General features: G+C 36.7%; 1 protein-coding gene across 3 annotated transcripts; it reads right to left on the bottom strand.

Annotated features, from left to right (window-relative positions):
- Positions 1–12,823: 12,823 nt before the first annotated feature.
- On the bottom strand, positions 12,824–48,826 carry slc6a2 (solute carrier family 6 member 2). 3 transcript variants are annotated; one of them, XM_030129730.1, is made up of 15 exons: positions 48,695–48,826; positions 47,831–48,299; positions 46,446–46,577; positions 45,396–45,633; positions 33,785–33,923; positions 32,026–32,160; positions 31,574–31,677; positions 25,881–26,005; positions 24,849–24,961; positions 24,469–24,597; positions 22,708–22,807; positions 20,688–20,788; positions 17,396–17,563; positions 15,371–15,442; positions 12,824–14,551 (listed from the first exon to the last, which is right to left on the bottom strand). In XM_030129730.1, exons 2-15 carry the CDS (start codon positions 48,126–48,128, stop codon positions 14,528–14,530), a joined length of 1,878 nt encoding a protein of 625 aa, XP_029985590.1. In that variant the 5' UTR covers positions 48,129–48,299; positions 48,695–48,826; the 3' UTR covers positions 12,824–14,527. The 3 variants fall into 3 exon arrangements, with proteins under 3 accessions (XP_029985590.1, XP_029985604.1, XP_029985597.1); XM_030129744.1 differs by lacking the exon at positions 48,695–48,826 and adding an exon at positions 48,656–48,673; XM_030129737.1 differs by lacking the exon at positions 48,695–48,826 and adding an exon at positions 48,653–48,671.
- Between the last annotated feature and the right edge of the window lie 6,837 nt (positions 48,827–55,663).

The raw sequence follows: 55,663 nt of genomic DNA, 5'->3' as shown, positions 1-55,663 counted from the left end.
AGTGGAGGAGTTCAAGTATCTTGGGGTCTTGTTCACGAGTGAGGGAAGAATGGAGCGTGAGATTGACAGATGGATTGGTGCAGCGTCTGCAGTGATGCGGTCGCTGTACCGGTCTGTCGTGGTGAAGAAGGAGCTGAGCCGAGAGGCGAAGCTCTCGATTTACCGGTCAATCTACGTTCCTACCATCACCTATGGTCATGAGCTTTGGGTCATGACCGAAAGGACAAGATCCCGGATACAAGCAGTCGAAATAAGCTTCCTCCGTCGGGTGGCTGGGCACACCCTTAGGGATAGGGTGAGGAGCTCAGTCACCAGGGAGGAGCTCAGAGTAGAGCCGCTGCTCCTCCGCGTCGAGAGGGGCCAGCTGAGGTGGTTCGGGCATCTGTTTCAGGTGCCTCCTGGACGCCTCCCTGGGGACGTGTTCCGGGCATGTCCCACCGGGAGGAGACCTCGGGGAAGACCCAGGACACGCTGGAGAGACTATGTCTCTCGGCTGGCCTGGGAACACCTCGGGGTCCCCCCAGAAGAGCTGGAGGAAGTGTCTGGGGAGAGGGAAGTCTGGGCATCCCTGCTTAGACTGTTACCCCCGCGACCCGGCCCCAGATAAAGCGGTGGATAATGAATGAATGAATGAATGAATAATCACGCAGCCCTAATCTGTAGACATGCTTATTTCTAGATTTAACCATCTTATTTCAAGAAATCTTGTCAAGTGAATTGATCTTGCTGCATGGGCAGATATTTCCCTTGTTGTGAGTACCTTTTTCCTCAGGTTTAGTGTTTTTATGTTTTTAGACACCCCTTTTTTGCAGTGTGTGCACCTAATAATGTTGTTTTTAAAAGTTTGTGTGCATTACATTTTTCTTACTTGAAATCACAGGGCTTTACTATCAGCCCTAATTTACTTATTTTTTCATTTATCATGCAAAGGCCCTGCTGTAATGAGCTCTTTGTTTCAGGGTTAATTTCACTAACCTCTCTAACACAGCAACTGACCCCAGTATTTTAAATGGGCCAGAACTGCCAGTGATTATCTCTGGTGTAAAATGCTTCTGAAGCCCTTCCAAATGTAAACAATATCACACTATCACTAAATAATAAGCATAACATAGTTTGCACAAGCGTGACATATTTGTTGAGACCCCCTACATTACAGAACACTTTTGATTACAGCTTTAGATTATAATTTACAGTGTAATTTGTCATTTCAGCACCAGTATAGTATTAATATGGGCCTATATTAATGAGGGAGTAAGATATTAAGTTTAGGGAATAAGGGGGTAGCAACAAAGCATAATATTTATATTGTATGTTTTTATTTTCATATAATTATACAGGTCAAAGTCTCACTGCACCTTTAATATTGTGCTTTAGAGGAACATTATTAGGAACAATATAGACAATATAGACATTTTTTCAAAGTAATTCTTTCAGGGGATACACAGCAGTCTAGGTTTGTTTCCCGTTGCATGTTTTTTCTCTTTTCCCTGCCTTTTCTGTCTCTCTCTGTTGTTTTCTGTAAATTTCAGGTAAGCAAAGGCCAATCAAACATCCATTTTTAACTAGCTCTGTAACACAGTAAAACAGCTTTCAACAATGGTGCTTTTATATTTAATCTGCATTTATTGCCTTGTCAGTATGAGACACAGAAATAATAAGATTGCCCAATTTGGTATTTTGATTAGATTAGATTAGTTTTAAATAGTAATTAATATCAAAAGTATTTTTGTCACAAATTTTCTTTTCTCTACATTTGTTTTAAATGGACATTTATCAGTGAAATGCTTCTAACAGAAGCCTCACCCCTTCTGGGTTGTGCCCCATGGGACCAAATTTCTGAGGAAAAAAAATAGTATTAGAGTCAATATAGAGAGGCAAGTAATTTTTAGATTATTTTTTAATTTTAAGACATATTTTAACAAGAAGGTCATTGTCTAGTAAAACTGTTGTTTCAGACTGTGAAAATACATAAAGACAAAGACTACAAACTAAACAGATGCAGAAGTTATGTCAACGTAACTATCTTTCTCCACAATGATGTGAAATTTTAGTTGCGCAAAGTCACAGGAAAGAGACCTTTAATTACATTTCTCAAGCCCCAATATATCACTCAACCAACTATAAAAACTCAGTTTAACTTACTTTTATGTTTCAACACCTGAAAACTAGCACACACTATGACAGCAGCACAGACCGTCCAGTATTAAACTGAAATATTCCCTCCACCCAGTTAACTCAGCTACTCTCCCCAACAGGCATAAAATGAGTCATATAACTACATAACACATAACAGCAACTTGCTTTTAAGACATATTTACAAGGTAGCTTGCAAGGTAGCACACAGTCACATGAATCAGTGACACAGTAAACCATGTGAGTCACATGAACCGGCACAAACTGTCCCCATAACACGATCAGTGTGGCTCGTTACAATATATTTAAAGTCATTGAAGATGATTCAACAGCTTCAGTGAGACTTTGACTTGTAGTGATTTTCATCTCTTAATAGTTTTACACCTCAATCTCATAATTGTGATAAAATATACCAAAACAGTGGTCATTTTGGTGTAGGTTACTTGTATCACATGCAATGAGAGATGCAGTCTACTGAGTGATTTAACATAAAACTAAATAAAAACTAAATGTTACTATCTTTGCCACATATCATGACTCTCTTGGCTCATAAAGTTGTCTCTTGAATTGACAAATATCATATGATCATAAGATTTACCTAAAGTCCATCAGTTGTCGGGCAGGGCCTCTGACATGCAGTGAGTCTGATTTACACAGATGCTAAAGAGTTTGCTTCTTAATAGAAATATTGCCACAGTATGTAGAGGAAAACGTTAACTAGTTCATATTCTCAATAGGACAGAAATGTTGCAAAAATACTGAATTTCTCGTCAGATAATAACAACAAAAAACCATCACATACACAGACTGTCAAATGTATACACCTGTTTTCTCCACACTGTGGGAGTTTCCACCAGGTCCACCGGTCTACCCCACCATTAAAAACAAGTACATTTAGGTTAATTCTGTTGTCAGTACTCTTGACCATGGTACTGATGAACATCTGGAGCTGGTCCTTGAGCTCCTTCAATGGCACCCCACTGCTCCTAATGTGTGCAATGTACTAATTGCTTATGCTAATACTAAGTACTGTGTGTGTGTGTGTGTGTGTGTGTGTGTGTGTGTGTGTGTGTGTGTATTAGAATAGATAAAAAGCAAAAGCAGAATTTTCCTATGGGGACAATAAAACAAGTTAACCTTAACTTGCCTTTATTTTGTAAGAGGTGAGAAAATTGTGATTCTAATTGTGGATCAAGATTTGACCTCAAAAGATCATCACCTGATCTCCTTGCCAGATCACCCAGAACTGTTCAACAGACATTCACTCTTGATCCAGCAGCATCTATTTTTTTTACATGTTGGTTAGCTCACCTCTAAGTCCTTGCTCTTAAACGTAAGTGAGATGAGTGGTTTAACTGCTCTTTGTACGCACAAGTTTGAGATTTTAACCATCAAGAATGGACCTGGCCACTAACATAAGAACAGATTCCCCAGCCTCCTCCTGTGGAGTGACCTTTAAAGGGTTGTCTGAGGGTCAAAACTTGGTTTTATGGTTAGGGTACATTTAGGCTGGGTCTGTTGTGATGGTTAAGGTCAGGCTAAAGGGCTATGGAATACACTGTGCAAAATGGTGCTCCTATTGTGTCAGAAGACCCCATTTATCACAGCTTATCTGTGTTTGTGTTAATCATTAGAAGACACTAGTTTAAGAAAAAACAATACTATGCAGATCTTCACCTGGTTTACAGATTATGGATGTTCCTCTCTGCAGTTTTGGAGATGAACTTATATTTGTAAGGGGGCATCCCCTTATAGATATTCTATGACGGTGGAATGCACGAGCTGAGGTTACATGTGCTTGCCATGAGCTCCAAGAAGCTGTAGCCACATGTTACCATATCTTATGTGAGAATCTGAATTTATGGTCCGTTAGATCCATGTCTGCTTTTGTCTGGGACACAGGAAACATGCACCAATTTTTATGTCTACTGTGGATAAATAATGATGGGCTGACACCACAAATGCTGAGAAAAGGGTCACATAGTTCTCTGATTCTTTTGACAGCTCTTTGGACTTAGTCCAGGTCTTTCACAGTATTTGCAGTGGTAGAGGTGGCCCAAGGAACAAACAGGAAATACATCATCCATCCAGTATGCCCATGGGAGGAGAGGAGTTTCCTGTCTATGAGGAGTTATGGCCATCATGCCATGCCTGAAGCTCCTCTGTGTTTACTGTGTCGAGGATAGACACGTGATTATGAGGTGCTGAGCCCTGAGACAGCTCGAATAAATAACTTTGGGATTTGACCTTTGTCTGCAGGAGACATTAGAATGCAGGAGAATGGCAGCAACAGAACAATATACAATATTTGGCAATCAAAAGTGGAAAATAATTAATGGGCCATTCCTTCCATTATAAACAATCACATGCTTAAATTGGCAGAACATATATTTGTTAAATCTTATTCGTGGAAAGAATGTTGTCACAGTTGGACATCATAGTGGAAAAAGTCACCGCTCACAGAGTTTCTTTAATATCCAAGAAAAGCAAAGAATCTTCTTTGTACCAAAGAGAGGCTCTTGTGTTTGATGTTCTGTGCTGAATCCCGTCTGTGTTTAAACACATCAGAGTAACCTTTACCCAAATATTTATATCAGTCAACAGCAAGTCAGGAGCAAATGGACCTGAGCATATCTATGTTTTCTTATTTTTCTGCACCATTTGTTCTTACACAAGGTAATAATTGGCTTTCCAAAGTTCAATTTACAATTTTTAAGACCTTTTTAACACAGGTATGGATGAAATTCAAGACACATTTCATGCCCACGCAGGTATAAACTTACACAGGATATGAGAGGAAATCAGACTCTGACGTTGGTTGCACATGATGATGATGACAATACTGGCTGATGGCAGGTGTTTGCTAGTTGTTATAGGAGTTGACTGAAATTAGTTGTCTATTACAGATTATGGCATTTCAGCAACCACATACCATAAAACTGACTTTTTATCTACGTCTACCAAGCAAAGCCTATCTGGAAACTGGATATAATGTGGTGTTGACTGGATCATACCCTGGAGAACTTGGAGAGCAAAACTGGGATATGTTAGACATATCACCAATCTTACTCTGGAAAGTCCCAGTAGCCAGGAAACCGATAGTGGTGAGTACTTGCAGATGGGGTGGAGTGGGATTAGATCGTGCTGTCTCTGATCTCTGATCTGATCTAAGTTGAGGCTCCAGAAATGGTACACATGCTTTGCTTCAGTTATCGAATGGCCCTCAGCAAACAAATCTACTCAAGACTTTGTGGATTCCAGCTAGCACTTTGTACTGCTGTTCAAAAAACATGATTTATGATGTTTGCTGTTATAAGTAACAACATTTCAGCTAAACACAATCACGTCTAAAATATTTAAAGTGATGCAATTAATAATATTAGAACATTATCTTCTACTTCATGAAGTAAATCACTTTTTTACAGATTCATATTTCATTGACACTCTAGTTGCTAGAACCTGATGAGAACCATTAGGTCTTTAACTGATGAATTAGGTCTAATATTTGGATCAAACTGTACATCACATATTTGTGAACAAAAAGGTTTTCTAACATTACAGATGAAACAGTAGAAGTGTCCCACAGGGCACTGTCACTGCTACCTTTAACAATGGCATTATATACATCTTGAACAAATAATTTCACCTGTAGCTGCAGTAAGCAAAACTTTACAATAATCCCATGAAACATTTTCCAGACAGTCACGCAACTGGTCATTTTGTAAAATCTACTTTGTTGATGTTGTGTGTGTCTTCATGAAGTGTTCTTACAAACCACAAAAGGACTTTACTTCCCAGTCACATGGATTACCTTAGCAATTGGATTATGAGTATAGAACAAGTCAACAGTCTGAAGAGGCACATTAAAAAATGGCTCTCCTTTGGCCCAATCACATTAGTGCTGCACAGAGCTGCCAATTAAGAAGCAGTCTGTGGTGGTCCGGCTTGACTTTTATTGGCTAAACAAATTTGATGAAAGTTTGTGTTTTTGACCTTTTTGCTGCATTAAGGACGAGGCTTTGAGAAGCAGTGGAGAGATAAGATTGGATGTAAAAAGCAAATAAATCAGGTCTTTCTTCAAAACAATATGTAAACGACTACTTATGAGTAACTATCAACTACGACAGTATTCATTATCCCATGATATGGTCCAGTAATTGAAAAAGTTATAATTAGGGATATGATTTTCAATATATTTCTAAGAGGAAAATAAGTAGTATCATCTTGTCTTGTTATGCTTTGTATTCTTAGGTCTTCTATTAAAGTAAAAATGCAAACATGCCTCAAGAAATTCAAAAAGAATAATAAATACTTCAAATCCTACTGAGCAATAGAGAAAAACATTCCAAACTCAGAAACATATCTGCACATAATGACTTTACTTCTTATTATACAACATCAAATTAAAAAAAAAAAAAAAAAAAAAGATTTGCAGAAAATGCAAATGCAGATAGGAATGATACTAAAATGTACTTTCACCTGTACATGGTATATTTTATGTTTTGCATGTCAGCTTTACTTCCATAGGGAATGACATAAAATAATTTAAAAAAAAACAGTGTGTTTTGAAACAGGTGATTGTAAGCACAATTTCGTGCCCAAAATCCAGGAAATGGGAAAAAAAAAAAAAAAAACTGACATAATTTTTAAAATGAGATGTTTTTATTATATGGTGCTTCAAGGACTCTGAATGTACCAGCATCATGGTTTGTCATGGTCTGGGGTTGTGTCATTTACACTTCTGTGATGGAACTATTAATGCTGAAAACCCGTTGAGATCACAGAGCAACACATGCTGCCTGAAAGATGATGACTTTTCCAGGGATGCCCATACACCCTGCACACAAAGCCATAGCTGAGGAAAAACAGTGAGTCAAGGTTATAACAGTTGTGGATTTTTCATTACAGTGTAGTTTTTTTGTTTTTTTTTTCCTCCAATTCAGTTAGTTTTTATTAGTTTTTGTTTTTTCTAAATGCTTAGTTTTAGTTTAGTATGAGTATTAGTTTTCATATCTTTTATCTTCCTTGCCGTCATATTCAAAGAAATCCCATACAGGACTCTTCTGCTTTTTCTCAACTTTAGTCTCCATGTTGCCAGGTAGAGTGGAGACGAGGAGCCGACTCTAAACGACAAGTGATGAGAAGTGACGGACTGTGAAGCACCGGGTTAAAGTGATTAAAATGATTTCATATCAATCCAACATTGACAAAGACAAAAACAAAGGAAATTTTATCCATAGTTTTTTCCATAAGTTTTAGTTAGTTTTGTAAGCACAAAATACAGTTTCAGTTAGTTATTGTTTTTTCTTTTAATTATAGTTTTTATTTATTTCTGTTAACGAAGATGTTTTTCCAATTCTAGTTTTTGTCATTTCATTAGTTTTTTTTACTTATAATAACCTTGGTGTGAGTGCTGAACTGTCATTTTAAAACACAAAATACAATAACATAGACCCTTTAAAGGGGTCAAATTTTGCTAAACCCACTGTTATTAGTCTTTGGTACATTTATTTGTGTATTTAGACCCTAATAGTTCAAAAAGTTTGAGTTTGAACCCTCCAGGTGCTGCAAAGCTATCTGTATATTCACTCCGGCAAAAATCGAGTGGATTTCTACAACCTGTTTTAATTCCTGCTTAATTTGTTACATTTCATATCTAGTTACGTCACGACATTTGCACATATAAGGTCAAGACTTCTGAGTATGATTGTTTGTCAGCAGCAGCGGTTGTAGTAAAAACTGAAAATATGTCCAAACTTTGAGCCTGTTACCTAAAACATTCAGTTGTTGGTTGTATTAACGAACACATGCGGCTGAACGGGACAGAAAGCATGGTTAACAACCTGGAGAGGGTGGGGTGTGAAGTGGCTCATTTGCATTTAAAGGGCAGGCGCTCAAAATGACTTTTCTGGTGTCATTACTCAGAAATAGGGATAAAGATGGACCTGTGGAGTTGAATTAATGAAGAATTCACACCCAAGCATAGCATTTACAGTTTATGTAGACCACAGGGAAATGTTTTAAAATTAATAATTCCATTAAAAAAAAGCAAAATATCACTCCTTTAACCTGTTTAACCCTGACCATATTTTCAGGGGAAAAACATCTAAAAAGACATACCCAAAGTAAATGAAGAATTACTTCACAATAACAAGGTTCATATGGATGATCTTGGTGTCTATGGACATTTAGAGACCTCACAGAATCTATTCCCATTGTCTAAAATATTGTATCTATTACTATGCCTGAGTAAACTGTAACAAACTAAAAGAGAAATTAGAATTTTTTATCCTCACCTGTTTTTGTTCGACTGGACTGACGATGATATGCATAAATTAATTGTTTATGTCGGAGATTTTTAATAGCATATTTATTTCACCCCACAAAGATTAAAAATCATGTTTGAACATTAAAGTTTGCACTAAAATACACTTTTGATGTACTTTTATTAATATTAGGGTCTAAACTTTGAGCAAAAGTTGAAAAAAATATCCATTGTCCTGATTTTTATATTTTTATAGTAGATGAATATTAATATAATTTTTTCGGCCCGCGGGCGGGCCAACAGGGCTAAAAAGGTTTTAAGACATGTTTGCAGGAACACTGAGTAAAAACTACACCTTCAACATTTAATTTCTTGCTGTTCTCAGTCAACAAACGTCTAAGTATTTGGGTTTGTTTCTTTGTCTTGAATGGGTCGCAACAGCTAAAATGCAACTGACCATACAACACACAAAATATGCTGTGTTTATACCAAATACAATGCAATACAAGTGAAAGTAAATTTTAATTTTAATATCAGTACGTTCATTTTCTTTGTAAGCATCTTCCATACCATCTGAATGGGTGTGTGCTACAGATACAGACTCATCCCATAACTGTAACTTGAAACATTCAACCAGAGAGACCAGTCAAACTCTGCTTTTCGTCATGTTACACTTAAACATATGGGTCTCTCACTGCAACTCTGAATGCTTTCCAGAACACATTATATATTACTATCTGTGCAAGTGATGTACAGTATTGATGTGCACTTCAATGATCATCATTTAGTGAGATTATGTATGAAAAATCTGTTTTAGATGATCTGCATGACTGTTTTGTGTTGAATATCTTTTTAAATGTCTTATATAGTCTCTTCTGTGCTCGACCACAAACTGCCTCTTGGAGACCATTAAAGTTTTTCTAAGTTTAAGTCTAAGAACACTCTTCTAGGCTTACATTTTCTGATAACATGAGCCCACTGAAATTTTTGTGAGCTTCCAGCTGATTGATCACCGCTTGTTAATCCATTCTCCATTAACATCTTTTACAAGTCATCATTCCTCTGGGAGCCTTATTTTTCATCTCTATCTTTCTAATTGAGCTTATTCTTGTGGGTTTTCATGACTTGAACTTTTTTCATCCTGTCTTGGTCTGGCAAGTTTTTTTTTGGTGTGTGTGTATGAGTGTGTGTGTGCTTTTTCCCCATCCTCTTCTCCAATAAAATTTCAGCAAAGCCAGATATGGCAAGCAGCTTGAATAGATTAAAGGTTTCTTCTGATCTACAATAAAGAAACATCTCAATAAGGAGATATAATGATATCTGACGTTTTTAAAGTACTGGTCTAAAGGTTAATTCAAAACCAAATATGCAATATGAGAGAATAATAACTGACACTTTTCTTGCTAGCTAAGACAGCCTTGAAAGGTTTTTTTTTTTTTTTTTCAATGAGAAATTATAGCAGTTGTATTTGTGCACTGTGTTGAATAGGGTAGAAACCGAACCACTTTGGACACTGGCTGTTTATTCCTGGCAGAAGAGTATACAGTCAGTCTCATCAGTAATACCTGAACGTGTTCTCATACTGTTGAGCTAAAATTTAAAAAAAGAAAAAAAAATAGCTAGCAAGATAGCTAACTCACCATGTGTTAATCATACTATGAACAAATAAGTAAAAACAGTCACTTTCACACAAGAATATGCTCAACCGATAAGGAACTAAACGTTACACAAATATAATCATGTAAAACAACCATTTCAACATGAAATTAAAATAAATAATGTAAAATAAGGACGGGACTGTAGTGTACTCACCAGGTAAACAGCGCAGCTAAACTGTTGTTATCTCCCTGGGGTGCACGACCCTAGTCAGCAGGGGTGCTGCATTCAAAGACGATAAAATAAAATTGTAATTAATACAATAACAGTGTGAGAGATTGCACATTACACATATTAACTCCGTTACACAATGTTCTGAATGTAACCACCAAAGTTTATAAGTATTGAAAACATATATATTGAGTCTTGTCAAAACAATACAGCAAAACACACATACAAGGGAGCTTCAAAAAGTTAGTTGAAATAGAACATTCTGACATGGTTTAAACCGCATGGCTCTCAGTTTTACACATATGGACTTAAAGGCCACTGTCAAGACTTGCAGAAGTGTATTGACTTACGTGGAGCATATGTGGAAAAATAAAGATCATTACTTAACCCTTTAACTCCTGACTTGTCAGTGGTGAGTGTTCCGTATGTATGGTTTATTTTACATATTCATAATAATTCAACAGTTTGTTCAATAGGAAAAATTTTAAAACCTGCTGATAGATTAGACCATGTGCTTTCCATAGATGTCTGAGCATGCTCAGTACACCCACCGCCACCTGTGTAATGGGGGGGCAAATTACAGAGCAGTGAGTGAAACCGACAGTAAAAATAGATGGTTTGGGCTTCTTTTTTTTTCTTTTTTTTTTTTTTTTTTTTTTTACACCATTTTCCTTGTTGTTTTTTGTTTTTTTTACTTTTGTTTGCAGACTCGCAGTGTTGTGGTGATTTTCCTTTCTTTTTCACTGAGTTTAGACCATGTAATTGCTTTTTCAACCAAGCGTTCAATCAAGTGCCAAAAACAGCTGGAGTGATTTAGACAAATAGCCCTTAAACAAAAACTTTTGGGTCAAAAATCAAATCCTTGATGTTCAACATCTTAAATCTCTTACTGACGTACATTCTGAGTGCCTTATTTAGTAAAAACCTGTCAAACTTCAATTCCTCTCTTTGTCTTTTTCTGTTATTCCAATCTGTTTTGACCCTAAAACACACAGTAAAGTAAAACCACTGAAGTAAAGGAACACAAGCACATACTCACAGCAGCTTCTATGACACTGAAACAGATGCAAATTCACAGCAGCACATTTACCTGAAATAATGTCTCAGGGGTTGAAGGGTTAAACCTTTTTTTTTTTTTTTTTGCAATTGCCCTTTTTTCACAAACTTTTTGAAGACCCTCTGTACAATATGCAGTCGTGGAAAAAATTATTAGACCACCCCTTGTGTTCTTCACTGTCTTGTTCATTTTAATGCCTGGCACAACTAAAGCTTGTACGACAAATATAATAACAACAAAAATATTTCATAAGAGTTTAATTTCAGAGCTGATATCTAGCCATTTTCCATGGTTTTCTTGATAATAACCCAAATCACTTAAGTTCTTACATCAATAGCTATGGCATTGTACTGACAAAAACAGTGCTTTTAAACATCCCATATTTTCTTTTCTGTCTGCTTTAGTCACATGATACACACAGGAGTTAGTACTTGATTGCATAACCATTGTTATTGTTATAATGTTTTTTTCCGCAACTGTACATTAAGTGTAATACATATATTGATTGTTTATTGTTACTGAACTGTGAAACCTGGCATATGTGCAACAGAAAAATAGTAGCATAACCAGCAAAGGTGTAAACAATACACAGTGAAGGCCTGTATGGCAATAGCATGGCAGGTGAACAAAAAGAGAGAGACAGCAGAAAGGCAAAGTCAGCCCTAACAGAAGCAGTGACAACACACAGCTGGTGGGACAAAGAATGACCAAGCACTGTAAAGCATCAATACCACAAAAATAACAGGTAGACCAGTAGTTCCCAACCTTTTTTGGCTCATGACCCCATTTTAACATCACAAGTTTCTAGCGACCCCAGACATTCAAAACTGAGACATTTTTTTTTGCTAAAACTAATTTGTTTTTGATCATGTAATAGTTTGCTATACTATGTACAAATAAATGTTAATTTTGGTGACATTTAGTCTATAAAATGTAAATTATTATGGACGGAGGAAGAAAAGCCAGGTGTAGATTACTGCACAAAGTGAGAATTTTATTTTCCTCGGTCAGAATATGTACAGTCAGTCCAGCTTGGATTTGCAAGGCTGCAAATTAATACTGAAAAAACAATAACTCAAACTATGAATTATGAAAGAGCTGCAGCATCTGAAACCGACCACAATGAACATTTGACAGATAAACAGTACCACAGTGCTTCAGTTTCAGCTTCACAGTTTGTTATGTCTTTTGTGTTGGGATTGTCTCTCTCAACTCACCATATATTTTTTTATTAGTACGTTTTTATTTTTATCAATTACTAGAAATTTCAGGCAACCCCAATGTTGAAAAACACTTACGTAGACCAGCTTTGTAATTACTATCCTCTGAAGATCTACTCAAAAACATTGTTAATGCCTTTGTAAATGCATCATATTATCAGTCCAGGATGATGATACAACCTTTTTTTTTAGACACACAGCATTGAGCATGTTAAATATAATCTATGAGTATAAAACAAGGGGTCACGCATGAGAAAAAGTGATAAAATATGATTATTCGGCCTAAAAACCGCATTATAAATCACATCACAGGCTTTCAAGTGTGTGTAGAAGAAATTCTTTATTATCATACTGTGAATACTTCAGACTTCTTCATAGATATGTCATACACGTTCAACAGGACATTAGGTATTGTACACAATATTTTTGTAAACATAGTTCAGGAAAGCCAGGGTTTATTCGTTCACATTCATATGTGACAAGAAGTGGCCCAGGGTTCCACTGAAGAATATTTTTTCTAAATAGTTCCTCTTAGCTATACATCAAACACCATGTTATGACAGTAGACAGTTACGTTTAAAATACTTTACATTCACGTTTTGTTATAAACAATTTGATAAATACAAGATTAGATAAAACAAAAGAATATATTTATATATTTTTATATCTTCTTATATATTCCACATATATTAGATTTTTTCTTTGTGGCTTTATTCCTTTCAGGAGGGGTGTTCTGTTATGATATAAGGTTAAAATTCAACTTCAGTTTCTTTTCAATAAATTAAAAAAAAAAAAAGAGAAACAGAACAAGATAAGCAAAAAACATCCCTCAAGGAAAGTATTGGCACTTCGATGGTGATGAAGGAGGAGGAACATCAACATATATTTTATATTAAAGTGAGAGTTGTGTGTATTGAACGTACACTAGTTCATATACAGTTGAGTAAAAGAGGCATGTGATTCCTCCATTTACGATACTGCACGCAGGACAATCTACAGTTGGCAACAAAATCCCAAAATGCAGACACACCTACTCTTCTCTGTGTCGTTGGGTTAAAGCCACAGATATTTCCTAGAAAGACTGAACAGATGAAAACTTGTAAAAGTCAGACAACGATAATACAAAACAGTAACAGTGATGCCAATTTTTTTTTTGCTGAATTTTCCACCTTCAGCTCGGCCGAAACCAGAATCAACCTGCATTGAGATTCAGTTCTGTAACTCTAACCTTGTAAAGCAAAAGAGGTGAATAAAGCTTTCCCCAGTTCTTTTAAAGCTTCAGAGTTCTGTGTGTATTATTCCCTTTTCTGTAATATAGTGTAACACAAAATCATTAATATCAGGCCTATTTTCTCTCTTTCTCAGTGTGTTGTTGGCCTCCAGCTCTATGACATGAATATCAATGGACTGGGTCAAAACCGACAGATTGCTATCCACAAACTGTGGTTGAATTTTGCGGGTTCCTGAGTCAACACAGTTTTATTTTCTCTCATATGAACTGTAACAAACATGGAGTGTCTTGCTTTATAAGGCACTGACACAGATAAGCAATTCTGCTAAAAGAACTTCTTGTAATAATAATCTTATAATAAATAATCACAGGCCTAAAAAACATCTCTAAAAAATTTAAATATAAGGGTACCCTGTATAGGAATACACAGGAAAATTGTTCTGATTTTCTTTAGATAAAAGTCACATCACAAACTAAACTGAAATCATAACTACAGTTATGATCAATCAAAATTGCGTATAAAAACCACAATGATGTCCACAGACATGTAGTGGCATGTTTTCTCCATGTGGTGCCACAGCTTTATGACCTGAATTAAACTGAAAATGCCAACAGGTGTAAGTTTAACATTAAAGCTACTGTTGGCAAATAAAGGCTGGGGGTGGTAGAAAAGAAGATGGAGGCTGCTGAGAAATGATGGAGCCTGTTGCTCTCCTTGTCCATCCAACCACCGGTGGCACACAGGGACTCCAAACTCCAAAAAGATGTGAAGATGTGGGAGGGAGGTGCAGTCTTCAGATGGCCAACCAGTGCTTGAGCTGAAAAAACAAACACTTGGGTGTTACATTACTCTCTCTTTTTTTTTTTTCCTCAGTCACATGACAAACCAACCCCCAGTAAATCCAGCTGTAAATTATCCAGTATTCTACCATCGTTGTCCTTTCGTCACTGAAAACTAAAAACCGTAAGGGTAAGGGTGCAAATCCAGCATGACTGCAGCCAATTTACCAGTTTAATTTAAAGGGGTCATATTTTGTTTTTGTTTTTTTTTTAAGCGAAATTATTCATTTTAAAACATTTCCCTGTGGTCTACATAAACCGTAAATGCTATACTTGGGTCTGAATTCTTCATTAATTAAACTCCACAGGTCCATCTTCAACCCTATTTTTGAGTAATGACATGAAAAAGGTCATTTTGAGCGCTGGCCCTTTAAATGCCCCGCCCCCTCCAGGTTGCTGACTGTGCTGCTCTGTCCCATTCAACCAACAACTGAACATTTTAGGTAATCAGCTCAATATTTCAGTATAGACTACAACTGCTGCTGCTGAAAAACAATTATGGCATCCTCTGAGAAATGTTCGTCAGAAATCTTGACCTTGTATGTGCAAATGTCGTGACTTAACTAGTTATACATGTAACAAATTAAGCAGGAATTGAAACGGGTTGTAGAAATTCACTTGATTTTTGCCAGAATGAATATAAAGATAGCTTTGCAGCACCTGGAGGGTTCAAATTCAAACTTTTGGAACTATTAGGGTCCAAATACACAAATAAATGTATCAAAGACTAATAAAAGTGGGTTTAGCAAGATATCACTCCTTTAACACTATTAGAAAAAAGAAAACTGTGGACTTACTCTGAACTGGCGTATATTTCCCTCTGCCACCTTGTGATGTTCATGTTCAGGTGTGATGCAGTAGGCTATCCTCTGCAAAACAAATCAGCACAACACGTTATACACAGCATGTGAATATATGTACATTTGACTGTAATACTTAACCATCCAGTAATTTCAATTTTTTGTCATTTAACCCATAAATACCCAAATGTCCACCTTCGATCTAAAATGTTTAATATCTATTTATTTACTAATCCCATCAGTAAATGTAAATAATTGGTGTAAAACACAGTTTGTCATCTTTTCATGGTCATCAGATATGACCCATTTGGACGTTCAGAGGCTCCGTAGTTACCGTGGAAACACCGTCATCTTCTACAACATTGATTCACCAGCAAAACCCATGGAGTTGGATCAATGACAGTGGTTGGATACACTTACTTTATGCTCAGTTTATGATATGTTTTGCAGAAAAATTTATCTTTTTCTCCAGTTTTCTCTGTTTCTGATAAATTAACCCTCAACTTTAATCTGAGCTTTAATAAACATCTACATAATCAGTACAATAAATATAGGAAAATACCCGATTTTCACTTAAAAAGGCAAAATGCAGAGGATAATATTAGAGTAAATGGTGAAAAATTAGTTAAGACAGATTATAAATAGAGAAAAATTTAATTTCAGAACTGCCACAAATATAACACTGGGTCTTTATGGGTTAAATTATTGCATGGCATGATTTATCATAATATTTCGTGGTTGTACTGTTGCCGATAGCCTATGAAGTTGGGAGTAAAATACCTCTTTACTTACTCTCCTGAATTGATTGTGCTGATTTGATGTTATTTATTCTTGGTATTCTTAAAAAAGTGTAACTGGGACTCAGTTTGTAATCATTGCATCAGGTCAAAGGTGATTATTGCTGTGTGCAAAAAAAAGGGATGTGTCTGAAAACAAAACTATTCCTAGTGTACTTTATCATACATATACAGTTGCAGAAAAAATCATTAGACCACCCTTGTTTTCATCAATTAATTGCTCATTTTAATGCCTGATACAACTAAAGGTACATTTGTTTGGACAAATATAATGATAACAACAAAAAAAGCTCACAGTAGTTTAATTTCAGAGCTGATATCGAGACATTTTCCATGGTTTTCTTGATAATAACCAAAACTAGTTAAGTTCTTACATCAATAGCTGTTGCATTGTACTGACAAAAACAGTGCTTTTAGGCATTCCATGTTTTCTTTTCTGTCTGTTTTAGTCACATGATACACGCAGGAGGTAGTGCTTGATTACATAACAATTGTTTCTGATGACATTTGATGGTCTAATCATTTTTTCTGCAACTGTATTTAACATTTAATTAAGCAGGAATGACTCAGTAAGTCTGTCCTGACAGAAGATTTTATTATTATTTAACTATATAGCTGGAAAAAAAAAACTACTCTATGACATCTTTTCCACTGATTAGTCCTTATCAAGAACACCCAGATTTATATTATAGATGTCATGAACTCAACCCTTGATAACAGGAAAAAATAAATAAATCAGGAAGGACTCATGTCTGGAGAACCTGAGAAAAACCCTCAGCCGTACCCTACAGTAGGTACCATGAGGAAATTCCATTTGGATGTGTGTTTTTACAGTAGAATGAAGCTGACTCTGGTTGACTGCAGAGGGATGAAAATAGCTCTCCGGTGCTGTGATGATTAGGATCATAAATCTTCCGTGATTTAAAGCAATCACAGTGCTCTCACAGTGCCCGTGTCGTCAAGTTAAAGAAAGAATGTTCACTCGTAAATCAAAGTGTTTTCAAGGTTTGTTTCTAAGAAGAGTCTCGTGTAAGGCCTACAGCTACTATCACACCATCTTGCAATGTTTACATTCAGGAACTGTTATGCAATGACTGTTTGCACTGTGTGAAATCCTGTTGTATTTGTACCATAAATGTTAACATAAAACCTCTTCAAGACTACCTGTTTCTCATCTCACTACCCTGTAAAATTCACCCTATATGATACATGCTTTTATACTGACCTCTTTGAATGTTCCTGGTACACTTAAGAATTTATACAGAGCATAGCAGGGGACGAACAGCATGGAGGACATGGCGATGCCCCAGCCCACGAGGTTAGACCAGTGAGGGAAGACGTAATCATCATACTTCAGTGGTGACGATGTCAGAGTACTGGCAATAACAACAAACTGTGAAAGAGAGGGGGAATAAAAACAAAATACATAAAGAGAATTACTCACCCCATTTCCAGGAAAGATTTATTGCATTTTCTAAAATACCATAAAATATTATATATTTTTTTCACTGATTAAATATTTTTAAAATAGTTGTTTTTTTGTTTGTTTGTTTTTTTATCAAGAATTTGACACTTGCAAATCATTTAAAAAACACTGAACAACCTGCATTCTCCGCCTACAACAATACAAGGGTGTAAAGTATTGGGAAAAATTGGACTTTTTCATTCAATCTCTGGACAGTAAACAGTATGTAAATGTCTGAATGTACCTGTGAGCATTTCTATGTTTGTTGTGTACCTTATGCAAAAAGAATAGAAATAAAGTCCAAAAAAAAAAACACTGAACAAATTGAATTATATGGAAGTGGGTCAGTGAAAATGACAACACTGAAACTCTTTCGTTCGTACTTCTGTCACATAAATAAAGGTTTAAGCAGGTTTAGAAACCGCAGATTGGAGTTTTTCCAGTAATTTAGGAAAGCTCCTAATGTTTCTGGAAATGGTTTTGAATTTTTAACTCCATCTAATGTTCAAAGTTTTCCAACAAAAAAAAAAAGACAAACGATTAAAGACAGACACTGGAAAGGAGGAGGGAAACTGCAGTAAAAGTCAAACACAGACGGAGTGTGACCCAGCCAAAACAGTTTTTTTTTTTTTTCAGAACAGATGCTCCTTATTACAGCTCTTCTGTAACTTCTCAAAAAAAAATTACTATTTATTGAATTCAATTGACTTGGACATCTGTAGACAGTTTAATAAAACAAATCTTCCTCTCTGTAACCTGATTCACCCATGCTTGGCAAAGTTCATGACTGGGATTCATGTGTTCTGCCCTGAGGAAACATAATTTTCAGTCTTGTATCATGGAGAGGTAACTACATCCTCTGTTTGTTCCAACTGTCTAAAGGCCATAACACTGTACTCTGTCTATGTGCAGTGCCAGCTTTTATAAGGTCTAAGAAGTAAATGCAGCTGATACGTCATTGAGATGTTTCTTTTACTGTTTGTCTCTCATGTATTGTTATATGAAACTTAATGTCACCAGAATAAATTCACAATTTGCCAAGTTAACAGAAACTGGGAACATGATAGTGTTTTTTTTAGATGCTGCTGAAGGAAACTGAGAAGCTAATTAGTATAAATGTGACAAACATGTACATATCCGTCACCTCTAAGCGACGTGCAGCTTGGAAGATGACCAGTAGTTGGTTTTCTCAAACCTTTGTCCTGTATTTTAATTCTTTAGGCGATAGACTTTCCTTTCTCTTTAGACATTTGACTCTTGATGGCAGAAAATGCACAGGTGTAATGACCTTAATTCATTTGGGCTACATTCCATATACAGTCATGGAAAAAATTATTAGACCACCCTTGTTTTCTTCAATTTCTTGTTCATTTTAATGCCTTAAACAACTACAGGTACATTTGTTTGGACAAATACACTGCAAAAATCTAAATCTTACCAAGTGTATTTTTCTCATTTCTAGTCAAAATATCTCATCACACTTAAAATAAGACATAATCACCTAAAGAGTAACTTTTCAGTGAGATATAAGAACTTATTTTTAGACAGTAGATCTTGAAAATCTTACCAAGATAATTTTCACTTGTTCCATTGGCAGATTTTTTTGCTCGAATTGCGCAAAAAAAAAAAAAAAAAAATCTTTAATTAAGCAAAAAAAAATATCTGCCAGTGGATCAAGTGAAAATTATCTTGGCAAGATTTCTTGAAATAAGATTTTCAAGATCTAATGTCTGAAAATAAGTTCTTATATCTCACTGAAAAGTTACTCTTTGGGTGATTATGTCTTATTTTGAGTGTGATGAGATATTTTGACTAGAAATGAGAAAAATACACTTGGTAAGATTTAGATTTTTGCAGTGTATAATATATAACAACAAAAATAGCTCATAAGAGTTTAATTTCAAAGCTGATATCTAGCCATTTTCCATGTTTTCTTGATAATAACCAAAATTACTTCAGTTCTTACATCAATAGCTATGACAATGTACTGACAAAAACAGTGCTTTTAGGCATTCCATGTTTTCTTTTCTGTCTGTTTTAGTCACATGATACACACAGGAGTTAGTACTGGATTGCATAACCATTGTTTCTGATGACTTTTGATGGTCTAATAATTTTTTCCATGACTATGTGAATCCTTTCTAAGGTTTTGAAATGTGTGTGGTTACTCACTGACATGACTTTGTGAGAAACCTAAAATGAAACACATCCATCATTTCCAGTTTTTTGCAACAAGCTAAAATGTGTACATGTACGTCCATCAGTGCAAAAGCTCATGTTCAGTGGAATAAAACTCCCATGGTAGGGTGACTATTATTTTCCGAACCCCATTTTTCATCTCTTGTGATACTTTTACAATAGTGTAACGAAAGAAGACACATGTAATAATTACACCTCAATAATTTGACAATTTCTGGAAGGATGTGCTTTCTTTTGCAATACAAAGCTTGTCACTGAAGCAATGTTCAAACAATGTGAATTTATATTCGTTTTTGTCCCTTTTTCTCACAATGCGGAGGGAGCAATTCTCTTGCAGCTGCTGACTTCCACAGTTGCCTCAGGCAGAGCGCAGACAGCCGTGTGTATTGAAGGAAACACATGACTGTCTCCACCCACCCTCGGACAACAGTTGACACAGCTTTGCGCTTCCTCTAATGCACGTGGAGGAGCCAGATAATTATTCCACCTGCTAGCACAGAGCTCCAGGAGCGTGAGAGGTGTAATAAAGTTAACACTACCCCCACGGATGCCCATACCTTCTGGCTCAGACCCAGAGGCAGCACAATTTTAATAGAGTTCGAATCGTGTGGCCGACACTGCATCACTGACAGACCTCCCAGCGTACTGTATCTAATGAATCCCAGAATGAATTATATCCTCACACACAGCCTGCACGCCCCCATGAAGGGAAGATTTAGGAGGATAACAACCATTTAACTAGTTTTTCCATTCTTTAAAATATCTTTATGTTATTTTCTTTTATCTGTAGGATTCTTCAGGGATTAAAAATGTAGTTTCTCTCTCTAATGTACTTGTATTGTATTCTTCTCACCAGCAGAAAAGCCGGGCTGACAAATTTCCAGCATAACCTCCAGTAAAGTCCTGGTTTAAAGCCCATCATGCGCTCAATATCTTCACTGAAGCGGTCCACACCTGGAAGAAGACGCACAGCAAAAGTTATATGTTTTATATTTACTTGTCAGATTACAGTTCAGTCAGTTTATCATTGCTAAGTATGTCTTCTCCCCAGGCGGTAGGTGGGAGTGCAACACATGATGGTCTACACCCTTGTCCACTACATTTTTTCCCACTGTGGACTGGACTTGGCTGACCTCAGGGTGACATGACTCATATGTCTTCCGACCTCATACATAATCATATCATGTCGTCTATGCTGTTGTCAAACATATGTTATTCTCCTCTTAGAAGTAGTCCCTCCTGAGTTTGTTTAATATGAACCTGTTTTCTATCTGTCTCATCTAAAAGTGTACACAGGGTTAAGAAATTGTTTTTATTGAATCTTTATTTAAACAAGCATTCTTACTGAGATTAGAATCTTTTTTACATGAGAGATACACAGTCTGATCACTGACACAGGCTTTGCTCTGTCCACAAATATCTTTATGGCTGGTGCTTTGTTTTACTTCTGTTTGTCTCATTAATTACCCTGACCCCTGAAGGTTCAGTTTGTTTGTTTGTTTGTTTGTTTGTTTGTTTGTTAACATTGTCGCAGCAAAACTATCAGTTAGATTCATGCCAAATTTTGTTTATCGATTGCCACTGTCCAAGAATAGATCTGATTACATTTTGGGAACAGTAGGTCAAAGTTCACATTTTTTATGAATTTTTAAAATCTTTTTTTTTCCCATTTATTTATAATGGGTAACATTTCAAATGTTTGTAGCTGCAAAACTATTGGGTGAATTCATACCTAATTTAGTTTATATATTGCCAATGATGCAGAATCGATGTGGTTACATTTTGGGAAAAGTAGGTCAAAGTTCACATTTTTTATGAATTTTTAAAATCTTTTTTTTCCCCCATTTACTTATAATGAGTGAAATTTCAAATGTCTGTAGCAGCAAAACTATTGGTTGAATTCATACCAAATTGGGTTTATAGATTGCCAGTGACCCAGAATAGACGTGGTTACATTTTGGGAAAAGTAGGTTAAAGTTCACATTTTTTATGAATTTTTTCAATCTTTTTTCCCCCCATTTACTTATAATGGGCGCAGTTTTGAATATCTACAGGGTGGGGAAGCAAAATTTACAATGAAAATTTAGTTGTTTTTTCTCAGCAGGCACTACGTTAATTGTTTTGAAACCAAACATATATTGATGTCATAATCATACCTAACACTATTATCCATACCTTTTCAGAAACTTTTGCCCATATGAGTAATAAGGAAAGCAAACGTCAAAGAGTGTGTGATTTGCTGAATGCATTCGTCACACCAAAGGAGATTTCAAAAATAGTTGGAGTGTCCATAAAGACTGTTTATAATGTAAAGAAGAGAATGACTATGAGCAAAACTATTACGAGAAAGTCTGGAAGATACTATTAAAGAAGAGTGGGAGAAGTTGTCACCCCAATATTTGAGGAACACTTGCGCAAGTTTCAGGAAGCGTGTGAAGGCAGTTATTGAGAAAGAAGGAGGACACATAGAATAAAAACATTTTCTATTATGTAAATTTTCTTGTGGCAAATAAATTCTCATGACTTTCAATAAACTAATTGGTCATACACTGTCTTTCAATCCCTGCCTCAAAATATTGTAAATTTTGCTTCCCCACCCTGTATAAAAAATCTATTTTGTTTCAATTGACTTCAGACTTGGCACATAGATATTGATATGCTGACATCACCACATGCATAGGCAAGATGACATCAGCTGGATCGATGCCAAAATAAGCTACAATATGTGCGAGGGGCAGGGTTTGCTGTGCCTGTCCCCACTTGTTGCTTGTTTTATTTGCATTGTTTCATCCTCTGATGGGTGTCATTCATCCCTTTTTTTTTAGTGAGAGTACACAGAGATAAAACACACAGGTTACTAAACAATTGCTTACCATAAAACCATGACACTCCAATGGCCTCAATCAACACACCAAATAGTATAGAAGTCCCTGCTGCATACTTATCTAACAGGGTCAGCACGTAGATCCCACCCTAAACAGAGGGAGAAAGGCAGAGAAAATGAAGTGACTGTCAGTGTGTGGTATATAAATCCACACCCCAGAGAATAAGCGGCGCCTGTTGTGCAGTCAGTAAGAAATAGTCAGTGCCTGAACACAATAAGCAACATGTTATTGTTTGTACTTTGAGGGGTGTTGGAACACAGATGCAGACCTGATGTTTCTAAAAAAAAAAAAAAAGAGAACAGATGAGCCTCGAATGGACCAACAGAGAATTCAGCATGTTTTAAGTGTTCAGTAACTTTTTGATCTTTGTCCTCGGGGGGGAAAGGCTGAATCTGGAGTCAGGAAACCAGCATGGGAAAGGCACCATTCACTCTCTCAGTGGTTTCATTGATTTGATTAGAGGAAGGAACCATGTGATTGTCGAACTTAATGCCTTTCTGTCTGTCAAAGATTGTATTTCTGTAATTGATAAGCATCTCTCCTCTTTGGATATATAAACGATTTGTTTCCTGGATACACCTTTAATTAAAGTTTAATGTGATTTCAGGCAGTGATGCAGTTGCTCTTTTGAACATGTCTTTGAAACTTGCCTGTGACATTTTCCAGTCTTTTTTTTTCCATGTCTGCATGATTTCAGGACATCCCGTTTTGACATGGATGACCATTACTTGTCATTCAGAACCAGCCTGAAATCCCCTTGTAGACTATTGTAGCAAATTAGCCTCAAAATTCCACTGTTTTTGTAAAGAGTTGCGGCTCAACACTCTAATACAGTAACAGTGTTATTAATTTCATGAAATTCTACTGACTTTTGGATTTTTTTTTTGTTGTTGTTTGGATTATTGACTGGAGGAACTGGTCAATAGAGCATTAATAAAATAATGTACATACCCAAGACTGGAAAGTTTGTTTGATTACTACTATGCTAATTATGCTTCATGTCACTAATTTGCATCATAGCTATTATAGGTGCTATATTCAAATTAACAATCTCTAACAGTTTAGCATCTGCTTGACAGCAACATCACAAATACATTTTTTTATATATATATATATATATATATATATATATGTGTGTGTGTGTGTGTGTGTGTGTGTGTGTGTGTGCATGTGTGTGTAGGGAGGCAAGGGGTATTGTTTTGGTTCGTTTTGTATGTTTCTTTGTTTGTTAACACTCTAGCAGCAAAAACTATTGGTTGAATTCATACCAAATTTGGTTTATAGATTACCGGTAATGCAGAATAGATGTCATTACATTTTAGGAGAAGTCGGTCAAAGTTAAAATTTTTTATGAATTTTTTAAATCTTTTTTTTCTTCCATTTACTTATAATAAATTTATTTTAAATTTTTTATTATAATACTTATAATAAAATTTCACATGTCTATAAAAACATAAATTTTGTTTCAATTTACTTTGAATTTGACACATATACAGAGACAACTGATATGCTGACATCAGCACATACATAGACATGATGACATCAGCTGGATCGATGCCAAAGTAAGCTACAATATGTGTGAGGGGCGGGGTTTGTTGTGCCTGGCACCACTTGTAAATAAATTTAGCAGTAAGCGCTAAAGTCACCTGTACATTATATTCACAAGTATGCAATATTTAACTCACACTAAAGCAAAACACCAGTTACAACAAAACGTGGGACTATCACACAACAAAATTTGGCACTAACATTTGTAATGCAGAGCAGGGCAACCAGGAAAGTTCCAAAGGCTGTGGCGAAGGTGAAAATCTTCCTGTTTCTCTTGAGAATCTTAAAGTCATCTGTCAGTCCTGTGATGACCGCCTCCATCCCACCCATCTGTTGAATACAAGTCAATACAGACATGACACTCAAAGTCAGCAAAATGGGATTTCTATGAAGCTTCAGCATGACAATAATGACAAAGAGCAGAGTTTGTAACAAAAAAATGTAATTTTGCCATGAAAATAATGTACTATTGTTGTAATAAAGCAAAAGTAAAGTTGTACAGTGCAGTTTTAATACATGACTTTACACTATTTGGTTCATTTAGAGATATTGGATGTCCTGTAGTATTGGTTTGGACTCACCGAGCTGTCAATGCCCAGAGTCAGCAACATGATAAAGAATACAACAGCCCAAAATGTTGAGCCAGGCAGGGTAGAAATTGCCTCAGGATAGATGATAAACACCAACCCTGCTCCTGTTTATAGATAAACACATAGAGACATGAACATACAAATTAATTTAGTTTGGACTTACAGGTTTTATATGGGTGCTCCTATGAAACTGGGTTCATTTTGGTACCTGGCACTTTGCCAGCTTTTGAGACCCAATAATAAAACAGAAATTTGGACATATTTCCCCCCAGGATGTACCTAATGATGACCTCAGACAAATGCAAAAAAATTATACTCTTGCTCTGAGCCATCCCAAAATTAATGAATTTTTAATAAAATATTGGGGCCAAAAATAGGACCAAAATTGGGACAGGAAAAGCTACCTAGGTGTCAGTGCATTTGATCTGATAAAAATGGCTTGAAATGGTCTTATGTACCGCTATAAATAAAGACACTGTGTTAACTTTGATGATCCTAGTGGTTTTTCTAATCCAGACATGTGGGTTTTTCATGAATCTGCAGTCTCATTTCAGGTTTCGTGTGTAACCCATTGTGTCCACTGGTGTTACATGCGGAACCTGCCCAGTTAAACAAATAAATTGCGAGTGATTTTGCAACAGCGGTAATTTTTGTGAAACACTGCCTTGTGTTATTAGTTCAATTCCCATAATGTACCTGTGAGAGAATAAAAAGATATTTGAAAAAATAGTAGAGTGTAATTTTCATGTCCTTTTTACTGTGTTACATGCAGATTTTTGTATAAAAATAATATAAAATTAATATAAAAATGTGTTTTATCTGAAAAATAGTTTCTCTTTTATCTCAGTAAATATTTATTTTTAAAATAGACCCAAAGTGCTTCCAAACTTGCTTCATAACATTAGTCTACATCTGGTTTGAATTTTTAGCCCCTCTGTCCTGTTTTTAAGGACCAGTTTCATAGAAGCACACATATGGAATCAAAAAGTAAAACTGTATTTATGAATATCTATATTTCCTTACCCTCTGTTGCTACATCTTCTATTTTCACACCATGTTTGTAGGCCATGTATCCGAGCACAGAGAAAATGGCAAATCCAGAGAAGAAACTGGTAACGCAGTTCACAGTGCTGGTCAACAGAGCATCCCTGGAGAAAGATAGCACACAACATGAAAAAGACAAGGTTGCAAAATAGGTTACATTCCTTTAAGAGAAGAACTTTCAATCATCTAATATCTAAGCTGCAGGGCTTGATATTTTTTGGCATTAATGGGCAGAAATTCCAAGAGAGTTGCAGAAGAGAACTGACTATTTACATTATATCTAGTGTTTTCAACCACTCCTTCAGTTGCTCAATTTCAACAGGCGCTGAAAGCCTGTAACCTTTCTAGCCTGACTTAAAATTCACTAAACTTACGGGCTTAACAGACTTAAACTCCATTTTTTTCGACCACAAAAAATTTGTTATGAACTTTTGCTGCTAGAAAACTTTCCTCAAATGTAAACACTGGTTTCTATTTTCATTCCATGGTGTTTGTTTCTCAAACCCCACTAATTTGTTACTAAGTAAGAACTGTTTATTAGTACTTAGAGCCTTCGCAAATCCCACTTGACATTAGGCCACACACGCACTGCCCTAAATGAGATATAAAAGAGGAGGAGGTCCGGTTTTAGTGTGAAGGCAGAGAAAAGGATCAAGGCCAGGAAGGGAATGAGCTATGAAGCTAAAAATGTAATTTTACACAAACAGAAGGTGAGGAGAAGGTCAGGATGTGTGACAGAAGTAGCTCAGGGACATCTGAAGGAAACAGTTTTTGTTGGATTTTGTTACTTACTTTACTACCAACAAAAATCAGTATGACTTGAAGCATGTGGTGTAGGTGAAATATTTCATCAGCTTGTCATACCATCCTTTCAGACAAGAAATTGAAGCCCTGAAATAACATAAGTATCTCTTTACTGGCATTCTATAGTCACCAATGTAACACAATCTGGATTGTAACTAGTGGAAAAAGTCCACTATAATAAAAACAAATATCAAGTAAAATAATTTGATGAAACAAGTGGCGCCAGGCACAACAAACCCCGCCCCTCACAAATATTGGAACTTATTTTGGCATCGATCCAGCTGATGTCATCATGTCTTTGCATGTGCTGATGTCAGCATATCAATTGCCACTATATATGTGCCAAGTCTGAGGTAAATTGAAACAAAATTGCTTTTACAGATGTGAAATTTCACCCATTATAAGTAAATGGGAGAAGAAAAAAGATTATAAAAATTCACAAAAAATTTAAACTTTGACCTACTTTTCCCAAAATGTAATGACATCTATCCTCCATCACTGGTAATCTATAAGCCCAATTTGGTATGAATTCAACCAATAGTTTTGCTGCTACTGATGTTTGGAATTTTGCCCATTATAAGTCAATGGGGAAAAAAAGATTTTAAAAATTCATTAAAAATTTGAACTTTGACATACTGTTCCCAAAATGTGATCAGATCTATTCTGGGTCACTAGCAATCTATAAACCCAATTTGGTATGAATTCAACCAATAGGTTTGCTGCTAGAGTGTTAACAAACAAACAAAGAAACAAACCGAACCAAAAACAATACTCCCTTCAGGGAGTGGGGTAATAAAGGACAAAACATTATTGTCATACTGAAGCTGAGTTTTGTCAAATATCCAATAATGAGCTGATTGTAGATAATATTGCACATGTAGTTGAAACTTCACATTTTGGTAGCAGTGCAGAAGAGTCAGTAGTTCAACTTGGAGTTAAGTGTCCTGTTTGTCCATGGATACACATATTTTTAGTCTGTTTGTTGTGGTTTAAATGCTCTTCTAACCAACAAGACTCACCTGATCATTCCTGTGTTTCTGTCTTAATCAACTTTACAGTTTTATCACGTAGCCAACTGAGGCGGTAGTAAATGAGGCACCCCTGCAGATGTGTACAAATGAATCTGGTCTGAACAGAGCAATACTATAACAGCTGGCAACATCTACTGAGGGTAGGTGAATTGAACACCTGTGTACTTTTTTTTCCTTTCCTTTCCTTTTTTTTTTTTTTTTTTTTTTTTTTTTTTTACAAATGTTATAATGCAGAGTGATCCAAATTGGCTGCCTCTGCATCACCATCAATGTTGGTGTAATCACAAGAAGTGGTGTGTTGTGCTGTTTTCAGCTATAGATTGCAGATTTGTAATATATGTGGTCATTTTTAAGTCTATTGCCACCAGTAGGGATGTGTTTCATCACAATTAATTCATATTAGTTTAAATAACATACTTGTGAGTGTCTAGTATCACATTAAACTAAAGTAGTAAAAACCATATGAGAAACTACTCTTTTACTACTATTGCTTTATTTTTTGGTTGCTGAGAGAAACACAAGAAATAACGTATGCATATGGATATAAAGAGATGTGTTTAGTCACAATGTTACAGCTTATACAGTATGTAGTATTGATATTCTGAACTAAAAAAAAAAAAAAGGGGGAAGTACAAACATACACAGGTTTTTTGCACTTAGAGTACTTATGGCATAAAAGGCTTTGGAAATTTGGCACTACCAAAGGTTCGAACTAACAGGAAGAGTTTTTGTCTGCATGTAGGGTGAACAGTCTGGACCTTCATCACAAGCAAAGCCAAAATATCCACAGTTTTAAAGCACTTTACAAACGTATGGTCTGGTCACAGTACAGGGAAGGCGGGGCTTATTGTTAACTGCTGGGCCATTCCATCCTTGGCTCTTTCTTGCCATGTTGGTATGTGTCACTTCCATTATCATTGTTGGTATGTAATTGTTGTTGAAATATATTATATTATAAGATATCCACACTATCAGTTAGATTGTTACTATGTGTAATATATATCAGTTTTCCTCATCTGTTTACTATCTGTTATTTATATTATTAGGACTCTAAACAGATGTAACTTTATCATTAAGGACACAAAGCAATGTGTTTTGCTGTATAAATGAGAGATGGGGGTAGGATTTAATAAGTTTTCTTCTTCCCACTCCTTGTCGAGCAACACATATTGAATTTATTTTGTTACAAGTGTACATAGCAATTGTTATATTGTCTTGACTTATTGTTCTTGATTTATTAATTTATTTGCTCTGTTATTAGTTCCTTGTACACACACAAGTTTTGTTTTTTCTTCTGCTAGAAACAAAGAGAAAGAAAGAAAGAAAGAAAGAAAGAAAGAAACAAACAAACAAACAAACAAACAAACAAGTTGTCCACCAGAAAACACTCACAGCTACTGAAACAACCAATGAATTAAAGCTTATAGTATCACTCGCTGAATGAAATGTAAAGCTAAATGGTTACACACATCTGTATAACAGTACCATTAAGTTTCCACCTTAAAACAAAATTCAGTCAATCAAAATTACTCTGCTGCCTTATAATGTTCACATGCTGCATCAGCTGATAGTTTACATGATAGCTCTGTTAGCTTAGTTCTGTTTCTAAACCCAAAAATAAAAACAGTGACAGTAAAAGCACAAATCTCCTCCTCTTTCTTTACAGGTTGTGTTATCAGTAGCTGCACCAAAGATCTGTTTTGAATCGTCCAAATGAGGTCAGACCTGTCACCGTTTAGTCTGAACCACGGATCAACAATTGGTAAAAAACACGATGACACATACACTTTATACCTTTGTAGTCTTCTTATTTGAACTCTGCAGTGGATAAGAAATGTTTTCAGTGACTTCAACAACAAACTTCTGTTGCATCCACTGGAGAAAACAATGCCTAATTTTTTTCTTTTCTTTTTATCACTTTACTACTCGTGGCTTTAGAAGTTGCATTTTAATGGTTCTCATTGTCAATTCGGCCTTGGCGGTGAGTAATTTCATTGCATATCTCTGCAACACAATACAATGACAACACTAAACTCTATTCTAAATGCTCCAATAATGCTTTCAGGTAATCTTTGAGTCTTTCAATGCAAAAATCAAAATCTTACCAAGTGTATTTTTCTCATTTCTAGTCAAAATATCTCATCACACTTAAAATAAGACATAATCACCTAAAGAGTAACTTGTAAATGAGATCTAAGAACTTATTTTTAGACAATAGATCTTGAAAATCTTATTTCAAGTAATCTTACCAAGATAATTTCCTCCGCCAAGGAACGGCAGAGGTTATGTTTTCATCAGAAAAATAGTATTACTTATTAGTTATTACTTATTGCTAGTAATACTTAATTCAAGATTTTTTTGCTCAACTCAAGCAAAAAATCTGCCAATGGAACAAGTGAAAACTAGAAAAGCAACCCCAATCACCACCAAAATGTACCGTACTTTCCGGACTATAAGCCGCTACTTTTTTCTCGTTTTGAACCGGCTTACACAGCGATGCAGCTCGAGTATAGATTTATACGGGCTAACGGCCACCAGGGGGTGCGCTAGCAGGAAGCACAAAAGTGAGACAGACAGGTGGAAGAGGTGATGTGGAGAGGAGAAGTTTTAATCTTAACTTTTAACAATCATTTTGCGTGCCATGCACAAACCCTCATCATGGAAAACACACGAAGAAATGCATATTTTGTAGCTTTTAAGTTAAAAGCAATTGATCCATCTGTCTAAGAAGGAAATAGAGCTGCAGCACAGAAGTGCCATTGAGCAACAACAGAGGAGAGACGTAGAAGGTGTATGACGGAGAATTTGAGGCTGTTCAACTCCAACACTGAAGAAGACGACTGCAGTGGTTTCAATGAGCAGAAGGAAGATGAAGATAGAGATCAATGACTTTTCTGGGTTTTTTAACCAGCCGTGTTCCTGCCGTTTTACTGTCGTGTTACAGGCACTGTTTGGAAAAAAGCAGTTAAGGTATGGAAATAAATACTTAAATAATCTTTCTGTTTACCATCTTTCTGTGTAAATATCCCATGTCACAATGTGGACACCTGTGGCTTATAGTCAGGTGCGACTTAAAGTCAGCCGCGGCTTATATTCTGGTGCGCCTTATAGCCCAGAAACTACGGTAATCATTTGTTCCTTGTGCCAGTATCAACATTTCCTGAAAATTTCATCAAAATCCATCCATAACTTTTTGCGTTATCTAGCTAACAGACAGACAAACAAACCCTGATGAAAACATAACCTCTGCTGTTCCTTGGCAGAGGAAATTATCTTGGTAAGATTACTTGAAATAAGATTTTCAAGATCTATTGTCTAAAAATAAGTTCTTATATCTTACTAACAAGTTACTCTTTAGGTGATTATGTCTTATTTTAAATGTGATGAGATATTTTGACTAGAAATGAGAAAAATACACTTGGTAAGATTTTGATTTTTGCAGTGATTTTAAAGCAGAAATACTACATACAGCTCCTTTAAAAGAGTAATATTCTATACTAGTGTTTTGCCAGCAGCATCTGCCTGTAACAGCACCACTGCCATTTATTAATGTGGAAAAAAAAAGATAAGCCAGGTGCACCTCATGTCTGCTTTATGTGAGAAGGAGCAGCACTATGACAAACCAGTCAACATATAGCCTCCGGCCATTACCTGGCAACCGTTACTGGCCTGTACTTTATCTGCCTGGTTTACACCTGGTTGTTTGGGTCATATGGACAGATTAGCATCACCTCTGCTTCTTGGTTATCCAGTTACACGGTGCAGAAGGTAAGCTGCTTAAAAACACCTGCATGTGTATGTGTGCTTGTTACAGACAAATACAGCATAGTTTCTTACCTGTAGCAATTGTTGTCAAACTTGTTGTAGCTGGCAAATGCGATGAGCACACCAAATCCTGCTCCAAGTGAGTAGAATATCTGAGTGGCAGCATCTATCCACACCTACAGCGACAATAAAGGAAAAAATTTTCCCTGATCAAACCGCAGGAGTTTCTGTGGAAAACACATCTATATTACATGTACAAATATATCTCTTTCCACCAGAAACGTCTGGTCCTGGTTTCCAAAATATGCGAATTGAAGTCCTTACATAACTGCCACCTAATGTTCTGTAACAAGTAAACTTTTCTCCACTGTTGCGCATACAGTACATATAGGCCCAGCAAATCAAGATTGTATCTTAGGAATGTATGTATACAGCACACAATATATGTTCAGTCACACATACAATCAGTGTCTGAGGCAGCAGAGAGAAACATGAGGTTGTGGTTGTCAAGGTCAGTCTCTTACCTCTAAATTGTTGAGCCGATTGAAATCAATGTGTAGGTATGCTTTTATGCCGTCCATTGACCCTGGTAGAGTGATGCCCCGGATCAGCAACACAAAAAGCACCACATAGGGCATGGTGGCAGTGATGTACACCACCTAGATAAACACATGTGAAGAGAAAATGTGTTACACTGCAAATTAATTGGTTCTTACAGTGATAAAAAAAAACAAACTTAGATTTAGAAATGTTAGATAATTACCCCACAGGGGAGGCAAGGGGTATTGTTTATGGTTCAGTTAGTTAGTTAGTTAGTTAGTTAACACTCTAGCAGCAAAATTATTGGTTGAATTCATACCAAACTGGGTTTATAGATTGCCACTGACCCAGAATAAATCTGATTATATTTTGGGAACAGTAGATCAAAGTTCACATTTTTAATGAATTTTTTAAATCTTTTTTTCCCCCATTTACTTATAATTGGTGAAATTTCAAATGTCTGCAGCAACAAAACTATTGGTTAAATTCATACCAAATTTGGTTTATACAGGGTGTCCCATAAGTCTCCATACATAGGAGACATAATACATTCCATACAAGTATGGTTCTAACATGTATTTCTTTATATTTCTTCTTTATAGTTCTTCAGCAGACACGTATTGAAATGTGTTCCCAACAAAATGGCAGTCATATAGAGCATATTATATAAATTAAAATGGTTTATGTCAAGAAATGTTTATTTTTCCTATGTATGGAGACTTACGGGACACCCTGTAGATTGCCAGTGACCAAGAATAGATGTCATTACATTTTGGGAAAAGTAGGCCAAAGTTCAAATTTTTTAGGAATTTTTGAAATCTTTTTTCTTCTCCCATTTACTTATAATGGGTGAGATTTCAAATGTCTATAAAAACATCAATTTTGTTTCAATTCACTTCAAACTTGGTACATATATAAAGGCAACTGATTTGCTGACATCAACACACACATAGACATGATGACATCAGCTGGATCGATGCCAAAATAAGCTACAATACATAAGAAGGGCGGGGTTTGTTGTGCCTGGCACCACTTTTTTATCTTGTTTTAAGAGTTAATTTCTTATTTTAAGTGTTCATACATCTGTAGACATGCTTATTTCTAGATTTAACAATCTTAATTCAAGAAATCTCGTCAAGGGAAATCATCTTGCGGCATGGACAGATATTTCACTTGTTTTGAGTACCTTTTTCCTCAGATTTAGTGTTTTTATCTTGTTTTTAGACACCCCTTTTTTGCAGTGTACAAAGTATATAAAGATTAAAAGTATAAATTAGAACATAGGATTCGTAGGGACCACTTTTGTTCTATTTGCTTTTATAACTCAAAATTTCTTCCCTTTTTTTTTTTTTTCCAAACCCAACATACACTACTACTTTAATTTATCTGCTTTGTTTTTAAGTGTATTTTGTATATAATTTCAACAGGCAAACAATGTATACAATACATGTGGTTGTATGCAGAATCAAAGCCAATCTGCTAAATGGTACAGTGATATTTTATATAGGGTGGGGCTCTGTTGGAGCATGGGTGGGGAGTAGGGGGTGGGGAATGACTCATGTCTGTAGCATATTTAGCTTGTACAGTTTCTGCATAAATACCAAGAAAAAGACTTTGAGCAAAAAAAAGTGAATTAACATCGCAGGAAAACAAACAAACACAACTCCTAGGCTGAAATTCCTCTTCAAGGCAGAAAAATACAGTAAATGCAAGGTGGTTTTGTTTTGTGGTTGAGTTTTATACCTTCCCTGAGGACTTTACACCTTTCCACAGGCTGAAGTAGAGGATGAAGACGACCACAACCAGACACAAAGTCAGCTCCCATCGTGGCAGGCCGAGGTCCTGGATTCCCTTACTCTGATGAAGATGCAACACACCCCGCCTATAGAAGACCACCCAGCAAAAAGGGGAGAGAGCTATCTATATTATCTGCAAACAACACATGGTTCCCAAGCAAAACAGCGTTAAATACTACTTGACATGTGTAGCATGATATAGGTATGGCTGCATCTTAGTTATAGGAGTTTTTGGGCCCACCCAGTCTCCTCATAAGATGGAGAAATATAAACAAAGCAGCCAACACTGCAGAGTTTGAGAAACAGCTACGAGATCAGTGTTACCATTTGTTAAAGTATTCAGGTCAGTGTCTATAAAAAGGCATTTAAATTCTATTCAACACTAATGCAGTGTGTGAAATAGTAAATTATGACTCTTATGTATTATCAGCCATTCCCTAAGAGACAAAAAAAAATGTGCGATGAAGGGGAATGTCTTCTATTATGACATAATGAAACAAAGGGAAACAAATGGCATTTCAACATATTACATCCAGCTGCAACCTCAGTCTTTTCATGTCTACTTCAAGTACTGGGTAAGAAGTCTGAGTGGAGTTGGGCCAAAGTTCACTTGATGCTCTGCTTAAAAACTCCCTAATATTTTATAAATGCATGATAAGTGTATGTTTTCTTTCTGAGCATGAACTGGAAAAGTCTAATGCCATGGTCATCAGTTTGCATCACACACATGCATCATGCGAGACTCAGGCTGGATACTGTAGTCCCACTGGAAGTAAAGGGATCAGGTGAAATTATCCTGGTCTTAAGAAATTAATTACTTAATGTAAAAATCTGTAACTACCCCTATAACGCCAAATGTATCATATTTGATACATGAGTTCTGAAGCCCTTTACATGATCAGTGTGATTTTTTTTTTCTTGAAAAACCTGATGTATACAATTAGATACATGCAATACACAGATAATCCACCAGGGGGGAGGAATTCATTCCCCAGAGGCCTTTCCAGTGACACTACAAGACTGTCATTAACTCTTTAAAGCCTGATGTGTCATCACTGACTCACCCTGCGCATATGCAGTTTGGATGGTTGTAACTCTTTCACTGTTCGTGCAATTGGAAAAATGTTAATGGTTTCTGAAACCACAGATTTTGCACGTTATAAGCCTTACTATATCATTATGGTAATTTCAGTCACACCTGTACTAGAAGCCTGAGAAGAAGCCATTTTATCAGTATTATGACATGCAATAAATTGTAAATGACTGCTAGATTTTGAAAGATCTGAGACAAAACTGCTCTGAAAAATGGGCAAACAGACTCACTCACAGCATATTTTCTAACCTTTTTATAGTTGAAATAAGAAAAAAAAAAAGTCCATGCGGACCATTTTAGGTTTAGGGTTTAAAGGGTTAATGAGGAAGGAGGCAGAACTTTGCCAATTTTGAAAAGGAATTACCAATTTGTTAGACATGTTTGTGTTATATTATGTTTTTATTTGTTCAAAAATAATAATATTTGAGCATTGAGACCTGATGTAACAAGTATGATAAAAAAAATTTAAACTTATGCATGGAAATTGATATTTGAGGAAAAAAAAAAAAACTGGGTTGTTCAGAAGGACCAATAAAGGCTCCAGTTTTAAAGAACTGGAATTTTTTGTCAATGATTTAATGGTTCAGGCTCTACTGGGTTAATGTAAAAATCTGTAACATATTAACACCTTGTATATGTTCTTTCTTCAGCCTAGCACAGTAAGTTTAGGTATTACCCCCAAGTCATGCTGTTTTTGCTACCATCATGAACAAAATACACATTATAAATGTAACAGCATTAAAGGGGTCATATTTTACTAAACCTACTTTTATTAGTCTTTGGTTCATTTATTTGTGTATTTGGACCCTAATAGTTCAAAACATTTGAATTTGAACCGTCCAGGTGCTGCAAAGCTCACTTCATATTCATTATGGCAAAAATCGAGTGGATTTCTACAACCAGTATCAATTCCTGCTTAATTTGTTACATTTTATAACTAGTTACGTCACAACATTTGCACATATAAGGTCAAGACTTCCAACAAATATTTCTCAGAGTACGCTATAACTGTTTGTCAGCAGCAGCGGTCATAATCCATACTGAAAATATGCCGATTACCTAAAATGTTCTGTTGTTGGTTGTATTTAATGAACACAAGGGGCTGAACGGGACAGAAAGCACAGTCAACAACCTGGAGGGGGTGGGGCGGGAAGTGGCTCATTTGCATTTAAAGGGCCAGCGCTCAAAATGACCTTTCTGGTGTCATTACTCAGAAATAGCTTTGAAGATGGACCTGTGGAGTTTAATTAATGAAGAATTCAGACCCAAGCATAGCATTTACAGTTTATGGAGACCAAAGGGAAATGTTTTAAAGTGCATAATTCCATTTAAAAAAGCAAAATATCAGTCCTTTAAAATAGTCAAATACACAAAATACACGGGCATCATTTGAGACTCAGGCTGAATACTGTTTTCCCACTGAGGCACTGGAAGTAAAGGAATTAGGGAAAATTATTCTGGTCTAAATAAATTAATTTCTTAATGGAAAAATCTGTAACTAATGTAAAAAACTACAACATACTTTGTATATGTTGTTTCTTCAGCCTGGCACAGTGAGTGTGTGTAATATACCCAAGTCATGCTTTTTTTGCTGCCATCAGGCTTGTGTATGAACAAAATACACAATGTAACTGTAACAGCCTTAAAATTGTTTGTGACCCTGCTTCTTTCAGCGTAGACACAGTCGGTCCAGCTCTAACCTGCTGGCTCCAGTCTTCATGCTAAGCTAATTTTCTCCACATCTAAATCCACCAGCTGCTTTCTTTGAGATATATCTCTTTTCATGGTCCTCCAGTTTTCTGCAATATTCTGCAAATATTACTGGAAAACTTATACCCCAACAAATGGAAACTGACAATAGTGGCTGCTACAGTTTCATTTCCAGGCCAACTCAGCAGCTCCTGGTTCAATTTCACATTGGAATCAGATTAAAATCATTTTTGTTATTACTGGGTGCTCTCCAAGACCTGACTGTCTCGGCGCTGGTTTGTGTTGGATGGGCGTGGTTTTACACTGCGTTTACATGTGCATGTGCTGACATTTGTGATGTCTTAAACAAGTGGAACAGCGCAGGAAATAACACATAAAGTTTGTGAGAACGACAAACACTGGAGACATGCCCAGAAACAATTTACTCTGACTGTGTTTGTACAAATATTACTCAAGAGAATGAATTGGTTAAGAAATTAAACTGATTAATTAAAAACTACAGTTGAAAAGATACATGTTTAGCCACTTCACAGAGTTGTTAGAATATCTGATTTTCCTGAGATTTTTCATCCTCAATAAGAAAAAAAAAGCCATTACTGCCTTTCTCCAAACCACCATCCACTGTTTATCAACTGATGCAGATCACTTGCACTCCATATAAAGGGATTTCCTTGCCTTTATCTTGACAAGTCTGCACCGCCACAGCCAAGCATGACGAGTTTGCAAATTGTTTAAAACAGGAGAACTACGCGCTACATTCTCAAGCCCCCAGTTTGGCATCTACTGAAAACGAGACTAATTTATGAAAACAAATGATGTATTGTCTCACTAAAAGCATCAGCACCAGGAATAGATTGTACAACAAAACATTTAACCCATAAAGACCCAAACATCCACCGTCGACCAAAAACATCTACTGATAAACTGTTGATCCACTAATCCTATTAATACATGTAAATAATTGGTGTAAAATGCAGTTTGTCATCATTTCATGGTCATCAGATATGACCCATTTGGAGTGAACGTGGAAACACTGTCATCTTCTATAACATTGATTCACCAGTAAAACCCATGGAGTTTGATAAATGAGTGGATGGACATGCTTGGTTTATGTTCAGTTAATGATAAATTTTACTGAAAAAGTTAGTTTTTCTTCATTTTTTTCTGTTTTGATATATTACCCTTTAACTTTACTGTAAGCTTTTATGAACATCTACATGATCAGTCAATTAAACATAGGAAAATAGGTGATTTTCACTGGAAAAAATACTAAATTAGGGGATAATGTTATAATAAATGGTGATAAAACACTTAGGAAAAGTTGAAGAGACTTAAAGTTGTTTTTTTTTTTAATGATGTTTGATTATGTATCTGATATACAAAAATGGATGTTGACAAGTATTCAAGTCACTATTGCTTATATTGTCTGTCAATTATTATTTTGTTATTTACTTTCACTGCTATTTCAAAATTCAGAGGTGGTCTGGCAGGGGGGGGGGGCTCACCCACACAGTACTGCCAACTCATGTCAGAAAAGATATGTAATGTGTTAAAACTTTAATAAAGACATGTGTTTAAAAAAAAAAAAGAAAAGAAAAAGAAATATTCATTTGGGAAGTGCCACAAAAGTCACACTGGGTCCTTATGGGTTAAAAACATTTTTATTCTACTGATTTTGTCCTAAGACTTTATTTAAGAAGGATTCAATTTCATTGGAATGTGATGTTCTGGGTTGAGAAGCAACGGAACTGGATTAGCATCTGAGATCCAGGTTGGTTACACAACAGCCAAACACTGAAAAAAAAAAAGGGGGAAAAAAACCCTCAAATGTACAAACTAAAGTCTCTTCAGACAAAGAATTTCAAAGGAAAGAAGAATCTGTGAAACTCATCTTCAGCTTTTACTTATCTTCAGCTGATAATAAATTCAAAGGCATTAGGTCTTCAGGGAGACAGATATCTGCGTGAAGACACCAGATTATTTGGGGGAGAGAAATTTAGTGTCTGCTCTGGCCTGGACGCTTTGTATTAGTCTTGTGTTGTAATGCCCTAAGGCCTCCTTGTTCATCTGATAGCATTGATAGTGCACTGCCAGTAAATGTGCACCATAACATCAATCCAAGTCCCTTTGGTCCTGTTACTCTAAACACATTTACTCTTATCTTCACTCAGCAAGCTGGTTATGCTGCTATCCTGACACTCAGCGCTGCCATTAGAGGGTCTTTGTGTACTTTAGGATGGTACATTATTGCATACAGATTGGTCTTCATGTTGGTTATAGAACATGAAATAAGGCATGCAAAGAATAAATAAATAAAAGTCATTACAGTGCTTTCGAGTATCGCAACCTGACTCGATGTTTTATTTAACCTGTTTCATTTAATTAATTACAAATGATTCCAGCCATGTTATTTTAAGGTGGTGCTTTCAACAAATATGTTAAATTGCGTGTGAAAAGTCTAAGCAATCAAGTCAAGCGTCTCTGTAATTAGATCTGGTTTAAATGATGGTTATTTATCAAGTCTGGTTAGCACTGACATGAAATCAGCTGTGGTTGCTTTAGGCTTGACCTAAAAGGATGGATATGGATGTGCTAATGAAACAAGTTGGTGACTTTGGCTTGAGGTTTAGTTCATTTAATTAGCTCTGTGGGTTTGGAAGAGTCATAAGGAAACATTTCAGATTAAGTAAGAAAATAAGTTTTGAGATGTGTTGGTTTTTTTTTAATGGAAAAGAAATAACTATTAGTTTGACTGTTTGACTGATTAAGTCTGTCATCAGGCGTAGCTTTTGTCCACAACTGTAATACTTTCCACTATAAGATCCACATATAGTTCACACAGTCTGCTTTCTTTGTTCTATTTCCAGCATAAAGGCCATAAAATCCATTTAACATATGGAACTCACATACAGCTTATACTTCTTCCTGCAGAAAAGCTGACATCTGATCTGATCTGAGGACAGCCAAAGCCAAAGTTAAACTGTCCAGTGAGTCTGTCTGCTCCACCATTAAATGCCAGTTTGTGTAAGGATCCTCTGTTAGGTATAATGAACCTGATGCTGCAATTTCTAACATGGAGGAAGTTTCTTTGAACTCCCGGGGAAGCACAACTTATCAAATTATTTACAGTCAAATAACCAGATCCCTGTTTCTGAGCCAGGTTTTGGCTGTCCTAACACAGCCCCTTTCATTCCACACCATCCTAACAAGTCCTGTCACATGATTTAGTACAATATTACTCGTATATCAACCGCATTGGATCAGGGATGTTTATGGAATATCATATTAACATTACATCTCATTTTAAGTTGTTTTTTTTTTTTTTAAATTTTCAGTATTTATCTACACTCATAAGTAGTGACACTTTTTATCACAAACTATTTGAGATCAGCCCTCAAACAAAAAATATCGGGAATTATACTTATTATATATTTTGTGATCAACTATATCAGTGTTTCTCAAATTGTGAGGAGGAGGAGGGGGAGGGGGATGAAGACTTACCAGGGGGGTCATGGGATCACTCCTGGGTGTGTTTTTTTTCTTCAGGTTAGAACATGTAGCAGGTGGAACTAATGTTTTAGTGTTGGAGCACCCTGGACTCATTTTAGGGACGTACAACAAACAAATCTACTGCCATGGGGATCTGTCATTAGACTAGATAAAGAGTTTAGGTTTGGAGAGAGAGACAAGGATTAGACTGGAAAAGAAAAATGTGCAATGTTTTTGTTTTTGCACAGTTTGTACAGTTTGCACTTTAATGTTCTGAGATGTGCAATAGAAACAGGCTCATTGCAGCCACTGATATTGTTAAAATGTTCATCTTTGTTACCAAAATGTACTTGTTCTAAAACAAGTAACTTTATTGTCATAGTTGTAAGATAATTGCGCATTTCCTATTTTTATTGGAAAAATATTGTCTCAGGGAACAGTCATGTTGAGTTTATTTGTACTGTTCAAGCAAAAATCTACAGAAAAAAAAAATATATTCAGGGAAAAGCAAAAAGTATTGTTAAAATATTAATGTTTCTTTCAATAAAAGTTATTATTGCACCACTGTTACAATATTGTTGGGGTTGAGGGGGGCCTGGAGACTTTCTGTCCTCCAAAGGGGGGGCAGAAAAAGATTGAGAACCACTGAACTATATTGACATTCAAATATCCTGGTGCTTATGAAGTTGGAAAAAATGTGTTTTCAGATATATCCCTCTTTTTATTCCTATTTATACCCATCAATAATCCCCTTTGACCAGGTTCAGTGATTACATACTGAGTCCCAGTTACACTTTATCTAGCAAGAATAAATCACATTGTCACAATCATTTCACGAGAAGATGTAAAAACAGTTTATTCCAGCAAAAATATATGTATCTGATCATTATATAAAATATGACGCTGAATGTGGGTGCCTTAAAAAAGGCGGCACTGGTGCATATTTGTTATTTCTAATCTTATTATGTAAAATTTTGGGATGTATGTAATTTCCTTCTGTAAAACCAAAGATTCACTCATGAAAACATAACAATGACTTAATTTATATCGTTACATCTTGCTTGGTTGAACTCCAACAATTAGCAAAGCATAATAAGCTGAAGTGTGCAGTGACACAGATTTAAAATAAATAAATAAATAGAAACGTATTCTATAGTTACACCATGCATAACAGTAGGTGTCAGAGGGTCTGTGCATATAGTGTAAGAGGTGAAGCATGAGAGGAGTGTTGACTCAGTTGGCTTCAGTTTTTCATGCTGTGCTTTGGCTCCTGTCCTCAACCCAGTTGAAAGCTGAAGAATTTATAGCCCCCAACAAAGCCTAACCTCTTGCATGATCTCTACCCTTCTGTCAATCTACGTTTTTCTATAAGTGTCAGTTCACCTGGAATAAACAGTGTCCCTTCAGATTATACTGTAGGTCCATATCTGTGAACTCCGCTGTATTACCGTTCTGACAGTCAGTAGTAATTCACAGGCCGGCGCTTTCATGTACAAACTGACCTCATGTTAAAATAAAAACCTTTATATCAAGTTTTGATGGAGTGTAAAGGTGGAGAAATGTCCAGGGATGTCGATTTAACCACACTGTATGAAATATTGCATTCAAGCAGAATAGGAGCAGGGCAATTTTAACAAGCCTGATATTGGCCTGGGATAAACAGTCAATGTATTCTGTGCGTCACGCTTAGCATGTGTCCCTTGTATTGTCCAAGTCGCTTCGCACACTTCCTCTGGGCTGCACAGTCAGACTTAACAGGAGCTGAGGAAGAACTGGCTGTGTTTGAAGTATAAACAGATGGAGCTTTTCATGCACTTCAAAGAGTGCATTTGAACTTTATGTATACACCTTTTATAGTGCAAACATTTAGGGCTGGATAATTTTAGAGTTCTCCACTTACGGTCCAGTGTCTAGTGCGCCTTTCTTCTCACGGGGATAGTGATTCCATTGAGAAATACTAATGGTACCAACACCATTTGGAAACATTCCTAAAACAATAGAGCGTTAGTTACACATGAAATCGTTTTGTTGGGTGGGCGCTATTCATTGTAATCAGTTAGCGGAAGTGTATCAGTGAAGCAAAGGAGCAAGTGATCACCACTGACACAGGAATAAAGAGTGAATAAAACACTAACCTGGACTCTAATGAGTGTGTTCACAGAAGCTTTTTAAATTAACCCGTACAGACCCAATGCTGCTTTTGTGTTTCTCTCTGTCTAACCTTTCTTAAGTGATTTATCACCATTTATTATACTATTATCCTCTGTATTTTGCATTTTTTATTGTAAATCATGTATTTTATTATGTTTAACATCCTATAGTTTACTTAGATATTCATGAAAACTCAGAGTAAATTCAATGTTATATCAAAAACAAAGAAAACAGAAGAAAAGGTGACTTTTTCATCAAATATATCAATAACTGAATGCTAAAAACAACTATCTTCGTCCACTGTCACTGATCAAACTCCAATCCATGGGTTTTGCTGGTAAATCAATGTTGTAGAACAGTGGTTCTCAAACTTTTTACAGTGGAGTACCCCCTAAAATGTACTATTTTTGCCAAGTACCCCCAACTCTCGCTTCAGCATTTTTGATTGAAAAAAATTAGGCAAAATTTTTTCCTTTGCCAAAAGTGTCTGTTTATATTATCAAAACTTTAAAAAACAAACAACCTATATTTAACTGCAATATATTTAAAAAAAAAAATTAAAGTAAATTTTGTGTCCAAAATATAAACTGAAAAGTACCCCCTTTCATTGATAAGAAAAATAAATAAATTGGTCATTAATTAATAAATGAACCTTTCATCAACAAAAAATAATGACTTAGCTACTCAAATAAACTCATTTTGAAACACACAAAATAGAAATGTTCTTAAAATGTTACCAAAGCTTACACACGATGATTGACAATAAAATTATTATATGAATGTATTTATTGTCTTTTATATTTCAGCATTAATTTTCATTATTTATTTTGTATTCAGTATATGATGACTTATTTAATGTATTTTTCCAAAAAAATGTCAGGTACCCCTGAGCTACTTCCAAGTATCCCTGAGGGTACGTGTACTCCACTTTGGGAACCCCTGTTGTAGAAGATGACCGTGTTTCCACGTTCACTACAGAGATTCTGAACGTCCAAATGGGTCATATCCGATGACCATGAAAAGATGACAAACTATTTTACACCAATTATTTACATGGATTGATAGGATTAGTGGATCAACAAGTATTAAATATTTTATATTAATAGATGCTGTTGGTCACCAGTGGTTGTTTGGGTCTTCATGGGTTAATAACGGCTTGTCACCACTTTTAGACCATAGTTTTATGTGATGTCAGTATTAATTTGCATACATTTGCATAGGAGATGAAATGAGTTAACATATTTGTCTCATTCCGATGCGTATTTGTCTAAGAAGGATCCGTTTACAGTTTTGGATGAGTTCCCTTCATGGATAAAAACACTAGTGAACTCCACGAATATGCAAATGCAAAGTAGGCTACATAACCAAGTGAAGTTACAGTTATAGAGGGTTTCTCCAATGCTTCACCAAGGAGGTCATGTGATTACTGCTCTGCACCTGTCTGTCTGTCTGTCTGTCTGTCTGTCTGTCTGTCTGTCTGTCAGCAGGATTACACTCAAACTACTGCACTGATTTTCATCACAAATGTTGGAAGGACAACTCATTCGGTCAATGTTTCATTTGTTTTGGACTAACATGATGACAGAACAAATTTAAAAGGGAAAAAATGAGCACAAACCAGCACCACCTGATAAATCAACTGCTTTCACCATTTTACTACTATTATGGCATAATCTACTGTGCACATGTATACGTACTACTATGGCTATTTTGTTAATAATGAGCTAATTACCTTTGAATTTTAAACATAAGATGAGAGGTTTAACCCATAAAGACCCAGTGCTACTTTTCTGTCAGTTTGCCAATGAGATTTTCTCAATATATAACCTTTCCAATGTGATTTATCATCATTTATTATAATATTATCCTCTGTATTTTGCATTTTATCAGTATAAAACAGGTATTTTTCTGTATTTAATTTACTGATCAAGAAAACATTCATAGAAACTCAGATTACAGTTGAGGATTATTATATCAAAAACAGAGAAAATTTAAGAAAAAGTGACTTCTTTCATAAAATATATAATTAACTGAACATAAACCCAGTGTCTCCATCCACTGTCCTTGATCCAACTCCATGGGTTTTACTGATGAATCAATGTTGTAGAAAATGATGGTGTTTCCACGGTAACTACGGAGCCACTGAACGTCCATATGGGTCATATCTGACGACCATGAAAAGATGACAAACTGTATTTTACACCAATTATTTACATGTATTGATAGAATTAGTGGATCAACAGGTATTAAACAGTTTACATCAGTAGATGGTTTTGGTCACCTTTGGTTGTTTGGGTCTTTATGGATTAATAAAGTTCTTGTCATCTGTCATCAAGAGTAAAAACTAACCAGTGGCACCAACTCCAAAGGAAGGAAACGATCAATAAATTGGGATTTGCTGGTGCTTTAATGGATAAGTCTGCACCCTCTCCAGTTTTTCTTGATCTTTAAAGGGGTCATATTTTGCTAAACCCCCTTTTATTAGTCTTTGGTACATTTACTTGTGTATTTGGACCCTAATAGTCTAGAAAGTTTGAATTTGAACCCTCCAGGTGCTGCAAAGTTATCTTTATATTAATTTTTGGCAAAAATCGAGTGGATTTCTCCAACCCATTTTATTTCCTGCTTAATTTTTTACGTCTATAACTAGTTATGTCACAACATTCGCACATATAAGGTCAAGACTTCAGATGAACATTTCTCAGAGTACGCCATAATCGTTTGTTAGCAGCAGCGGTTGTAGTCCATACTGAAAATATGTCAAAATTTCAAGCGGATTACCTAAAATGTTCAGTTGTTGGTTGTATTAAGGAACACAAGTGGCTGAATGGAACAGAAAGCACAGTCAACAACCTGAAGTGGCTCATTTGCATTTAAAGGGCCAGCGCTCAAAATGACCTTTCTGGTGTCATTACTCAGAAATAGGGTTGAAGATGGACCTGTGGAGTTGAATTAATGAAGAATTCAGACCCAAGCATAGCATTTACAGTTTATGTAGACCACAGGGTAATGTTTTAAAATGCACAATTCCATTAAAAAAGCAAAATATCACTTCTTTAACTGTTTCTTGGGATGTGAGATGTCATAAATAAAAAACTGTTCAGAAAGTACTCACTCATAGTACTCCGCTGCTGGGGTGATTTTGTACTTGGCATAGGACGTTCCATTCCCCAGGATAGATCCATTGATGGCTTTTGGGTCGGTGCAGTTCTGACTGTTCCAGATGTTATCACAATTGAGCCATGGTAACTCACTGGTCATGGAGGAGAACAGGTAATGGAGTGACCAGGCAATGATGACGTTGTAGTAGAAGCCTACATACAAGGCTATGATGATCACAGTGTAGCCGACACCTGAGACACACAGGATAATTAAAGATTAATGACAGTCTGCATTATCATACCTACAAAGTTATGTACATCAGTTGGTTTTCTATGTATTTTTCTCCCTTATTTTGGCTCCTATCTCTCCTGTCAGACCATATTTTGAGTCTGCAGTCCCATACTGTTGGGGGGTTAAATACTGAGATGACTTGCTTTGTGTCATTTGGACTGTGTTATCATCTCATGAAGACAGGAACACCCATAAACCCATCACCAAAGGGGAAAAAAAACAAACTCCCCTCGGCGCTGAGGCCAATGAAAGCAGTAGCTTCTGCTGATTCAATATTTCAGACAAAAGCATTTGTATGATAACATTTCAAAAACACACTGCATATTGCAGAGTTCACAGATTAAATAACAAACAGAACAGCTTTTTACGTTTTTACAGGTTTAGTTTGATAGTTGTTTGGATCATGTGAATGTGACATTTGCAAAAAAAAACAACAAAAAAAAACAGGCATAGCTGGGGTGAAAGTGTCCAAGAAGAAGCAGAGCAATGAAAGAAAAAGTCAGAGTTGAAACAGAGAGAAGCAACGTGACGGATTAGTTACGACCTATGAGGGTTAAAGGACAAGAACAACGGGATGAAATGAAAGGGCAAGACAGAAGTAAAGATAGGTAAAGAAGATTACAACTGAGCAGTAACTAGAACATGATGAGAGGTTAAAGAAAGACAGGAGGAAAAAGACATGTGTATACCTGTGTATTTACATTCACAGTGTGTGTGTGTGTGTGTGTGTGTGTGTGTGTGTGTGTGTGTGTGTGTGTGGGTTGCAGTTCACCTTTAAAGACAGGGCATATTTTCCAAACTGTAGCTGCCCCTTCCCTGTTGTATTGGCCCAAGGCTAGTTCCATGTAGAACAATGGCATCCCCGCAATGACAAGGAACAGAATGTAGGGGATCAAAAAGGCACCTGCACAGACACAGAGGTCATACATTTGTTAGAATTAGGGGGAGTTCAAGGGTCAGCGCCAAAACACACAAGTAAAATTTAAAGACTGAGATATTACATGATATATGGGTACTAAAAAATAAATATACCGTAAAGAAATAAAAGTTTAAAAAAAGAAAAAAAAAGTGTGGTGATGTGAAGGACTTGACTTGGCTCACATTTATTCTTATGCTGTTCCACTGCATCACATCAACCAACAAGCAACCGACCTGTCATAATTGTTCTTGACACTGTCCATCACATTATCCATTGTAATGAATACATTTTGCTGAGGGCCAATTTGATTGACACGTCGGTGGTGCAGAGTTGACCCTTTGGGGCATTCAGCACAACATGTTGATTTTCTACCATGTGAATGGACGTGCAGGAGAACAGAGGACAGGGCACACCTTCTAGCGAGCACTCTGTTGTTATGAGTGTTGGTAAAACAACACTGAGACTAAAACATCCTTTGTTGATTCAACCGAACACACACTGAACTTTTTTTTTGTCATTATAGCGTCGCTTCAGGGTTCAGTAGTTTTGTAAACAGTCCAGGTGGTCATTAACCTGTGTGTTCTGATTTTATCTTGAATCTGGGAACAAAATCTTCCAATATATTAACAGCAGTTGCTTCAAACTATATCAAATCAGGCCAGTTTTAATCACAAACAGGTTCAAAATGCTAAAACTTTAGGATGTGTTGGACTGTTTTACTCTCAAACATCTGTATGAAGACATATTCACAGCATTATGATGCAGATACACATGCTGATTTATTCATAACAGTATATTTAATCACATCTGCACTTTCCATGAGCCATCTACCAGTGTTACATCATTCACTTTTGTTGTGTATGTTTGACTCAGTACACTTTTCCCTTGATCAAATGAGGCATTTCCGTCGTGATGTGAGTTAAATGCAATTCCCCATTAAAACACCTGGGACTATTTAGAGGCAAGTGAAAAGAGATTAAAGGAGCAACGGCAAAAAGCAATTATGTAGTCTGAGTTAACTTTTTTTTTTTTTTTTTTTTTTTTTTTTTTTTAGCATTTTTCTCATAGTAAAACAAGCTGCCAAACCTTACATCATCATTCTATTTTTCATGCCCTTGTTATCACAGGAATTGATCACTCAAGGACATGGCGACGTGCCAAGATATGTTTGTCAACTCTGGCAAAGTCCCAGATTTTAATCGTCTGGAGATAAATCAGGTATAACTTGGTTCACTCACCTCCTCCATTTTTGTAGCACAGGTAAGGAAATCTCCAAACATTGGCCAGGTCCACCGCAAAGCCAATGACCGAAAGGAGAAAGTCTATTTTCTTGCCCCAAGTTTCTCGGTCGTCCTCGGATGTGGCTCCGGGAGGACCAGGGTGATGGCCGGGCGTCGGAATGATGGATGAACTGGTGTACTGAACCCCATTCTGGTCCTTGACTAGTATCAGTTCTACCTCCTTTTTCTCCACATTGCACTGCTTCAGCGGGGCCACCGATGAGAGCTTGTGTTCTGGCAGGACCTGGATATTCATCTTCTCTGCGGTGCGTCTGAAGCCCACGCTGGCCCGGTGCTCTCACGGCCCCCTGCGGGTTCTGACTGAGGTGATGGTCTGAGTCGGATAAGGACGGCAATCTCGCTCAGAAAAACTGGACAGACGAGTGTTCTCCTCAGAAAATGCAGTTGACACCTCCGTGAACATGGGCTGGAAAGAAGGGAAGAGAAACAGAGGGTTTGGAGAGGACTGGAGTTGTGCGTAAAGTTTGCAGTTACGCACAGCGACTAATACTAGGTCCCATTAATCCTCCTATAGCGCACACACGTAATGACTGTGTGATACTAACACGAGTACAACACCAAGATAATAGATAATGTCAGTAGTCTGATGCACAGCAATAGCAGGTGACGAGTGAAAAGGTACTTGAGAGCGAATTCCTGTGCGTCGCTGCACGCGCTAAACGCATTGTGCGCCACTGAACCAACTCAGGTAAACAATTATCCTAAAACTTTCTCACAGAGATAGTAAGTTAAATACATTATTATTATTTCAATATATACCACTTGAACTAAACCAATTTGAAGCCTGCTGTTCCTCCGTACTTGCTGAATCTACGGACACCTCTCCATGACCCGATGCTGCTGTTGTCCAGATGCATCTGAGGGAAGACTGCCCATTCTGAAGGAACTATAAGACTCGCCTTCTCCAGCAGAGACGATATAAAATGCGTGCTTTTAAATCGGTTTCCTCTCTCTCTTCCACGTGATATTTTATAATTGAACACTTTCGCTCCGGCTCGATGTCGACTTGGCATGATCGCTTTTTTTGTCCAAGCTCAAGTTCCCATAAACTTGTGAATCTTCCTTCTGACTTCACAGCAGGACAATAGCCCCCATCAGAAGGGGAGCATATTGTTATTAAGATTCATTTCCAAACAGTGGAAAATGACATTATGACTCTAGATTTTTATATATGAAAGATTCAGCACAAAAAAATCTTAATGTAGACTTTATCAGAGGTTTATTTAATGGGGATGTTTGTAGGTTCAGAGCAGGATAAAAACACAACATGTGCTTGGATTCAACAGTTTACAGTACATAGAAGATCTCTTTACCTTCAGTTTCATATTAGTACTAGAATTTCACATGAAACAAAACTTTTTAATGTTTTAATTTGGACTTTATCTGTTTCTTCTCTGTACTAAACAGATTGAATTACAGTTTTCTAAGAAGCCGTAAAAGCATTGTGTTCCATGTGTAATTCAATTCCACAGCAGCTTTTGCCAGGGGCAATGATTTCTATTAGATATGGTTGATCAGTTCATCCCATTAAAGTCAATGAATGTCCTCTTTGCTCTCCAGTGCTTGTTTTATAAAACCCTAATAGGGCTGGTTTTGGGCGTTTTGTTTGTGAAGATTGAATAACTGCAGTGATGGTAAAGCAAATGACCAGGTAACAAGAAAGGATAATGTGTTATTACTGTTGTTTTTTGCCCAATTAGTAATAGTCTCTGCACTTTGTTTTGTATTGTTAAGTACATTTAAGTTTACTTTCTTCAGGTTTTATCCCAAAAAAAATGATCAAATGTTCTTCTTGTGTAACAGATGATAGATGTGTGATGGTGTGCATTTAGAACTTGGGCCAAAAAGGTGACTTGCACATTTTATTGTAGGTTAGATATTAATGAGCAACAACTGAATCCGTAATGCTATTCCCCTTGAGGTGCATGGGACTGCTTAAGGTTAAATGATATCATCCCTTCACCTTTTATCTCAACCATCCACTGGGTCCCTGGTTCTGCTTGTGTCCAGCTCCTGAGACCTCCCCTCTCTTTCTTTGTTTCTCATAAGGTTGGGGCTCTACTGTGTTGACCCATGCTAAACGAGAAACTAATGAAACGAGACAGTAATCCCCTGAATTTAACCCGAACATCTGACTCAGGTCATAGCAAGCATCCGCACTTCTCTTCCTTTCTGTATTTTCCCTGGGTGCTTATTCTCTTGGCACAAATGTTCGCACGCATGCATTTCTGCCCCTTTACGTTAGCAAACTGAAAGAATGATCCCCTCCTGCGTTTAAACATGCACCTTCATCCCTTCATGACCTCTCACCTACCCACTCGGAGTGCGACCCTTACAGTTTCTCACTAATGCGTACTAACTCCTCTAAATTTATCATAAAAGTCAGTAGTGTAAAAACAGAGTAGCTGAGACATTCCAAATTGTTTGAGATAATGTACATGACAGTTTAACATATACACTTTCAAGCTGAAGAAAATTACTGAACCAAAGCTTAATTTCTCTATCGTCACCTTAAAGTAGACAGTCACTGTGATATAATTACTAGGTCATGGAATTAGCATCGAGAAGGGTTTGTTTTGTTGAAAACCTCATTAAAGCTCCCTGGTTTAACTCGTTCCCATGTACCATGAAAAGCAAAGTGTCATTAAGCTTCTGTTTCTGAGCTTGACTAGTGTCTGCAAAGATTTAAGTACCTCAGCAATGTTAAGTCTCATTTCCCTTCATGCTGTTTACATTAATTGAGAAAATCAGCGCGAGTCAGATGTCCACTCATGCAAAGCAACACGTAATGCATCTGGTGTGGTATTTACTACCAAAAGGTATAAGCCAGTGAAGTGAGTGAGCTCATATTACTATATACTTAGGCCTGTTGTTGCACAAAACAAAATTTGTGAAAATGTGGTCCTCAGAATGTTCTAATTAGTAACCTGGTCTGGTTTCATGCATCTTCATCTATAGGTTCTTTATCTCTGAGGAGGTCACAGGCCTCAAGTACTTAAGCAGCTAGTGAATGAAATACACAATAGGGTCCACACACACACACACACACACAGCAAGTTTCACTAGTGGGTAGTAATTAGGGGGCACAAAAAAGGAGGCTAGACATCAGGAGGACCGGTATGATTTTGTTCTTTTGAAGACCTAGACAGAGAGAAAAAAGAAAAAGAAAATACCACAAATATGACTTTGGAACTAATATTCATCATAAACTGTCATTAAAAGACAAATCTTTAATTTCCAAGCTGACATGTTTTCATTCACACAATAAAGGCTTTTCTTGGAGATGTTTTGCAAGACTCAATGTTACACAATAACACACTGTAAAACAGCATACCTAAGAGAAACATTACATATCAGATATGTTTTCTTTTCTCCCACAATGTGTATGAATTCGTTGGAGTTTTGGAACATACTGCTACGTTCACACCTTATTTGGCCCTTTTTCTGACAACTGAAAGAGAAATGTCTTTTCCACAACCTCACCCTGACCCATCCTTGAATATTACACAGGAAAAATTGTTGCCACTCGTAGAGTAAACCCTCTGGAAAAGAATCAAACGAGAGAGATGTGAAACACCCATAACACTGAGCAAGAAAACAAAGCTGGGCTCCTTGAACCGGCATTAGACTACTGATGTTTGATATGGTTCCCCATACCTTGCCCTCACTGGGACCTTCACGCTTCCCACAAACCATCACATGGGAAATGACGAACAATTACTTTCCTGAGAGAATAATAGGCGAGAGAAGATCAACAAGGTGTCATCTGGTACGATAAGGAAATTTGACAATGAGGTTTAGAGGAACTCCCTGAAGAGCTGGAGGAGACAGCTTGCCAGGGTAAAGCCAGCGGGAGTCAACGGAGGTGTAAGATACGCATGTTTTTGAGCGTGAGAGTGCATGAACCAAAACAGACAAAACCCTTTGCTCCTACCAGCAGGACCAATGCCATATCTGCTCTGAGAACTGTGGGTTCAGCTTTGAAAAGTTCTATTTGTGCTGCCAGGTATTGTTCATATTCAAGGAACTTTATTGTAAATGTAAGTGTGCAGTCTGGTGAACTTATAAACAGTATTCACAGTATATTTCTCTTAATGATTAGCCATTAAATTCAGGAGCATTTGGTGTGAATATTTAATTTTTTAAAGCATCAAATGGGTAAAACATACTCATTAAAGTCAATGTGCATCAGTCATTGTGAAGATGGTATAGTGCTAGGTACACATTTTACTCACCATATTCAACATTTACACTAATTTTGTTTGATGTCTATGTAAACCAACTAACCTGTTTGGTGAATAATAATGCACTACCACTGTACTGCATGTTTGAACCCCTACATGCTCGTCATGCCGGAAAAAGGGGGTCAAAAAATGTACACGCCCAGGTATCCTGTTGTTGCAGCAGGAAGGATTTTTCTATAGAAAAATAAACTAAAAAAACTTTAATTTTTCCTCTTACATAACATTCCTTAAACATCATTGTGCTAACAAACTCTAATTACTTTGGTGTGATTGTGTGCTGACCTCATGCACTGACAAGAAACAGTCTGTTGTAGATACATCCTGCCACTCCTTCACTTACTCTATTTGTATACAAGTCAAAGTTCAGAGGTAAAACACTTTATTTTTACACACAGTTGTGCTCATAAGTTTACATACCCTAGCAGAATTTGTGATTCTTTGGCCGTTTTTCAGAGGATATGAATGATAATACAAAAAACTTTGCTTTCACTCATGGCTAGTGGTTGGGGGAAGCCATTTACAATCAGACAAATGTGTTTGCTCTTTTTAAATTATACTGACAACAGAAACTATCCAAATGGCCCGGATCAAAAGTATACATACCCTAGTTCTTAAAGGAGCTGTATGTAAGAATTATGTTCCAAGTAATCATAATATGACTCTGAATGTCACCAGACATTAAGGAATCCTGTTCATTTCAAATACTGATATCACTGACCAGACAGAATATTCACATTTGAAAAGCTAAGTGTCAGCCCACATGTAATGTTTATGTTGTCATTTTGTGTTTTGGTCTGATGCACCGCCCATCACTTATCTCCCAATCACGAAGTCAGTAGTGTTTCAGCCTCCAGGTTGCCAGTTCCCACTGAGCTGCAGCTGGAACATTTCTGATCACAAATGTCTCATGTTACTAAACCTAAAAGGCCTCTTATTATTCCCAAATACGTCATGACAAAGTGAGAAACAAAACAAGGATATGTATAGGAGATGCTTTTGAAACATGGAGACGACTGAAAGCAGAGAAGAATTTGAAGACAGATGCCCGCTCTCCTGTTTTCTCCCACAGCCTGGGCCCACAGTCTCCCCGAGAGCCGGGCCTGTGGTCTCACTGCCCAATGAGAGCCACCAGGTGAAGCAACTGAGCCGGTAATTATACCGGTGTAGGACTCGTCACTTGCCATGGTAGCTCCTTGTAGTAGATGCTCATGCTGGATCTGGCAACCCCTAGTCTGGGGGGAGGTGGAGGGGATACCACGTTCTACAGTATTTTGAATGTGTTTGCAGTACGAGTTTTAGCCACAATCCTACATACAACTCCTTTAATCCTCTGTTTTGGCCCCTTTAACATCAATGACAGCTTGAAGTCTTTTGTGGTAGTTGTGGATGAGGCTCTTTATTTTCTCAGATGGTAAATCTGCCCATTCTTCTTGGCAAAACACCTTCAGTTCCTTTAAGATTTTGGGTTTTTTGCATGAACTGCATGTTTGAGACCTGCCCAAAGTGGTTCAATGATACTGAGATCAGGAGACTGAGATGGCCACTCCTTCACCTTCACTTTTTCCTGCTGTAGCCAATGACAGGTGGACTTGGCCTTGTGTTTGGGTCATTGTCATATTAGAACCAGAACCCTAAAAAAACAGTCATGACATGCTTTGATGTCGCTGCTCCTGTGTTCACGTGGTTCATGTAAGCCTGAAAAGGTCCAAACGAACTAAGCACTCCCATGTTATTTAATGGGAGAAACAGCAGTGAGCATGGCATATCTGAAAATAAACCACACACAACTGTTGTGTCTCTACCATATGTACTGCTGCGTGTGTTAGTCTTCTAAGTAGTGGGGTTGACCACTGAAAGGACTGTATTTATTACTTTGAAAAGTTAAATTTTGGGGAAAGGTTGGTGTTAGCTTGGGTAGGCTACATACGTGAGAGGTGCTAACTTTACAAGTTCATTCATTCTGCAGTTGTATTGTACTCATAAGGAGATAGACAATTTACCATTTTTTAGTTTTACTATTACAGGGCTGAGGTACAAGCAGAAAACAGTGGTTAGCTGTGAACACTGTGTCTGCCAAGCTCTGCTCTGATAACAAACACTATAAGGCATTAACCAGCAGAGAGCATAGCGGCTAACTTTGCATGTTAGCATTAGCACGGACGCTAAACTCATTAAAAACTCAACATTAGCAAACTCAAACTCAACAGAATCCTTATAGGATGAGTCGGACCTTACAAACGCCAAGTGACAGAAGTTTCTCTTCCTTAAACTCATGAATAATAACTTTAATGAACTTTTATTGGCAGAGCTCAGCTCTACAGTAACTCTCCTCCTCATGATCACATGACCTCAGCTGACAAACTGAACCAAACACCACCAGGTTCAGCAAAACAACTAAAATAAAACCCACTGAGAACAACATTTGTACTAACGTTACCTTATCATGAAAAATACATAATTTGTGGTTGTAGTGGTTAAATCTCAACATCTGTCTAAGTCAGCTAGCAAACTATAGGACTACAGCTGAGAATCGAACGCAACAGGTGTTGAAAATATAAACGTGTACAAACCCTAACCCTTACCAAAGACAACTGAATTTACAACATGAATGTCCGCTCATACAGGAAACACACTAGATCATTTGAAAGATGACGATATCTTATTAACTTACCCCTGGAGTTGCTAGATCAGCTGCAATGGAAATGAATGTGTTCCGATGGCGTTACACTCAGTGTTTGGAACTATTGTCCTCTCCATGACCCAGAAGAAGGTGCATATTTCTTTAACAACCTGAGTGGAAGTGTACTCTGATGCACTGAGGACTCTGGTTGGAACATCCAAGACCGTCCTATGTGCATTCGGTCAGGGTATGTAAACCTATGAACACAACTGTACGTCATTGGTTGCAACACCTCAAAGTAGATGCATCAGTCATTTGACTGTCTGTCATTATTATATTAATGATAATTATTGACTAATGACTAATTAATTTCATATCTCTTGAACATATATCATCTCGTGATGTCTACTCCTGCAACCACCTGCAGCATCAAAGTAAATAATGAATTCTGTGAAGTTTTTCATGCAGATATTTTTATATTTCTGATCTTTCTGATCCAAAAACATTCACTCACAGGTTAATCAGTTAATCTAAACTGCCCATAGGTGTGAACGTTAGATTGATTGGTTGTTCATCAGCCCTGTGATGAACTGGTGACATGTCCAGGGTGTACCCCGAATCCGCCCGTAGGCAGCTGGGATAGACTCCAGCACCTCCCACGACCCTCTCCAGTACTAAGCAGTTCAGAAGATGAATGAATGATCTTTGTGATCTTATATTCTGACTGGGGTAACAAAACCAATTTCTTCCAGGGATCATTAAAGTGTTCTGTTTCAGATTCTGATGTTTAGAAGGTATCCAAGAACTAAAGCCAGGCCTGATAATATATGTGATAATGTATGTGTTGTGTGTACGTTGTGCAGAGTTTTAAAGCTTAACCCTGTTGTTCATTACATCTGAAATGTT

The sequence above is a fragment of the Sphaeramia orbicularis genome, chromosome 3, assembly GCF_902148855.1.
Source record: "Sphaeramia orbicularis chromosome 3, fSphaOr1.1, whole genome shotgun sequence".
NCBI lineage: Eukaryota > Metazoa > Chordata > Actinopteri > Kurtiformes > Apogonidae > Sphaeramia > Sphaeramia orbicularis.
The sequence above is the reverse complement of the archived record's forward strand: the minus strand, read 5'-3'. Positions and strand labels throughout refer to the sequence as shown.

Excerpts from the sequence above, each read along its gene's own strand:
- slc6a2 (XM_030129730.1), bottom strand. The coding sequence starts at position 48,128 with ATGAATATCCAGGTCCTGCCAGAACACAAGCTCTCATCGGTGGCCCCG. Across the intron at positions 26,006-31,573 it reads TTTGACAACAATTGCTACAG|GGATGCTCTGTTGACCAGCA; the intron begins GTAAGAAACTAT and ends ATCTTTCTCCAG. Across the intron at positions 17,564-20,687 it reads TCAGCCCGGCTTTTCTGCTG|TTTGTTGTTATTGCCAGTAC; the intron begins GTGAGAAGAATA and ends TCTCTTTCACAG.